Source organism: Candoia aspera, chromosome 1 (genome assembly GCF_035149785.1).
Source record: "Candoia aspera isolate rCanAsp1 chromosome 1, rCanAsp1.hap2, whole genome shotgun sequence".
Classification (NCBI taxonomy): Eukaryota; Metazoa; Chordata; class Lepidosauria; order Squamata; family Boidae; genus Candoia; species Candoia aspera.
The window spans coordinates 236,720,348-236,781,295 of NC_086153.1; the positions used below are offsets into that span (position 1 = coordinate 236,720,348).

Below are 60,948 nucleotides of genomic sequence, written 5' to 3' on the forward strand. Positions count from 1 at the left end.
GATCCACCATTGACAATTGCATTGTCTTGACCCACTTAATTTCAAAATGTGTCAATAAGGGGAAACAATTGTTTGCTACCTTTATAGACCTTAGTGTAGCATTTGACACAGTAAACAGAGAAATATTATGAAGGAAATGGACTGCCCTTAAAATTGAACCCAGACTCCTGGCACTGATCAAAGTCCTTTATATAAGCACTTGTTGGCAGTGCCGTTTGGGGTTAATGGAGCCATAACAAATAGGATTGATACTTACAAAGGTATGAGACAAGGGTGCATACTTGCACCATTGTTATTCAGTCTAGACTTTAACAACTTACCAGGACTGATGAAGTATCCTGAATTACACATGCCTAAGGCACCCAATACATTTTGTAACGCCTTGCTGTATGCTCACAATATGATATTATTATCTTATTCTCAGGTAGGGTTGAGTAGGCTGTTAAGAAGACCTGGCTCCTATTGTCATAATAACTCTCTGATTATTAATAAATCAAAGTCAAAAATTATGGTCTTTGGAAAACACCATCATAGCCATAGATGGCTATTAGATGGTGAGCCAACAGAGCAAGTTAACACTTTTCCTTACCTAGGAAGAGTTTTCTTTGAGACTGGATCTTGGCTTCCTTATCATCAAAGGAGCTCACTTAGCGCAAGGGCATGAGTGAATTTACTGCTCAAATTAAAAAACCACAGCTATCCAGATTCCTTAGCCCCAATTACAAGGCCAAGGTTACCCCTTGTCATTCACCGTTCCAATGTTACCGTTACATCATAACGTTTCGCATGTCATTTGGCTGATGCATGTTTCGTCTCGGAGGGGAGGAGGATTCCATCTGGTGGGATTGTTATATGTTAGCAGCTGGATTGGAATGTGTTTGGGTTATCTCGTGTGTTCAAGGTTCCTTTCCCAGGACATCAGCAGAAACGGTTACCAGCACCTGGGGGGGGGGGGGAGTTTGCAGTGGCAGGGCGAGGGGAGGGATCACGTTTGAGCCGAGGGTTTTTAGTTTGTATTTGGCGCGCTTTTGCTCATTCTCAGCTTTCTCTGTATTTGCATACTATTCTTTAATAAATCAGATATCATTAAGTTCCTGCTTGTGAGTCTGAGTCTATTAGGGTAGGCAATCCTTACACCCCTATGCTCTTATATAGAGCTGAAGTTTGGGGCCTAAAACATATAGTATATCACTATTAGAACAAACACAATCACAGCATCTGAGAAGTATATTGGGTGTAGATAGAAGGACTTCAGCTGCTGCAATTAGAGCAGAATTGGGAATTTATACAATTTGTTCTTTGTCTAAAATCAGGGCATACAACTATTGCTGCAAAAGTAATGCTATGGAAACTGACACACTCCCAAAATTGTGTCTTTTAGAACAGACAAAATCTCAATCACAGAATTCTTGGATTGTACAACTGACAAATTATATTAGGAACTGTGGTCTCCCTGTCTCTTGTACAACTGGAGAACAAGCTAAAAAGATTGCTGCACAAAGAATCATGGATATAGAAACACAGAAAGATACAGCCATCCTTGGCAAGGTTGGCACACTGAAATGGATGAGCCACTACAAACGTACCTGCCAAACTGCTAAGTATCTAAACACAGAAACGCCTAAACATCGTAGGGCTGCATTTACTAAAGCAAGATTCAAGCAGCTGGACACAAGGGTTAAATATGGAAGATTTAACCAAATCCCCTGCAATGAACATACTTGTATTTGCAGAGCTCCAGAGAGAGAAGACATAGCGCACATGTTATTTGACTGTCAATTGTATATGAAAGAGAGAGATCGTTATCTAGGACTGCACATTAGATGAATGGCCTGTTGGGATCCTTATATTAAAACAACATATTTCATGTGCGGACAGAATCCAAAAATCACATATAATATGGCCCTTTATTTGAATAAAACAGTTCAGTTGAGATCTGCATATGTGAGCCTGATTGGGGTAAACTGTAGGGGTGATTCAGGAATATGATTTATATTTTTATTCCTTTTCCTATCTAATTTGTTTCTTTTATTCTATTTTTACATATGGTCTTATTGATGTTTGATGTTTTATATCCTGTACTTTGATATGGCCTAATGGCTAATCAATAATAAAGTATAATATAGTTCAATAGTTTCTATTGTAGCTTTGCTATACCTCTGTAGCTGGTTGGAAGTTTTGTTCTTTACTTTGTCTTGAAAACATGAAGGAAGAACAAAGAAGAGAATGGGAAGCCAGCTAATTTCCATTTCTAGCACTCCTACATTGGCCAGCTGGAGGGAGACCTGTCCTGCTCTAGGAAGGGGCGGAGAGCATCATGAAAATCCTGTAATAATTTGGGTAGCAAAGAGGCCACAGTGTGGAAGGAATCTATATTGAGTATTTTAGGATATTTGCCAGATCTAAGCAGGGTCTTTCAATTATATCCCTTTTCCAGTCTTGTATAGTTGGTTGGAGGAAGCTCAAGCACAGGTGCTTTCTTATGATTTATCTCCCTGGAGCTATCTTAGAAAAATTCTTTGTTTCCCTCCTGCTTTACTGTACCTAGTAATTTCTCAGAAGGGATATCATTTATTTTAGAAGAGGGCCACTCCAACCACTTGTTCTACTATGACATTAGCAGTAAAGCATTAGTCAAGCTAATCCCTTGGATTAAGGTTTCCTAGATGCCTTAGGTTGTGAATGCAGAAACTAATACCTCTCACAGAATGTTGAGCATGGTGGTATCTGCCAATCCCCATGATTAAATAAGAAATGTAAATAGTCATACTGTAATCTCAGGAAACTGCCAAATCTCACAAAATTGTATTTTTGATTTAGCAAATTGAGCACTGCCCAATCTCTGTAGCTGTTGATAACATTTTGAATTCTCACATGAAATCTTATGAGTATAGTATTCACATGAAAATGTGCAAAAATATACATGGTCAGATCACCAAAAATTTGCATTATTTCAGGAATTTATGAGATTTCAGCTTTTAAAAAAAAATATATGAGGAGCACCATCACGTAATGATGCTTTCTGAAAAAGCTGCTGAACCATGATGTAGAAGAATTTCAGAGAATGAAATAGTGGTGGCATCCATCTGAAGGCATCTTCCCATACAGTTCTTCATTTCACCCAACAAACTCAGTTTATGCACATGCCAGCCATGTCGGCAAATAGTAAATTTTATTCCACCAGATTTGATCAGAATGAACTGTTCTTGGCTCCAGTCAAGCATCAGAAGTTTTGAAATCAAAGAAATCATTCATCCTGCATAACTTGCAATATTTGCCAATCCAACATTTTTCTGCCATATAATCACTTATGTGTTGTCATTTTGGCTTAACCCTTTTATCCACTGGAGTAGACGCAATATGCAATAGCTCTAATGTTACTTTTTAATCACATTGAAGGGCAAAGGGCAGCTTTTGCATATTAGCAAACATGCAGATAAACCTATTAACGTAAGTGGCCAAGGAAGTACACAGGACAATTTCAGTACTTTTGACCTACCTTCTTATGCAAGTGTTATAGTCCAGTTAATGACAACCAATTTTCAAAACAGATTATTAGACAGCATGTTGCTATGGTAGCATCCTAGTTCTGAAGTGCAGTTGTGTGTTGTAAATAAGAATTGAGAAAAATGCAGTAGCAGTAGTTTTATTTATTATGAAGAAAACCCTAACAATACAACCTCTTACTGTGATGTTTGTAGCAGCTGTACAAGAGAAATACACACCTGTTCATAAGAATCAACAGTTTCCTTATTCAGAAACATCCAAGCTGTGAGTCACCAAGGGTGAAAGTCACTGAACTAAATTGTCTCTTGTAATTTGGATAATTAAATCATTAAAGGAATGCCATAAATGAAGCAGTGTGTTCATGGGACTAATGAACCCATGCTCTGAGTTGTATCAAGATTAGATAAAATATAATTGAAAGGACTGAAAGTATTGTAAGAGCCACATCATCTTTTACTATAACAACATACTCCTGGAAATATAAATTCACACACACACACACACACATGCACACACTTAGATCATCCACTTTCAAGTGACTATTGCACAACTAACATTTGTCCACACACAATAGCAATAAATCTAATCCAGCAAGTTATAACAAGTTCTATCTGCATTCTGTACTATAGTTTTATTTTCATTTTTCTATTTTCCACTTTGTATATTGTATCTGTCAAAGGATCTTAGTTCCAAAATACTAAGATATAGAATTCTAGAATTCAAGACACACTGGCCTTATTTCCATTGCCAGTTGAACCCAGTTTAATGAAGCATCCTTATGTACTGACAATCTAATCAGAGTTGCAAGATCTTGTCCTCATCTCATGCCCATCCCATGAATGAAAGAGCCTAAAGTATAACAGATCTTTCCTGCTTAAGCCAACACCATACTGCCATAGCTTCATGGTATGCAAAATCCATAAAGCTTTGTCAGCCATTAGAAAGTGAGATCAGTTGAACTGGGCTGTGGATGCTAATTGGTCAGTTTCAATCACTCCCCACCCCTAGCGTTCCCTGTGAAGTAAGACAATAGTTGCCCACCAGCTAGTCAGCTTCAATTATCCTACTCTACAGGGCCTATCTGCCTCCTTCCTCTTTGGGGCTATTTCTGCTCTAGGTCTTTCCATACTGTTTTTTATTTCTAATTTTTTTAATCTAAAGGATACCAAGTAGGGTTTAGGAGGAGAGGCAGACAAACCGGTCTAAAGAAGTCAGGAAGAGTCCTAAGTCTGACTCATCCCATTCATGTTGCAGTGGCTTCACTGATGGATATTTTCTACTGATTAGTGACATCCGGGGGGGGGGGGGGGGGATGGCAAACAAAGCAAAAGGGGGGAAACAATTTGCTGATCATGAGTGGCACACTTATTAATTAGGACAGTATCATTTGACAGCAAGGAACTATGAGGAGGCACAGAAAAGGCAGGGTAAAGAATGAGAATGGAGACTGCAAATGTCACATTGACAATATTTTCTGCTGACTCACGGATGGATGGATGGATGGATGGATGGCATTTTAACTTAATAGTTAGGAAAGATGAAATCTAATTTGCCATTACAATCAAACAGGATGCCAGAGAAAATAAATGCAGAACAATGGGAAAAACCCATAACAATTTGATGAGAAAACCATATAGCAAGCAAGTGAACAAACTACAGCAATTCTCCTTATTGGAGACAGAGTGCTTCCAAGTGGACAGCTCCTAGCACTGAATGAAGAGCACTTACTCTCCTTGATTTTTTGCAGTATACAAGGGAGTCAGATGATGTAGTGTATAAACACAGGAAGGTAAAGAAGACAATTTTGTATGCATTCACTGTAAAATTCTTTTGGTGAAGCCAAAGCAATTGCACGATAATGGCCTTCTGGCAATCAAGGAGCTTCTACCTCAGCATAACTGAACATGGGCAAAATTGCTTCTTTTCCTGACATTTGGCTCATACCAACCCTGCTTCCCGTCACTACCTGTCAACTCAGTCATGAAGAAAGCTGTTAACTGCATAAGCTGATAGCAGCAGACTCTCTGTTCACCTCCAATTCACTGGGTGGCATTTATCAGCTTCATTTTCCCTCCCTTTAGGGAAATTAAAAATGATTTTTCTGTTTTACAGTACTGATGTAACTGTAGAGAAATCAGGAATACGAAGTACTTAATAAACAGGGACACTTAATAAAATAATGTTTATTTTAAAACACAGGCAGCGTTGCAGCAGAGTGCCTGGTCTGTTCAGCAACCTCTTCTAATCCTAAAAACCTACAGATGTTTGGGATTTCAACTCTTCCCGTGTCCAGTCAGTACAACTGTGGAAAACTGCTGTGAAGAGACCAACGGCCTTTTGGTTCATCTCAAACCAAAGGAAACAGAAAAAGCCACCATAAACCGGGTTGCTCCATTCCGTGTTCCCAGCACCGTGCTTAATCAAACACCTTATCCTCATGAGTTGAATGCCAGCATTTTCAGGCTAGTGTTTGGTCAATGGCATAGCTATTCCGGAGGCCGGAAGGGACAGGCACGATTATATCTTCTCACTTCCAAGACACACCTTCGGTCGCAACAGGTCATCTGACCTCGCCTGCCTAAAACGAGGCAATGAAGCTTTTTTTTTTTTCATTCAACGTTTCTGTGCCTGACTGGACCCTGTCGGATACAGTGGAAAATCCAGTTTTCTCGAACAGGAGGGCTCTGTTTAAGATTCTTTACATTACATTACTAGGGACAAGTTAGGGTCAGCCTCCAGACGAGGGAACACTGGGTTGGCCGGGATGTTCTGATACCGATGCAACTTGCAACTGGCCCCATTCTTGCAATGCTAGCCTCTGCGCGGCTTCCATTTCATACTGAAACCAGGAGCTCCAACTGACCCGGGCCAACCCGTTGCGCGGCGCACGCCAGACAGGATACCCGTTAAGTTTCCGGTGCTTTTAATAGACTTTCACGGCAGGCCACTTCCTTCACCTCTGCAGCGCTATGCCGACTCGGAAGAGAGCAGACTTCCAATTCTCCCTTCTGCGGACGTAGCCGTTGAGTTTGCCCGCCTCGAAATATGCCCCGACCACGCTTCCTCCTTTGCTCCCCCTCCTCGCCGCCGCACTTTCTGCCCGCAGTCCAATCTCCGCCCAAGAACGAGCCATACCGCCTTTTCCTCCGGCCGCCGCCTCTTTTGGCCCCGCCTCTTGTGTTGGCAGGCCGGCCAATCCGGCCCTAGCCGGTAACGGGGAGCTGCGCTGCGCGGGGTTCCCCTCGCGCCTTCTCTTGCTTCTTCGCGCTCGCACTTGCCGAGTCTCGGCGCTTTCCCCTCGTCTCCAGTGCTCGCCAGACAGCGGTAAGTGGCGCTCCCCGCGCCCTGCTATATTTGTGTCTCGCCTTTCGTGCCCTCCGCTCCCCTCCTTTAATGGAAGGGCGTGCTTGCAAAACCCAGTTTGCAGAAAATGAGAACTACTCGTGGAGCGGGAACTGCCTAGCCTGGACTATAGGGGAGTAATTACTTGAAGAGAGGTGGCCGCTGCCAGGGGAGAAGCTGCATGGCAGGTGCCGGGCTGGCGGTGTCCGGAGCGTGCGTGCCTCTCTTGCCAGGGAATTGTGTGCGTGCGCGCGCATTTCTTCCTCGGCGGGAGCTCCTTCTGCGCGGCTCTCAGGAGGGGCGACTTGGGGGCACAAAACTACAAGACCTTGAGCCCGGAATTCCTGGCGGAAAAAATAACGTTCTCCTCCCTCTCCCCGCTGTTCCTCCGGGGATTTGTGTGAGCTTCAAAAGGAGACACGAGTCGCGAGCCCCAGGCGCTTACCTTGGAGGAACTCTGACTCTGCCCAGCTGATTCGCTGTCATCAGTGTTTGGGTCTAACTCCCTCCACCCTTCAGGCAGTCCTTGGGTTTAGGCCACCTGGAAGTGTCTCTTTCTTCCCTACTTCAGCCTTCCCCAAAGTAGACTTTTCCAGTTGTGTGGGACTCAGGGCCTCATTTAGGAGGGGAAGCAGTTTCCCCTGCCCTACACCTGGAGGTGACCTACTTCAGAACATGAATCAAAAATTGACCTGATTGGTTGGATGAATATTTTTATCTCAAGGTGGTAAAATAATCGGTGAATATATAATCCCAAGAATTACTTATTTTGGGTTTCATGTTCATTGGGTGATGGACTTTAGTGGAGAAAGGAGATCTACCTTGACATAGAATGTAATGGGAATGGGGGGTGGAAGGTCAAATGAAGATTCTGCCCTTAATCATCCTAGTCTTGCAAAGGGCCCTGCCTGGTTTATAGCTTTAGCAACTGCCAGGCAGGAACCTACCCTCTTCTAGCTGAGGATGGTAGGTATTGTAGTCCAACCTGCACAGAAGCATCACCTTGCTCTTTTCTCATTTGTGTTGATTTTTAAATTGGAAAGTGCTCTAGCAAGGAAACACCATTAAGAAGCTTTTACTCACACGTTGTCATACTAGGATAAATGCATTGGCTTAATCATCCAGTTAAACTATTATTTTTGTTTAAAAGCTTTCTACTGGCAATGTTTAATTGCCTTAGAAGGTAAAGCAGTCATATGATAACCCCTGCTTTAATGCATGAAACAGAAATATAAATAATTTTTCTACTTAAACTATTTAGTTTTATGTGCTGTCTTTTCTCCTCTCCCCTCTTCCTGCCCCTTCCAGTACCAAATTTTATGAAACAATTATACACTTTTGTCATAATAATTGGGGTGTATACCCAAGTAAGTAGAATTTACTTCTGAGTGAATATGTATTGGGAAAATGATGTTATAAGATCACATTTTATGAAACTAGCTGCTATTCTATTTTTAACTGAAACTGCTATACCTTCTTCCCTAGGTTTCAGAAGTGGAGGTAAAAATAAATTATTTGAATTCAGTACTACGTAATTTAAAACTTGGAATGTTCATAATATGAATGTAATTTTTTAGATAAGCTGTTTTAGCTCTTCTTTCTGTTGTTTCAAATTTCCATATCTATAAAAGAGAAAATATTAGCTGACAATACATACCAATGTCTTCTCATTCCTAAAAGAAATCACACACTTTAATATTATCTATAAGATACTAACACTGAGGTTTTAGAAAAATGCAAATGTATTTTAAATTAATCAATTGATTTTAAATCAGATAAGCAAGGTGAGAAATATCTGAGAGATTTATCAACAGAATATGAGAATGCCATCTTTCTTAAGTAAAATTGGTCTTTCTGTTTAAAATTCTTTAGTATTTTTTCATTTAGAAAGGGCATGTTTCATACAAACAATTAAAAAAGGACTGGATATATCTCTAATGATCATGTACTTCTGGAATTTAGATTAGCTGAGAGCTATGCAGGTGTATAGATGCATGGTAAAATAGAATATGATATATAATCTCAGGTCATTGTGTACAGGTAAATCTATCCCTATAAGTCTTTAGAAACTCTGGGACTAGCAGTTAAGTATATTGCTGAGAAAGACCTGAGCTTTCAGTTCAACACATGATATTGAGAAAGCATGTAACATTTTGCAAAATTTAGGATTAGGAAGATGCTTTTAATATAATTTAGGTGCTGCTTAAAGCTTCATCCCATTTATTGATTTATGACCTTATGCAACTTGGGTAAATGGACATAAACTACACAGTGGTTCTTGTATAACTGGAATAGCTAGATGAGCAAGCAGAATGTTCATTGTTTCATCTTACTTCTTTTAACACTTGCTGGAATTTCTTGATAGATACAGAATTATGTAGTTTACAGGAATAGTGAAGGTCACTATAGGCAAAGTAATTATTGCAACTATAATGTGCCAGTATGCACAGTGCTATAAAAACAGACTGTATTATACATTATTACACATCTTTTTCATATAGAGGTTCAGAACAGCTGTTGCATGGTATCCAAGGATTCGGGGGGGGGGGGTTGGCAAATACAGACTGTTAACACCAACCTATGTTCCCACGCTTTTCCCATGTCACAGGCTTCAGGATTGCAACATGGGCAATGAAACTTTCCTTCAGGATTGCAGCATGGGCAGGAAAACCTTCCTTCCCGTACAAATCATGGACTCCTGTACCTTCCCGTTCAGCCGTAAACGGAACTCAGTGGAGCTTCCTTATTAGTCTAGATTATGTCTTTCCAGATCTGTTTCTTCCTGTCCACTGAGCTGCCTCTGGGGAAGCCAGGTGTCTGGTCTCTTCTGCAGACCCCAAAAAATGCCCGTGGATGGCATTACTGAGCAACTGGAGGGGAGGGAGCCTACAACGGCTTCAAGTGGCTGATAGGAGCTAGGCAGATTCCAAGCTTGATGTTGCCAACAGCTTTAATGAGATGTCATCGTGGATTGTTTATACAGCAGGCCTTGTGTCAAGAGGGAAAGTACTACTACTAAATTGGAACAGCTAAATTCAAATGTATGCTGCCATTGTAGCGGGCTGAGAATAAGGCAAATGTGACATTATGAGAATATGGTATGTCCTTTAAAATGGTTAGTGAGGCATTCTCACACTGTTGTGAGTAGATATGTGAGGAGGAGCAGTAATGTCTAATACAGCACAGTTTGGATATTTTCAGTAGAATTTTTCTAAAGCTGTTCCTGAAATAGCGGATTCAGGGATGCTGTTTGTGTCTCAGCTGAAATAAACATCAGTTCAGAATTCTGAACTGATGTTTAAAAACTTTACTGTATTCAAATTGAGTAAGGGCAGGGGGGTCACAGGAGAAGTGCCACAGCCTAGATGGACAGGAGTCTGGGGTCCAACTTGCCCTGTTTCTCCTGCAGCACTGTGATTGGTGGATGGTTTTCCTGCTGGTTGGTGACCTGCTGAAGAGGGAAAGCAGCACAGCTGGAGGAATCAACCAGTTGTTTGTCTTACCATGTGCTGCACACACATAATCAGGACAGTGCTATTTAGCAGTAAATAAGGACAGGCAGTAAAGATAGAAGTCACTAATGGGAAAATGGCCTCTGTTTCAGGAAAACAGATTCCTGATTCATGGAACGTTAGAAAACAAGTCTTCATAAAAGTCATAGAAACAGTTATTCAGAGAGCTGGTGGGTTCCCCTTTATTGGATCTATTTAGGGGAGACTAAAGAGCCATGCTTTAATTTGGATTCCTGCAGTGAGTCGAAGCCAGTGACATAATGGCTCCTTCCAATTTTATGATTCTATGAAATATTGTAAATCCCTGTGAGCATACTCATACAAGGGGAAAATTTTTAAAATATAATTCATAAAACATTCATTTCAAACAGTTTAGTCTGGGGCTGCAGTCATATGCATGGAAGTGAGCAGGAGTTACTTCTGGGCCAGTCTGCATAGGATAGTGCCATAATAAGTTTTTGATCCTGTGCACATTTACATGGGAATGAGTCCCTTGAATGTAGCATGACTTACTCTTGAATGAAGGAGAGGAGTGGGCTATATGACAAGACAGCAGAATATGAAGAGTTAGGAAAGAGACCTTATTTCTTCTCTCTCCTTGGTGTATGCATCTGATGGCAGATCTTTTATAGGTAGAAGAATCAGGTGGCACTTCTGGATAAGGGGTTCCAGAAAAAGGCATGCTGCTTGTAGGTCTTGGGGGTGGGACCCAATGTTTTGACAAGGATGGTCATGTACCTCCTCTAGCTCCAGGTCGGCCCTGGAGCACCAGCAGAGGAACTGTCATGTGGGCTTCTCATACTGGTCAGAGAAGGGCAAGAAACGCGTGGCAGAAAGTGCTCCTACCACCTCCTCTCTCTTCCTGGCATTTATGTCTTCCTTATCAAATGCAGAGGGTTTCTGTTGTCTTAATTATGGGAAGGTATATAGTAACTACTTATGATACAGATCTCATAATTATGATTTTTGAGGTAGATATTTAAGACTTAGATTGTTTGTGGTGCTGTGTGGAAAAGAAAGAGGTAACAATCCTACCGATGTTATATGTTTATGATCCTAAGATCAGGATTTGCTGTGGTGTTGGCTTGAATGTAACTTAGCGAGCTTTGGATTGCTTTTGAATTGTTTTTCGTGCCTTTTGAATGCGTAACATGTTTGGAGCGCTTCCTGGTTTTCTGCAGAGAGCAAAAGACAAATGGATTGTTTGCAGTCTGGTCGTGTTTTGTGCATCAGCGTAACCTTTTACCTACTTTTCTAAGCGGGTCATGTGATCATTCCCTGCTGCGGTGGAAGGGCGGGGTTTCAAGAAATTTGCTGCTTTGAGAAAGTGCTTTTCAGATGACATATTGAATAACTCCATAAACTGAATCACAAGTTCTTAATGATATCGGGTGTGGAGAAAAGTGGGGGTTAGGCATATCGTACTATTTCTTACTTGTCTTGCTCCAAACGGATCTCTCTCTTTCTGATTGCTTTATGGCTCTCGGAAAAGATTCAGTTGTACAAAAACGGAAGTTGCAGCTTACACAGTATATAATTTTCTGATCCAAGGAAATTATATAAGGCACTGCGTGGTAGAAGAACTAGGCAGTTCTGGAGCCCCAAAGTAAGGCTCCATAAACAACTGGATTATAAACTAAGTGTTCTGCACTTGATATTCCACATGATGTTTGCACTGTTTGAGCACATTATTGATTTATACCCATTATCTGAACCCTCTTAGTTTTACAGAAGCACAAACTGGCTTTCAGAAACTGAATTAGAGGCTGAGTTTTTTAAATGCAGCCTGATTCAGAATTGCAGGAAGCCTCATGCAGATCTTCTGTCTCAAGTTCAGTATGGCTGCCTATTTAAATCAAGAAAGTGAGTAACCTTTGGAGAGTATGAGATGAAATAATACAATAATGAGTTTCATCCCGTACACTTAAATGGTTATTCCAGATTTTCTAGATTTGAGTCTATGAAATTTTAGGGCCCCAGTACTCAGTGGGAAGCTGCAGCAAGTTAACTTATTCAGTATGCAGTTTATTAATTAAGAGAACCTGCCGAGTTAAAAAAATAACCTTTGTTCTTCATAATAGCAATGTCATCCAGGTATTTGCATATATTATCAGTCTGGATACTTTCTTTTTTTAGCATCAGCCTATTTTCCTACTGCTGGGGGTGCATTTTCTTATAGCCCTGATGTTTGAATCCAAACTAACATATCATACTTTTACTTGATGTTGCAGTGCAGGTTGATTAGGCCCCAAGGAGAACAACAGCTGCATATATTCCTGCTGAGGCCCCATTCTGTGAGTACGACCTTATTTCTTTATGAACTAGTCCTGTGTTCACTAAAGAAATTATCTAATAATAGGATGAATGTTACTGACATAGAGAATTTGTAAACTTATGTTGATATTACTGTATGACAAAATAAGACACTGCCCTTCTATTTTCTCTTTCACTCCACTATTTCCCAGCATGGTCTGAACACATGTGCTTTGCCAAATAACATGTCAGCAGTACTAATAAGTGTTTCCTCTTATTCTTGTTGGGAGAGATTTTATGGCACTTCAGCATTCCTTGCACAGAGAGATTTGCATGTCTAAATTAAGACGCATGCTCTGTAATACCATGGCCTTTTACCTAGTTTTCGGGACAAACACATGACCACTTCAGAAATGTGGAGGCGGGGAAAGACTGCAGTAGACAATGAAACCTCTTTTGCTATCCAAAGAATGATCTTGAAAAAGAATAGAGAGTTTGGATTGTTGTGATTGCTTTAAAAAAAATGTTGGCTTTTATTATTGAACCACGTTTCATAATTGTGACTAGCAAAGTTGAAGCTCATTCACGTGAAAAACAAGTATTTAGAATGATACTAGCAGTAATATTAGAGCCACAAAATTAAAGGAATTAGAGATTATTTTTTACATAGTGAGCAAATACTTCTTAGGCAACATTACAGTTGTGTTTCGATCTCTTTTGCTTTTGTCTAGATTAATACCTTGTGGAACTAGTTCATATATGGGGAAGTTGAACGTTTGAATGGGACAGTCTTTCAATTGCTTTGAAACTTAATGGGTAAAATAAAGTTTCCATATCAACATCTAAATCCTAATTTCTTTACCTAAAAGGTAAATGATATTCTAATTTTCATATAGTATTACAATCTCATAACTAATGAAAAAGTTATGAATGTCAAATCAGCTGCCAGAAAAATAGGATGCTATTGTATAGAAGTCAGACTGACCATTTATAGTAGCTGTTTGATATCCTGGGCTGAGGTTTTAACTAAAGAACGGCTACTTTAAATGTATAAAGCAATAGCCTTAGAATACATTAAAATGGTGGCCATGAGTGACCGAGAGAGCCAGTTTGGTGTAGTGGTTAAGGCATCAGGCTAGAAATCAGGAGGCCAGGCCGTGAGTTCTAGTTCTGTCTTAGGCACAAAGACAGTTGTGTGGCCTTGGGCCAGTCACTCTCTCTTAGCCCTAGCCAGGAGACAATGGCAAAGCACTTCTGAAAAATCTTTCCAAGAAAGCTGCAGGGACTAGTCCAGGCAGTCATCACCTGACTCAAAGGCACACACACAAATGAGTGACCAAACAGTACAATAATTAGGTAACAAACACAAGAATTAAGGAATTGTTAGCAGACTAGCTAGAGACAAAATATATACAATTTGCATGGAAATGCGTTTAATCCATCTGCTAAATATTTAAAACAAAGCTTCCCAGATTTGCTGTCCTCTAGGTTTGTTGGGACTACCACTGTCAGAAATCCTAGAAATCTTAACTCTTAAAGATCTTAGACAAGCCACTATCTTAGATCGCGTACAAACGTGTCATTGAAACCGCAATTCTTCCCTCCCTCTGTTTTTCTGTATAACTTTGGAATGAATCATGTGCGCTTCATTGCCCTCTGTCCATAACTCTGAGGTATTGAAGGGGTAGAGACTGCTTTCTATAGGTACATTTTGTTTTCTTAGTAACCTTTCAGTATAAAATATGTAGTGATAAATTCCTCAGTACACTAGAATAATTTGTCCCTGAAATTCCAACTCTTTGTATAGAGAAAAATCAAAGATATACAGTACAATGTTTGATTATCTTAGGAAATTATCCCTTGAAACTTGTTCTCTCATTTATTGTTCTTCCAGGCCTACTTCACTGTGCTGTGCTTGTTCCTTTTTGTCTGTTTCTGATTTATTAACCTTTTTGTTAATACTGTTATTAACGGTTAAGAAGCTTAAGCCATAAAAATTAGAACTGAAAAGTAAAAACAAGAAAAAAAATAACTAAATTGAAATAAAACCACCAGCAGCAACACAATACAGCATAGCTAAAATTGCTTATGATTAAAATAGCCTAGAAAATAAAAAGAGCTTTATTTTTCAGTAAGAAAGCTTCTCAGAAGAGCATTTCACCACCTGGATTAAGGATGGGAAAAAACAGTTTGGTTTCATTTGGCTTTTTTTCCAATGTTAAACCTATTCTTTCCTTTTTCCGCATGAGTTTCAAAAAGCTCTGTGGGAAAATTCTTAAAAACTCTTTCAGAAGATTATATGCATTAATCTGTCAGTCTGTCTGTCTGTCTAACTATCTGAGTGTGCCTGAGATAGACAGTTTTGTGTGTACGTATATGTTTAAGTTCTGAAATATATTGGTGTATCCAGTTGGTATATACATCTTGAAGGAGCAAATTGAGTGCAATTACATTGCAAATTAGCCATTTCTCTACCTCCAAATGATGCAATATTATGAAAATACCACCTGTTCAGTAGCCAGCTGTCTTGCCTTGTTAGTTTATTTATTTTTCAAATTTGTGCCTGTATCCTCCTAGCAAAGGCAGCCCAGGTGATTTACAAAATTAATTGTAACATTTAGGAAAAGCATTTAGAGAAAGGCCTGTGGTAATAGCTTGGTAGGTAAAAATGTCTTTAAGAAACTTGTCTTCTTACCTTGGAAAATAAATATTAGCCCTCTGCATTGTCTTGAAAAACAGACTTGCATCCATGTAGCTGAGGAAGTAGTGATGAAACATACATTAGATGTGATCTTACATATAATTTAATAAAATAGCAATATATAAAAGTTTAAGGAGGAAAATAATGTATGGTGTTATAGAGGAAAATGTGTTTATAGTCCAAATGAATAAGGGCATGCTTGGGTCGACCAGGATATAGAAATTATTCTAGAAGAACTTAGTGGTTTAGGTTTGATAAATCTTCCAAGAGCTATAAGAACTTTAAATAATAAGGTATTGAATCTATATAATAAATAAAATGCTTTAAAACGTATGAAACAATCTTATTTTTTATTCTGGGCACATTTTTGGTCTTTTAACAAATCTTTACAGTAGTTTTTTTTGGGGGGGGGTGACTCCTGATGTTTTGGGTAAGTCCTGGTCTCCCCAGCCCTAGGACAGGATGGTGGTTGAGCCCCTTCAGTTGGTTTTTTTGCTATTTGGCTTTTTGGGGTTTTGTCTCCAGTTAGTTGTCTTTTTTCTTGATATACTTTGTTTACTTTCAATTTTTATCTGTATGCCACCCAGAGTCACTATGTCCGTGTTCCCACTGAAATATTAAGAAAAGAGTAATGTTCATGTAGTATTTACCACATGCAAAAAACCAATGGCAAGAACTTGATTTGCATTAATTTGCACTGTGTTATGTTATTTTTTGTTTGTTTGTTTCTGATTTAATATATCATGCAAAGTAAATGGCTACTGATTTTTAAAAAATTGTTCTTTTGCTTGGCAGATACATTTTAAGAATGGCGGAAGCCCATCAAGCAGTTGCGTTTCAGTTTACTGTAACACCAGATGGAATTGATTTGCGCATGAGCCATGAAGCGCTCAGGCAGATCTATCTGTCTGGTCTCTATTCCTGGAAGAAGAAGTTCATCAGATTCAAGGTAACGAAGATAGACCTGGATTTGTACTTGGGGCAGAGCATGCAACAAACAATCAATGCTGCACATCCACGTTTTCAGTGTAAATGCGACATTTCTACAGAGTCCTTTAACTCTTCCCCATTTATTAATTAGTTACCTTATGGAGTAATTGTAGACAATCCATCTCTGCCATTTTAAATTCTATGGGAAAAAGAGTGAGATTGTCACATTTCAAGATATTTTTTTTAAGGTTCTTTATATGTCTCTATATTTCTTTACCTTCACATTAGGATCTGACAAGCATTAGTGTTTTCCCCTACCCTCTTTCCACTGAGATTTCTGCTTCACAGTGTCTGTTAAATGACTTTTTAAATGATAGAAAACAATCTGTGTGTAACATCTTTTTGGATGGTTTATTTTTCACAGCAGTATCTATCCATCCTTTTCTTAGTTGGTGAGTTGGCTTATAATTATTCAGATTTCAGCTTTCCTGCTGCTTTTCTGTAAATTCCCAAACTGCCAACTATCCAGAAGTGCAATATTCACCCATTTCCATTGGATCAGTCCCCTCTTCTTCCCATTCCAACAAATAGTTTTGCTAACAGTGTATAATACATACCTATAAAGGAGGCAAATACTGTAAGGCAGATCTCATACATATGATAATGTCTTCCTGTATGCTGGGTCCATTTATGAAAGTTTTTCTTGAGAATGTAAAATGATGGTTTCAGAAACCAGAAAATTAAGTATAGATGTCTTGTCTTCCCAGAATGGCATTATCACAGGAGTCTATCCTGCTAGTCCATCCAGTTGGCTTATTGTCATGGTAGGAGTAATGTCAACAATGTATGCAAAAATAGATCCTTCACTGGGAATAATAGCTAAAATCAACCGGACCCTGGATACAACGTAAGTAAACTTCTGTCCTTAATTTATTCACTATCAGTCTTTTTGACCATTGTTGGTGATGCTGAAGCATTCAAAAATTCAATTTAGAATAAACTGATATATTGATGTTCATGGTGATAACAATCATAATCATAACAACAGAAAAAAAAACTTCAGCTTATTTTGATTCTGACACTTTCACGTTTCTTCAGAAACTTCCATCCATCCATTAATTTACCTTGCTTTTGCTGATCGGGGTTCAGGAAGGAAGGAAAGAAGGAAGGAAGGAAGGAATTTATGAATGAATGAATGAATGATACACACATGTTGTTTAAATCATAGGTGGAAAAATAGTTTGCCTTCCCTGCAAATTTGGGAGTACAAGTAATCCTCACTTACTGACTGCCTCAATCAGTGACTGTTTGAAGTTACATTGGTGCTGAAAAAGGTTTTTGACTAGTCCTTGAACTTGCGGCCATTGCAGTGTCCCGTGGTCATGTGATCACCATTTGCAACCTTCACAGCTGGCTTCCAACAAGCAAAGACAATGGGGAAGCTGGCAGAAAGTTGCAGGTTGCAGTGATGTGACATCTTGCTTAATGACCTGCAGTGATTCACTTAACAACTGCAGCAGAATTGACGTCATAAGTCTGGCTCAGTCACATGATGTTTCACTTTACAACCACATCGCTTAGAATGGAGTTTCTGGTCCCAATTGCAGTTGGTAAATGAGGACTACCTGTACTGACACATAATACAGATGTAATCGTAAGGAGAAATTCAAAGGTTCATGTTCAGTCAGTCTGAACATGGCCCATTTATGGCCCATTTATGACCTTTGCAGCATCCTCAGTCACGTAATCACCATTACAGTCAGTACATGTCCTGTTGCTGACCTGTGGTTTTTTTCTTTTTTCCACTCTTGAAGAGCAAAGAGATTGGAGAGAAAGGAATTGCAGGAAAGTAAGCTGTTTACTATTCTACACATCAAAAGCAATGCAATTGCGCTGGCAGCCTGGGGCTGGAAGCCACAGGCATGCTACACAAACAGCTTGAAATCTCTTTCTCTCCAACCTCTCCACTCTGGGAGGAGAAAAAAAGCAAGCAATTTCTGTAGGTAATCTCTCCTTTGCCTGACCCTTTCCCTCTGCCAGTGTGATCACAATTGTTCTCGATGTGTAGAACAGCAAACAGCTTACTGTCTTGAGATATCTTTCTCTCCAATCTCTCTTCTCTGGTGGAGGGGTAGGAAAAAGCAAGAGATTTCTGTAGGCAAACTCTCCTTTGCCTGACTCTCCCCTCCCTCCCAGCAGAGTGGAGAGATTGAAGATGAAGAGATTTCAAGAGAGTAAGCTGTTAAATTCTGAGTGTTTGCCTGAAGGTTTGCCCATATTGTCCAAAAAATTGAGTCTGTGGTTGGTAAGACTGTTCAGCTTCCCTAGTTTTTGGATGTGGGTACTGAAATATTTTTAATGGATTTGTAAGGATAGTAATGGCAGCTTCTTCCCCTTAATGTTTAAAAAGCATTATGTGTAGTACTGGTGCAATGACTAGAATTAAGGTCTGGGTAATATGTTTGCTGTACTCCATCAAAAAACAATAGTAATATCTCAGTGCAATTTTTCTAGAAGTATTAGAAGAGACATAATCAAAGCTTGGTTCCATACCAGAGGTACCATTTTTAAATATGAGAAAGAGAAAAATGTATTAGAATAAGTGCCCTTTTTCTTCTCTGATAACCAGTGGGACTATTTTTCAGTTTATCCACACGCTGAAAGTCATCCCACCCCCACTATTATTCCCACCCCTCTTGGGGTATCTTTTTAACTACCAGGGAGTTGATGAATCTGCAGAACTTTGCAGTATGCTTATAATGAATGTTTTTAACAGACCCTTTTTTGTCTATTTTATGGTTTTAAATTTCTGAAAAATAGTTGAATGGTGCTTTAATTCCCTCTCTCACTCTTTTATCAACAGTGGCTATATGTCCAACCAAACACAGAATATTGTCAGTGGGATTCTGTTTGGGACGGGGCTATGGGTGACTCTTATTTTCTCAATGCGCTACTCACTGAAGATGCTACTTTCGTACCACGGTTGGATATTTGCAGAGTATGGAAAACTTTCTACAGGAACCAGGATATGGATGGTAAGGTAATTTTACCATATATTTGAAAGTGACACTGATATATTCTTACCTCTGTTTGTAGAGTTGTTTTCAGAATGACTACATTTGGTTATAATTTATTATTTATTTATTTATCAAACTTCGTCACCGCCCATCTCCCTCCCAAGGAGGGACTCTGGGCGGTTTACAATAAAATAGAATTAAAACCAGAACAGTTATAAATACAACAAATACAATAAAAGTAAGAATGTGATGGAATCTAGATAGCCAAGAGGTCTTTATCAGACCGTGAGTATAGTGGGTCCATCAAAAATCACTCTAGGGCACTAGCCATCCCCAGGTACGGCTATTCCCCCTCCCATTCCAAGCCTGCTGGCAAAACCAGGTCTTTAATCTTTTTCGAAAGTCCAGGAGAGAGGGGGCTTGTCTCACCTCTGGGGGAAGGATGTTCCAAAGGGCGGGAGCTACTGCAGAGAAGTCACGCTTCTGAGACCCCGCTAGATGGAATTCTTTTATGGATGGGGTCCGTAACATGCCCTCCCTGCATGACTGGGTGGGGCAGATTGATATAATAGGGACGAGACGGTCCCTCAGATATCCTGGTCCCATGCCATGTAGGGCTTTAAAGGTGATAACCAACACCTTGAATTGGACCCGGAAGCAGACTGGAACCCAGTGCAGCTCACGCAACAAAGTTGTTACATGTGCAAACCTTGGAACACCCAAGATTGTCTGCACGGCTGCATTCTGGGCCAGTTGTAGCTTCTGAATACTCTTCAAGGGTAGCGCCATGTAGGGCATGTTACAGTAGTCTATACGGGAGATGACCAGGGCATGAGTGACTGTTTGAAAAGCCTCTCGGTCCAGGAAAGGGCATAACTGGCGCACAACATGAAGTTGCACAAATGCATAATGATTATTATTTACTTATTGGATTTATATAGCTACCCATTTCACCATAGCAAATTTGGGTGGCTAATGCCACGTAAAAAGTCCACAACATTTAACATTTAATAGTTAAATGTTCATCACAATAGTTTTCCCCAGGAAAACGTCATTTAGGACTGCAATATGTATTATTGATTAGCTGCTCTAAATCAGCTTCTTCTATTGTAAAGCATGCCAGATATATAGGCTCTAACTCATACAGCAGATAGCAGGATTATATACAGTTACCTCCTATGGTTCATACAGCCTGTCATTTGTGTTTATTGATCAAATATAGAAGGAATTTAGATGAAACATGGTAGCTAAAAAGTTAAATACGTCTGTGAATAATAGAAATCAGTTGCATATTAAATGTTTGATAGTTTACTTCAGAGATAATTTCAAGAACTTTCTCATTTGAATACAGGCTGTATCTGAAGGGTAAGGCCCAAAGCATTATTTTGACATAGCTTAATGTTTTCATTGGCTGGGTATTTGGCATGGCCTACAGTTTATTGCTTTAATTTTTTTTTTTAATAAAGCAAAGCTTGGGCAGTGTTAACCGCTGTAACTAATACATTCTGTTGTTTTGATTTTTAGTCCTGTATATGAGCAGGAAATCATTTACCATTACTGATATAGCAAGTGTATGGAGAAATTCAGTTGATAATTGCTTTCTTCTGTTAGGACTAAAACCCTCAAGTTTTTGAACAGTGTTAACATAACTGGATGGCTTGAGCCTTCCTAAGTCTCATCAGATGTTCTGGATTTCCACTGTTGAAGTCTTGCACATTGAGAAGACACCAAGCTAAGGAAGTCTGTTTTACTTTAAGCATTAAATTGTGTTGACCATTCAAGGTTTTTCCCTAATCCTAATTTCTCATTATTTTTGTAATTTACTTATTCATATTTTTTCTTTTTTAAAAAGAACCTTGAGAGATGATTATTGTAACATATTAATCTGTGCTCTGGGTATGAGGAATGGTATGTTCTGCAAAAGATCAGAAAATAGAATGTAATTATTTTTGTGATAGCTGTGCTTTTAGGAGTGAACTTCATAATGCCATATTAAAGAGAATTCCTACTTGGAGAGAAAAAAAATCTCCCATTCAGGCAATGCCTATCATACTGAACCATTGCTTTTTATGAATAAGTAAGGCAAGTAACTGCCCAGAGTCCCTCCTTTGGGGGGAGATGGGTGGTGATAAAATTTGATAAATAAATATCTAGATAAATATCAAGAAGGGTAAGTCCTTCTTGAGCCAGCATTGAAAGTGCCATGAAATATTCTTTAGATATATGTACTTATGAATATTGTGTATATGAGGAGGCATGAGCAAATAAAGAATAAACTTCTCTCCTGTACTAAAATGGAAAGATAAAACGCCTTCTGAAGAGCCTAAGTTATTTAACATTATTCAGAATTATTATCTGATCTTGGTGTGACCCACAGAGGGATCTGCCTGTTAGATGTTTCATTTTTTTATGCAATAATTTTACTAAACATTACAAATAAAAAGGTAAACGCTAATACAAACTAAGAAAAAAAAAGAAAAAAAATAGAAAGTGCAGAAAATAAAAAAATAGAAAAGAAAGAAAAATAAGAATATAGTAAAGAAAAGAAAAGAAATATATAAAGAAATGACTTCTCCCTTCATCCCAACAAGTATAAACAATTTTAGGAACTTATCACCTTCTCTTAAAATACAATATCTTCTTCCCATATCCCATCTCTTGTCTATAAATAAATCCTTAAAGCCTCATCATTTCAGTCCTGATGTCAGCAAAAGTCCATTAAGGGTTACCAGAGATAACAACAAATCTATTTTAACCTTGATCAAATAAACCAACTTTATATTCCTTCCTTTTATTTTTAACACTCTTGATCTTTAGTCCCTTTGAATAATGTCCTAGGAAAGTTATCCAGGTCACTCTTTTGGTTTGTTATTTGTATATCCCTTTTAATTATTAAGACATCAGCCAGCTTCATTTGTATGTCCAGTGCAGCATCTTTTTCCATATCATTCTTATAGCCTGTCATTTTTAAATCCACTTTCAGATCACTTTCAATCTTGTCCAGTAAAACTTGCTCCTCTTCCATAACATCTTTTAAACAAAGTCTATCTATAATGGCAGACACTCTTAAAATTAACTTCTGGGTCCACTGTTCACAAATATCCCTCAATATGTCCAGTGTCAAAGTATTTTGCTCCATTCTGTATTAGTAAGTCAAATTTAAGTGTTCTTCTCTTTAATTGTAATCTTTAGTTCCTTCTGGTTCCCTCTAGAGTCCAAGTCCCATCCTATCTTGTTTTTTTTTCAAGAATTCAAAACAACAGCATTTTCCTACAGGGAGGATTCTTATAATTAATTTCAGAATCTTATTACAAATCCATCTGGATCCTTAGTCTGTTTGTAATTTTCCAGAATCAACATTCTAATCACTCTTTTGTTGTTCATTCTAAAATAAAAGATTTTTTTTAAGTTCTAAAAATTGCATTTAAAACTTCTTTCACGAAGGATTGAAGGAGACTCACCCAGTGCACAAAACCTGTCGTTCCAAAGGTTCCTAATATCTGAAAAGCAGTTAACAAGCAATTTCCAAAAGTAATTAGAAAAGGAGTATGCAAACCTTGTGTGCATAAAGGCACCAACTGCAGTTTGGGTGAAGATGCCATTCCCTCATCTCCCAGAGCTCTAAACCCTTGTGGTCTCCTCGTGAGGACCAACTGTCTGGAGCACTTAAGGGCAATCCCAAGTCCTCTCCTTGTCTGGAGAGGAAGCCCAAAAAACCAGTCCAGTCACCGGCTCTTGGTTCTGCTGCGGTTGTCGGCTCCATTTTCAATTCGCCGTTTCTTCCCTGGAAGTTCTGCCTGTTGGACATTTCCTTCTACATGTGTCTGACAGGAATGTTGCTATACAAAGGCCTAGTCGACACCTTTCTTGATGGTGATCTTGATGCTGCTGCTCCTCTCCTTGTGTCATGTCAATCCATCAGCACATGGCCTTGGAGGGAAATCAGCAAAACCAAAAAGATGGAAGCATGCCCACAGCAGCTGAAAGCAGCCAGTAGGAATTGGGTAGATCATCATGATTATCACTACAGTAGTGCAGACCATGCCTACAGAAGGACATATAATGGGAGAAAGTGGAAAATGCTACTTCAACATCAGATTAGAAAAATTCAAACTCAACTGGCCTTGCCTGTGGCTCGGGGATGAGAGGAAGGCTGTGTCATGCTGATGTGTCCTTCAAGAACAATTAGTGAGGCGTATTTGAGCCAATGTTAAGGGTGCGTGGATGTGCCCAAAGTATGCTCCACATGCTTAGGAGTTCTTCTAACTAGATTCTTAAAAAGTACAAGAAGAAGCAGAGCAATGGAAGAGTGGAAATTACACATTCACATAACTTGCCCCACTGATAGAATGTCTGTACTTGTTCCAGTACAGTATCCTTTAGCAGTTGCATTAATAACATTTTTCTCGTGTAGAAGACTGAAAAGTCTTATTTATGTTGCACTGTCAGTGTGCATGCTCTGGACTTTTGCAGAGTTAATGAGGGTCCTCCTCCTGAAGCAGTAAAACAGGGAAAGAAAAATGCAGACAAATATTAGATGTAATTAAAGTCCATTTAGAATTGGGAATTGGAATACCTAGCCAAAGGCAAAAAATATTTTTATTGAAGAGGGTAACAGTTTTAATCCAACAACCTAAGAGACGGCTTTATACATGGACTTCACCAGATGGACAACACCGAAATCAGATTGACTACATCCTTTGCAGCCAAAGGTGGCGGACATCTGTACAGTCAGTAAAAACAAGGCCTGGAGCTGACTGTAGTTCAGATCACGAACTTCTTCTTGCACAATTTAGGATCAGACTAAAGAGATTAGGGAAGACCCACAGATCAGCTAGATATGAGCTCACTAATATTCCTAAGGAATATGCAGTGGAGGTGAAGAATAGATTGAAGGGACTGGACTTAGTAGATAGGGCCCCGGAAGAACTATGGACAGAAGTTTGCAACATTGTTCAGGAGGCGGCAACAAAATACATCCCAAAGAAAGAGAAAACCAAGAAGGCAAAATGGCTGTCTGCTGAGACACTAGAAGTAGCCCAAGAAAGAAGGAAAGCAAAAGGCAACAGTGATAGGGGGAGAGATGCCCAATTCAATGCAAAATTCCAGAGGTTAGCCAGAAGAGATAAGGAATTATTTTTAAACAAGCAATGCGCGGAAGTGGAAGAAGACAGTAGAATAGGAAGGACAAGAGACCTCTTCCAGAAAATTAGAAACATTGGAGGTAAATTCCAGGCAAAAATGGGTATGATCAAAAACAAAGATGGCAAGGACCTAACAGAAGAAGAAGAGATCAAGAGAAGGTGGCAAGAATATACAGAAGACCTGTATAGGAAGGATAACAATATCGGGGATAGCTTTGACGGTGTGGTCAGTGAGCTAGAGCCAGACATCCTGAAGAGTGAGGTTGAGTGGGCCTTAAGAAGCATTGCTAATAACAAGGCAGCAGGAGACGACGGCATCCCAGCTAAACTGTTCAAAATCTTGCAAGATGATGCTGTCAAGGTAATGCATGCTATATGCCAGCAAATTTGGAAAACACAAGAATGGCCATCAGATTGGAAAAAATCAACTTATATCCCCATACCAAAATAGGGAAACGCTAAAGAATGTTCAAACTATCGAACAGTGGCACTCATTTCACATGCCAGTAAGGTAATGCTCAAGATCCTGCAAGGTAGACTTCACAGTTCATGGAGCGAGAATTGCCAGATGTACAAGCTGGGTTTAGAAAAGGCAGAGGAACTAGAGACCAAATTGCCAATATCCGCTGGATAATGGAAAAAGCCAGGGAGTTTCAGAAAAACATCTATTTCTGTTTTATTGACTATTCTAAAGCCTTTGACTGTGTGGACCATAACAAATTGTGGCAAGTTCTTAGTGGTATGGGAATACCAAGTCATCTTGTCTGCCTCCTGAAGAATCTGCATAACGACCAAGTAGCAACAGTAAGAACAGACCACGGAACAACGGACTGGTTTAAGATTGGGAAAGGAGTACGGCAGGGCTGTATACTCTCACCCTACCTATTCAACTTGTATGCAGAACACATCATGCGACAAGCTGGCCTTGAGGAATCCAAGGCTGGAGTTAAAATTGCTGGAAGAAACATTAACAATCTCAGATATGCAGATGATACCACTTTGATGGCTGAAAGCGAAGAGGAACTGAGGAGCCTTATGATGAAGGTGAAAGAAGAAAGTGCAAAAGCTGGTTTGCAGCTAAACCTCAAAAAAACCAAGATTATGGCAACCAGCTTGATTGATAACTGGCAAATAGAGGGAGAAAATGTAGAAGCAGTGAAAGACTTTGTATTCCTAGGTGCAAAGATTACTGCAGATGCTGACTGCAGTCAGGAAATCAGAAGACGCTTAATCCTTGGGAGAAGAGCAATGACAAATCTCGATAAAATAGTTAAGAGCAGAGACATCACACTGACAACAAAGGTCCGCATAGTTAAAGCAATGGTGTTCCCCGTAGTAACATATGGCTGCGAGAGCTGGACCATAAGGAAGGCTGAGAGAAGGAAGATTGATGCTTTTGAACTGTGGTGTTGGAGGAAAATTCTGAGAGTGCCTTGGACTGCCAGAAGATCAAACCAGTCCATCCTCCAGGAAATAAAGCCAGACTGCTCACTTGAGGGAATGGTATTAAAGGCAAAATGAAATACTTTGGCCACATAATGAGAAGACAGAACACCCTGGAGAAGATGCTGATGCTAGGGAGAGTGGAAGGCAAAAGGAAGAGGGGCCGACCAAGGGCAAGGTGGATGGATGATATTCTAGAGGTGACGGACCCGTCCCTGGGGGAGCTGGGGATGTTGACGACCGACAGGAAGCTCTGGCATGGGCTGGTCCATGAAGTCACGAAGAGTCGGAAGCGACTAAACGAATAAACAACAACAACAGTTTTAAATTTTAAAAACTATAGGTTTACAAAACAACAGGTTCATATGTTATTCTGACTGTCATCTTCAGTAAAGGAAGTACAAAGGCATAATTGCTTATTTTGGAAATTTTACTTATTTATGCTGCTTCCTATGTTGTATATAGAAGCAGATAACAGTAAAAAGAACAATAAAATATATAAAACAATATATTAGCACAATATAAAACAACATTCTGAATGTTGTTTTCTATTATGTTAATGTATAATTGCTGTTTATTAAAAGGATGTTGGGAGGAGAAAAAGTTTTCTAACATTCCTTCCAGTGAAGACACTTTTTTCCTGCTATTCTGTAGTTTGCAAAATTTTGTGTTTTTTTCTGTTTTATTTTCAGGCACTTGTGAAACTTTTTTCTGGTTGTAAACCGATGCTGTATAGCTTTCAGACCACTCTACCACGCCTTCCTGTTCCAGCTGTTAAGGATACTGTAAATAGGGTAAGGTGGATATTTGAAACTTTTCTCACCAAACATTTAGACTGGGGTGAAATGCTAATTTTGATTTGCTTCATCTAAAGACTTGTATCAGGGAAAAAAACCTTCCCAAACCTAATATGATATTTAGTTAACCTAATTCCAGATACAAGTAGAGCTGTAATTATTACTTGATTTATTCACTGACCATGTTTTTTTGTCTTGTATTTATACTATTAAAGACCAGATGTCCAAAGTCTTTAAATTTCCAAGTGTATGTTTAAAGAACAAAGCAAAAGTAACAGGTTTTTTTTCAAAAATCTAAAATATATTCCTCTAATAAATGCAATTTTCAGCATGTAAAGATTACGTGATAAAGTGGACCAAGGATATAGGAGGTGAGAGGTCAAACCAACCCTATGACTATCTGTAAAAACTCAGTCATATTGTTAAATATGTTAGAATTGCTATAAGATCATTCTCAGGACATTTTGAAGATGAGAGATACTTTTTTTGCTACTGTAAATGTTCAAATTAATCATCCATGGACTAAATGATTATGATTCAAGCTAGATACATTGGCAGTTAGAAACAGAAACCCAGTTTAGAAAATAGTTTAGCAACCAATGTTGGGGCCCAAACACAGTCCTTTTCTTCATGTATCAAGGTTAGGTTAAGCAAAATATACCAATCACCATAGTCCAAAATTGGAGACCTGTAACTTAAAATTGGTCCCTATTGAGGGTTTTAAGCCACAATTTAAACCATAATTTTAAAGTAACTGACTATATCATAGTTTTCCATTTTGATGTAATTGGGAATAAGGATATGTGTGTGGCTGCTGGTGTATTGTGAAATTAATACTCAGGACATTGCTTTTAGCTGTTATTTGTGGAGGATGAGCATGAAGAGAAGTTCTTCAGGTAGATCCTGCTGTGTTGATGCCACCTCATTTCTTCTTAACAATTTTAGTATTTAGAATCAGTCCGTCCACTTATGAACAATGAAGAATTTAAAAGAATGGAAGGTCTTGGCAAAAATTTTGCTGCAAATCTGGGACCAAAGTTACAGTGGTATCTGAAGTTAAAGTCTTGGTGGGCTACAAATTATGTAAGTAGGTAAACAAAATGTTTTCATGAAATCATATAGTTTAAGTTTCACAACTGTTCTTCATTTCTGATTTTAAATTTTCCAGAAAGTTACTCTGTAAAAGCAAAAATTGTAGCGTGTTCCTTCTACCCTCATTAATGTATTATTTGTAGAAAGTGATGATAGCTAGTTTGATGTTCTTATCCACTGAAGTGAATTTTTAAATAACCCCATCATACTCAAAGCAAACATTCTGATACTTTTATGCAGTCTTCACCAGCTCTGTTCTTGTTGCCAGAGTGTCTGAGAACAGTATTTGACGCCTGAATTAAACTGTTGCAAATTATTTGTTTTCTTGTTTGTTTATTTAGAAGATTTATAACTACCTAACTCCAGAGGGGTTAGGCAGTATACAAAATCAAAACATAGTACAAGGAACACCATAATAAAAAAAATAAAATAGCAAGCAATAAAAAATAGTTAACAGGGTGGATCTTCCTCTAGCTGCTTAATCACCCACAGTCTTCTGGAGAAGCCAGGTTTTAACTATTCCCTGGAAGGCCATATCAGTGGGGGCCATTATTGCCTTGTGGGATAAGCTGGTCCAAAAGAGGGAAGCAGCCACTAAGGAAGCCTGCCTCCATGCACCCTCCTGTTGTATGTCCTGATAAGAGGAGACCTTCAGCAGGCACTCCCTGTCTTATTGAGGCTAATTATTTTAAGTCATTGAGCACTTTTGTTAACCTAATCCTAATTCTAGCCCTTTTCTGCATGGAAAAATAGTAAGTTTCAAGACATATATAAATGCTAAAAAAAAAGTCTTGCACAAAACATTTTGATTTTTAAATTCCTTTGGTTTTGATGTATGCCATCCAGAGTCATGATCACATGAGTTGGGCGGGTATATAAACCTTCAGAATAAATAAAAATAAATAAATAAAATGCTTCAAACTCTGAGTATGGAACACTTAACAGTAAGGTTGGAATGCTTTCTGCAAATTCAAAATGTTTTGAATTGCTCAATTTTAATTCTGATTCTCAACTTCTTTTCCTGTAATTTTAAACAAATTTGCCATCTTTTAATTTAATCCATCTCAGATTTAGTTTCCGGGCTTGGGAGGTGCAGTTTTTGTATGATTTCCTGATTAACCTGATTTCTATATCTTTTTATTTTAAACAATTGCACTGAGTTTAAAAAAAAATCAAAAATTAACTAATAACAGTAGAAAGGACTGATTGCTCCTCATCCAACATGCAGTTGAGGATCCATGTGATCTTTCAGCCCTTTATGTTATTTTCTTTAACAAGTATGATACCTTTGGACTTGCATAGTTTGGTGAAGGTCGCCTTCTACATGCTCATCCCCTACATTCTTTTTTTAGCTCCAATATTACTTGGAAGCCCCTGCAGAACTAAATAAGTGCCAATTTCCTCATTGTTCTGCAGTAAGCAAAAAAAATGACAGGAATTTTCTTGGTCACTTTTCCAGCAACTATTGCCAAACATTAACCAAGACAGCATTTTACCCTTCCCACAGGAAGAGAAGTGAGGTTGGATGAGCTTTCTTTCAAAGTTGTTGGGTGGAGGTCACTGCTTGTGTAAAACCAATAGGGGCACCCGAAGGAACTAAGTTACCATAATTTGTGGCTTGTTTGAGAAGGCTGGACTAATACTGTGGATCTCTATGAAGTGTGTAATAAATCCTTATGCTGTTTGATATCCTGTTGAATTTCAATAATAAATGAATCAGATTGTGTTTTTTTGTTGTAGGTTAGTGATTGGTGGGAAGAGTACATTTATCTTCGAGGACGTGGGCCTATTATGGTAAACAGTAATTACTTTGCAATGGTGAGTGAACTGCTCAGTTTTACCAAAAATTGGCCATTCAGCTGGAATAAGGTCACAGCTTGTGTCCCAATTGACATGTAATTCCCTGGACTAGAATTTGTGTCCATATCTGAACAACGAATGTCATTATTTCAAAGTGACCTATTATGTGTCCCAAGACAAATCAATGATACTGAAGTCTACTTGCAAATCCTTTTGCGTCATCTTGGTTGGTCCTAATAAAGGTTGGTATTTTGGATTTTTTTTCCCACTATGTGCCAATGTTGTTGTTACTGGCATAACAAGAGATTGTCTTGTTATGCATGAAGAGCTGTCCTGTGATATCAAAACATGGAATCTAAGAGAAGGCATTAAAATAATTTTCTGTCAAGGGTGCAAGTGCCTTTCATTCATTCAAGGCAGCAGATTATATGTCATGGCCAGCATACATTTTTGATCTTAATGTAAATTTTCATAGTTAGTATGCTTTTGCTTCAAACACTGTGTTTTCAGAATTATCTTAGCTTTACTGTCGTATTCTCCATGTTTTAGATTGTGATGATAAAAAAGTTCCAAAGAGCCTATCCTTCCTTTACTTCACACGTTTGGTGTATCAGGGACATGACATTTAGACCATTATTTGGGTATGCTATTACAGGGACCTGTGAGAAAAGAAAATCCTTCATGTATTTTGAGTGTACTTTTGTTATTACTGCAACATTTGCTTCTGGGTATCTAAATGGCCCTCATGAACGTAATACCTTAACACCTGTTCCTGGCTCTTCTCTTTATCTTTTAGGATTTGCTGTATTTTACTCCGACTGCTGTGCAGGCAGCTAGAGCTGGCAATGTTATCCATGCTATCTTGCTATATAGAAGAAAACTGGACAGACAACAAATCCAGCCAGTATGTAAATTTTCCAGAAATAGTTACATTTTTGAATCGCATATGTAAGAAGTATTATTTTTTATTGACAAATTGCTGAGAGGAAAAATAAGATACTCTACTGTAAGATGTACATACAATGTGTACAAGACCTGAAAATGCTTTGCAAGATATATGAAAATATGCAGGATGGTTGAGTAACATAGAGTTAGGGAACAAATTAAAATTAACTACATGGGCAAACTAGGAAGGGCTTTTTTTCAGGCTTATGTAACTAGGCTATTTTTTGCTAACTTCAGATTCAATGGGATGTTTAATCCTATTCACATAGTAGCAGTAGAGTTCCAATCTTAGAATTTAGGGGTAAAACATTCTGGAGACATTTTGGTATATCCTGCAAAAAAGAGTAGCATCTTCATGTACCTATATTGAATAGTCACCTGCTTTAAGAATCAGCAACATAATGCTCAAGGCATCATGGTACCCACTGATTCAATTTTATTAATTTATATACATTCACACGCACACAACACACACACATGCCAAAATTGTCCCAGGCCATGTGTTCTCACAAGACCTTGCAAGATTTAAGCCATTTAATATTTTTAACTTTCTTTTAAATTAAAATTGTATTATTTAAAAAAAATATTGGGGGGCCTTCAGTATTGCACAGACATACACTAATATGCTTACTTCCTGAAAAAGTTGATACTGCAATACTGAAACAGCAAATAAAGAACAGTGTTGGCCTTTGGATCCCATCTTTTCTGTAAGAGGTAGCTTCCTGCCATCATGGTTTTGCGCTGATGCAGAAGTATTGGGTATTGCTGTAGAGACATGACTCTTTATTGAACCTTCCTATTTTATTACAGTTCTTCATGTCTGAGATTTGGAGCTGTTTATTTCCAAAGTCAAGATGTGACTATTTATGTCAAGTCACAAGTCACAATGACTGTTTGGTCTTTTGAAATACTGTCAGAACTCTAGGATAATTAGACTTAATGGTTATGAAACTCTATAGAGCTGTACTATGCGTTTTCCACATAGAAATGTTGTCACTCTTTGTTGTCATGAGCAAGTATTTCAGGCTCCTCATAAGTGTGGGGTGGGTAGAAACTTGGGCTGACCAATATATTTATAGTTATGGACTGAATACAACACACTTATTATCTTGAACTGCTCTATAGAAATAAGTGTACGATTCAACTTCCATTTTAGTTATCCCTGTCCTAAGTGCAATCACTATGAAGTATTTTTAGACTATTTTATTCTAGTTTCTTGTATGTAACTGAACAATTTCCTCCAAATGCAAGCTATCTTTGATACCATGGAAAAAGAACTCAAGTTCTTACTTGGCTGTATGGTATAGTTGTGCAAGTGTAGGCCACATTTTGTGGCCAAAGGCTGTAAAATGTTTGGAAACTTGCAGTGATCACATTGGCAGGAAAAGATAGAGATGAGGGCAATGATGCACAGTTTGCTGTGTTCCATGAGTTATTTTTTTCCCCAATGTGAGTGTTTCTTCTATTTTTGAAATGGAAATTTGATATACAAAGATGCTGAAGAGGAAGATCTCAGGTCTCCAGAGTGTAGGATAGAATTTGCAGAGAGAGAAGGAATGAAGGTCTATATGCCTACACATACAAAATAATTGACATTGGTATGAGGCACTTCAGTGGCCCTATTCTGGTATTTTTGCAAGGGGTCTCAAATTTTGCAATATGACCTCCTAAAATCAAAAATGTATTTTGTACAACTCCCCTTTTATCAACACCTCTGTTAGATTGGTCATCTTTAGCTTTTATTTTGCCACTCAGCAAAACACTATCATTTTGAATGGCTAGAAATTGAAAACATTTCCACTTCTTCTCAGAAGGCTATAGCTGCACTCTTATGTGCCATTCCAGAAGTCACCAGCCAGCAGGAAATTGATTATTGATCACAGCTTTGCTCTGATGAATGGTTTTGATGGATGGTCAGACATGTGGGTTTAGTCATTTCTCAAAACTCCCTTTGGATTTTGCTCCCGAAAGGGGGAACAGCTCTAGGAATCCCCAGATCTTCTGGTAATCTCTCTGACCTTCACATATGTTTTTCTCTTCACATCCTAATTATTTCTGTAAAACACAATTGTAATGCTCATTTGCGGCATAGATTCTTCTGATGGGATCCACTGTTCCACTCTGCTCAGCTCAATGGGAGAGGATGTTTAATACCTCCCGTATTCCAGGAATTGAAACAGGTAAGAAGAACCAGTTGAAGACATGGAGCATCAAAGAGTTCAATGTGTAAAATAATGCCAGAATGCCCTCTTTATTCTCCTAATAACAGGTCTTTACATTTACACTATGCATAGTATAGAGGTGTGCAGTATTCTGATCCAAAGAGGGCAAGAGCCCTTTGGATCCAGCATGAACATCTTCACTATACCTGTCCTCTGCTTTTTGAAGAAGTCCCTTTTCCAGAGCTCACAGAACAGCCATGTGCACTAAGGAAAATAGTTTTTTTTCTTGAGTTAAGGAGGCGGCAGCAGGGTGGTGACATGTAGTTACACCTTAACGTCTCCTTAACTCAAATATGGGTTTTCCTGAGCCCACATGGCTCCAGTATAAGCCTGGAAAAAGTATAGTTTCTTCAAGCAGCATCCAACAGGTACTGTAAGGAGTCCAATGCTGGCTGTGAAGCTCCCTTGCCTGCTTTATATTCTGATATCACACCCATAGCCTAAGGAAATGGAGTGAACTGTGCACTTTAAACAATATGGTAGCTGGTGAGTAAATCTGCAGCCACATTTAAAATCCTTCATTGCTTAAAAAGAAAACATTTCAGCTTGCATTTCTACAAGTTCTGTTTATTCCTTTCCTTTAAAAAAAAGAAAAGAAATGCTGTTGGGAAATGGCTTGCTACCTACTATGGAGGTCCTGTTTTGTGTGATTATTGTTATTTTTGTTTCCATTTCTTTAGGTCTTCTTATTTTCCACTGCTTCTTCAATCTTCATGAGAGCTACACTTTCCCCTTGTTTTGAAACCTTTGTTTGGGGGATCTTTTGACTTTCCTTTTTTCCTTTCAGCTTATGATTTACAATACCATCCCAATGTGCTCTTCTCAATATGAACGTTTGTTCAACACTAGCCGTATACCGGGCATAGAGACAGGTACAGTGTTAGTCCTGTCAATGTATTTGGCCCCTCCTTTACATTCTGTATATAAGCAAATTACTGCAACCTATAGTTGCCACATTCGCCGAAGCTGTGTGATTTTTCTTGCAGAAGTCACTGTGCTTTTATTATAGTGTGGTATGAGATCCAGTTCTTAAAGTGTATGGGCCATTTCAGTTTGGGGCATCCCAGTAAAAAGTGGATAATGAAAGGACAAATTAGGGTGAGATATCTTAGAAATCCCTAAGTGCAGTCCTTATACAGATACTGAATTATTTGATTTTTTTTTTAAATGCCACTTTTATGTTACTTTATTCAAACCAGTATATATCATAAAGTACAATAAAAATGAGTACAGCAAGAACCTTTAAAACTAACAAAGAATTTCAGCATAGTATAAAATCCAGAAAACTTTAAGCATGAATCAAAGGGTTCCAAATTGGTCCTGCTCTTTGAAAAAAATGACTAGATGAGTTTCTGATGTGAACATCTTTACCATTAAGAAGAACACCTTGTAATTTATGCTGTACTTTGTGCAAGCTGGTATATGGACCAGCACTTCCTTCTGTAGATCTATAGGAGCAGATAAAATGTACCAATAGAAGAGAATACAGTATACGTAGCTCAGGGTTGAACTGTGGAGTCCTTGGTGGTCTCTGAGCTTGCTTGTTTGCTTGCAGATGTTTCATTGCCAGACTAGGTAACATCATCAGTGCAGGTGAGTGTGGGGTTTGCTCCCTGTTTATATACAGTAGCTTGCCTTGCCAGTGTTGGTGGGGGTGTGGTTTTCTCCTTGGTAGTTCATTGATTAGGGTATTGTTTTCTGCTTGAGTGTTTGCCTGGTGTTAATCCCTGCTTATATGAGTGTTGGCTGCTGGAGTGGATGTGTTCTGGTCTTTTTGTTTCCTTCTGAGCTTTTTATTGTCTCTCTTGAATGGTGTGTAAATATTGTTTATTTCTGTGCGTCTATTGATGGCCAAGCTTCCAGGAATTCCCTAGTGTTTTTGGATTTAGCTTGGTCTAGGATGCTCACAGTTTCCCAGTTGAAACTGTGGTTGAGTCTATCCATGTGTTGAGAAATTAAGGAGTTTTCATCATGTCTTCTGACTGCTAGCTGGTGTTCATGGATGCACTCTACTAGTCTTTTGCCTGTCTGTTCTACATAGTGGCTGTTACAGTCCTTACACTGTATGTTGTAGATGACTCCTGTTTTTTCTTCTTGGGCTACTTGGTCTTTTGGTTTACTTAAGATGTTTTGAAGGGCTAACAATGAAGCTCAGAGAGCACCAAGGACTCCAAAGATAAAATATAATTTAGGAATGAGACATTGTCCAAAGTACTTTAAAGTCATCTTATGGGTATGTGTTAGAATGGCTACAATTAGGTAAATTTAACATATTTCTGTAACTAAATGTATTTCAATTGCATTAAGTTAATAATAAATAATTTGAAAATACTATTTAATGCGGAGGAATTGGTTTTGATTCCCAATGTTGTGTTTTTATCATTAAGAGTCACTACTGGAAAAACAAATAGTTCTACAGTCATCTCACAAATGAAAATGCTTTTAGTATTCTTTAGTATTCCCCCCCCCCACTTGTCTTACATACGTTAACTGAGCAAGAGAATAAAATGAGTCACTTTGTCACATATCCCCACATTGCTTGCGTATATCTGTGCAATAGAGTTCAAACTTACTTCCCATAGAGATTATGTAGAGTCTTAAATGCACATCATATCTCAAACTGGGCTTAGATGGAAGAAAATAAATGTATGAAACCAGAGTAGTTAAAGGTGCATTTTTTTGTAATTTCCTGATTTAACTAAAAGTTAGATATGCCATTTTGGGAAGGTAATTTAAAAAACTAGTAAAGGCATGCATAGTAACAGATTCAAATGGTTCACGATACTTTCTTGAACTGGCCCTTGTAAAAATCATGTATAATACTTCATAATGTGACTATTAATTCAACTGGAGTAAGTCATGAACATTGTGCCCATTTTCCCTAGTTTTAATAAGTCAATTTATTTTTGTTAATATACCCTCAGTTATCTAAAATCATTACTAATGTCCTCACTAATCTTTTCTCTTTACACCTCATTTTCCTAAGTTTTTTTTAGCATGTAACTCTTGATAATGAAAAAGAATGATCAAGTCCTGACACTGAATCACAGATTATTGTGGCTTTATTTTAAAAACTGTTTCTATAAGGACAATACTTTTATTTGTGTGATAGTTAACTTGCAACTTGTTTTTATGCATTCTTCTGGAAGTGTTGGTATCTGCAGTATTTGTATGCAAATTACATAAAAGTTATGGCGTCTATATTTCTTGACTTAAGTCTATGAAATGATAGTTCGGTAAGATGCAAAGTTTTATTTTTGTGATATTTGAGCTTATTTTAATACAACATCTGAGAAGACCTGAAAACTATTTATTTATTTATTATTAAATTTATATGCCACCCATCTCACCATAAAGGTGACTCTGGGCTGCTTACAAATAAAAGCTATAAAACCATTATAAAAATAGAAAAAGTACAAAACGTAGAAAATAAAAGAGGGGAAACTAAAACTAGCTTTTAGTTTGAAATATGTGTTAAGGTAGAATGATGAATGTCTACATCTTTTTCATGAGATTTAAGAAGGAATAACAAGAAGTGAGACAGACTTATTTTTCAACATTATATGTGTGTATTTCCAAATAGGTTGCCTGCCCATATGACAACTTCAGTGGTTCAGCTAAGTATCTCAACCCATATAAAAGCTGCCACACTAGCAATTACAATCAAGAACTCTTTCACCAACATGGTGCAGGCTGGAAATTCTGCAGGTTACTGTAGAGTCCCTGCACTTTCCTGTGATACCAAGTTTAGGAAGAGTGACATGTACAGAAATCTTTAGATTACATAGTTGTGTGCATAGAAGATAACAAGCTGGATTCTATTTAAAAAGGAACTGATTTTTTGTACCAAAACATTTTTTTTAATATTAAGCTGCTTTTTCATGAATATTACAGTAAAGAGTGAACAATTCTTCTACCACTGAATAGAATAGTTGATTTAGTTTGATTGATTAGTAGCTGTAGTTTGTAGTGGAGTACTGCAAGATATAAAATGTTTTATTATTGAAACTTACATTCATTTCAAATTTTGGATTTCAATTCTAGACACTATCCAGCATTTGAAGGACAGCAAACATATTGCTGTGTATCATAAGGGATGCTATTACAAAGTATGGTTGTATTATGATGGCAGACTACTAAAACCCAGGGAGATTGAGCAGCAGATACAGTGGATTCTAGATGACAAATCTGAGCCTCAGCCAGGTGAAGAGAAGTTAGCAGCTCTTACTGCTGGAGACAGGTATGAAACTTGGTACATGTGGGACTGTTTTAATTTTTAAAAATGATTTTGCTTTTATATTTACCTGATCTCTTGTTTATTACTTGGGCTAACCTCAAGTATTGTAGTCTATTCATTCTTCATTGATTGGTATGCTTACTGCTTTGGATTATTGTAAAGTGGACATTGGGATTTGTCCCCTTCTTAGCAACACACAGTATGGCTTTTTAAACTGAAATTTTGGATATCAGCATTCAGGTGGTTACAACTAATTTTATATACCCTACTTGTAAAGCTAAGAAATTGTTGAGTGTAGGCTTTGGTAGGTTTATTTTATTTATTTCAATTATTAGGGTCCACTAATAGTATTTTATTTCAATTCATTTTAGTATTTTCATTCTTAAGTAATTTTGGATTGTAGTATATTAATTGCTTTTGTTTATATATATATATATATATATATATATATATATATATATATATGTAGTAATGTAAGATTGTTACTATTGTATAGTTTTATTGTGTCTGGCCTTAGGGCTGTAATAAATGTAATAATTAGGGTCTACTATTGAGAATTTAGGTGAGGAGGATAGCACAAATGCACCATACTGTGCACACAATGGATGGGATCCAGACATACTGAATACAGTACATACAGAGTTGCATGTGTAATATCACACCGTCTACTGAATTTTAGCAGCATTTCGGCATGAAAGGCCATGATAGATGGTTTTGATGCCAAAAGAGAGGGGATGCCAGGGAACTGGGGATGAGGGGTAGGGGATGGGGAGAGCCTGAGGACTACACACAGACTCTAGTTTGCACAGATGGATTTTAAACCAATGCATGGTTAAAATTTGAAAGGAAGCTTTATGTAAATGTTTACGTTGAGAATTCCATTACTATGCAAGTTTTTTCCCCCATATTTAACACTGGTGAAATCTGCAGTAATTTTTGTTGTTTCTTCATTATAGAGAGCCAGTTTGGTGTAGTGGTTAAGGCACCAGGCTAGAAACCAGGAGACCATGAGTTCTAGTCCCACCTTAGGCACAAAGCCATCTGGGTGACCTTGGGCCACTCAGTCTCTCAGCCCTAGGAAGGAGGCAATGGCAAACCACTTCCGAAATCTTGCCAAGAAAATTCAGGGACTTGTCCAGGCAGTCACCAGGACTCAATACTGACTTGAAGGCATCTTTGTGCATGCACACACACACACATGCACTTTATTAGATACCACTTTAAATCTGAATATAGAATTACATCCTTTTTATGAGGAAGATTGTTTGGTGATTTTACATAGTGTTTCTATATTCATGTGGCAGAGTTCCTTGGGCTAAAGCTCGCCAAACATACTTTGCAAGGGGAAAGAACAAGCAGTCACTGGATGTGGTCGAAAAGGCTGCTTTCTTTGTTACTTTGGATGATACTGCTCAAGGTTACAGAGAAGAGGACCCAGGGACATCAATGGATGCCTATGCAAAGGCACTCCTACATGGCAAATGCTATGACAGGTATGCTGTGCTTGAGAAAGGGAGATTCTTTCACCTTTTTCATGTATATATATATAAACATTTCCTTTTCAGTAAGTAAAAAAGGATCTGTAATTCTGTCTGAAAACTTGGATTTGGCTACCATTGAAAAATCAAAGAACAAATGGTACACTGTTCAGTGAAATGCTTATTGATAGTATGACTGACTTTGTTATCTCTTAGCTACAATGTTTTTCCAAGGAGTCTTCAAATAATTAAACAGTGAGTCCTTTTAGAAATCAAGATTAGCTCTAAATTCTGTTTCAGCATTTAAAGAAATGCTATATTTTGTATCTCTTTGGAGAGTTTCCGGCTTTGTCCACAAAATGCCTATTTCATGTGTTTAACTCTTACTGCTACTCTCAAACATTACTGAGAATTGTAGGTTTTGATAAGGTACTGATAATTGTATAGCTGTTGGGGCCTACTTTCCCCTCAGCATACAATTTCTGAATAAAGGAATGACAAATGCTGTAGTATAATTATACTAGGTTATACATACTGTAGATATTGCAATAGCCTCCTTATGCAATGTGCAGAAAAGGGTTATGAAATAGTAAGCAAAAGAAATATAACAGTAGATAAGAGGAAAGGAAAAGAAACTTTACACCAATACCATTTACTGTATTTCTCTAAGCCTTACCACTAGAGGTGTGCAAGAGATGGGAAAAAAAGGTTGTTTTGAAACCAGCCATTCAAGCCATTATGTCCTGAAGGCTTTTCCAGACCATTTTGGGTGAGCCAAGGTTTGGTAGAAATGGAACTCAGAATGTTTTGGTGATTCCAGGTTTGGGCAAAACAAAATCTAGCAGGACAAATGAAGCAAGGAGTTGTTGTCCCTCTCTCCTCTCCTTAGCTCCCAGCATAGCATACCTCTCTGGCCCTCCTCTCCTAATCCCTGGTCTTAGCAATGCCTTCCATTCCTTTCCCTAGCCACCACTGATGCCCCAGCATGGCAGATTCTACTGCCTGCCCCCAGCCTACAAAACTACACATAGACAGTATTCACGTTCTCAGCAAACACATCTCTAACATCAGCACAAGCATTCTTTTATATTTATCCATAAATATATTAAACAAAAGGACACGACACTTGCTTCTTTTACTCCCTGCTCAGTATTGAACCATTCACTAAGCAGTGTGTCTACTGTATATCTAAAGTGCTGCTGAAAGTACGTCTGTTGCAATTAAGTTAAAATACAAAGTCCATCCAAATTTGGTAAAATTGTGGTTCCTTATTTAATGTGTTCCTTAATGTGTTTCGTTATTTAAGTTTATCTGTGATCTTTTCTAACATGGTGATTGAAGAGGCTTTGTTAATCTAACTCTCAATTGTTAAATTATCTAAAGTTTTCCAAAGTTGGGCAATTATTATTTTAGCTGCTAAGATTAAGTAAATAATAAGTTTCTTGTTTTTAAGCTTGGGATCCAATCCAGTGAATAAGTGCAGTAATCCTAACTCTGGAGAGTTTTAACTTTTTATTTAGTAATGATGCTTATCTCATCAACAGTTTCATGGCAAAAGGATATAACTTTGTCACATGGCCACCACAAAAGAAAGACCCTTTTTGGTGATAACCTCTCCAACATTTGGAAGAATAATTAAGATAGATATGTGCCAATTTGACTGGAGTCAAGTGCCAGCCATGTACAATCTTCTACTGAAGTTCTTGCAGTAAAGCTGAGGTGAATCTTCAGTATCCCAAGCTCCCTTTAAAGCAAGAGATGGATCTCCTATTTCTGCTTGTAATAGTAACTAATAAATTTTTGAAATAGTTCCTTTTGGTTGCTCTAGATGGTTAAATATTAAATTCTCCAAACTGTATAAGGGTGAACTGCTGAAGTTCCAATATCCTTATTACCAATAAAGATTTAAGTTGGTTTCAGAAAAATACATGATCACCTATTCATTCTTTTAACTGTTCTTTATTGAGAGTTTCCCTGTTACTGTAGAAATCTTTTATTCTAAATGTTATATCTTCTCCAAAGTTTCATTTGAGCCAGGTCATAGTAATTGTCTGTTCTAAATATGTTATTAAAGGGGTTGGGGAGAAGCATCCTTTATCAAGGCTATATATTTATTCTTCCAGATTTGGAGCATTATTTTGGTAAAGACATTCGTTTATTTTTGAAAAAATGTTTTGAGTGAAAGAACCATTGATTTATAAAATTATTTTTAATAATTTAAATAGAATTTCAATTTGGATCCATTGTTCAGATGGCTCTTCCAAAATGAATGGAATCATAATGCCCTAACTGTGCAGCTTGTCAATACATTCTCAAGTTGGGAATTTGCCAGCCTTCCTGCTTTTGTAGTCTATATGAAATACTTTTTTTATACTCAATATTTTGCATGAAAACAAAAGCACGCACTTTCTTTCTCTCTTTGCCAATATCTTAAAAACCATTCTGGAATTTCTACTGGGAGGCATACTTCCCATTAGTGTCTCCAAATAATACCATGGCACTCTGCTACATAATACTTTGCACTCTGTTCCAGACAATTTTCCCATTCAGTCTGTTGGGTGATCACTCTGTTTTCTTTTTCATATAGTGCTCATACTTTTTTTCCCTACAGTTGTTCTACTTTCATTGTTGTTTATTTTACTTCATTCCTTTTCTTCTATGTCCATTTTCCCCCCAAGATCCATTCTTGGGATCTGTAGAAAAATGGCCTGTCTCTCAAGACCCCTGTATCCTTCATTAATTCTCTGAATCTTTCATCATAAACAGTCAAGTCACTCATGCTTTTCAGTTCGTTTGTTTTCCATGTATATGCATGAATGGACTCATCTTAAACTATATATTTGAAACATGTATATTGGTGTATAAGAAACGAATAGCTTTTTCTATCCTTCCTTGTCAAATTCCCACTCATTGATTCATGTCACCTAGCAAATCCCTCCCCCCCATTACATTCATTTGGAATGGCAAGTACAGTATCATAAGATAATCAGGCTTCTTTGTTTTAGTCACTTAATATTTGCTGTACTTCATTATTTTTATTACAAACAAGTGGAACATTGTAGTGTACAGCATTTGCTACATACATTTTGAACTGTGGAGTGTTCTGCTCCATTCTCTGTCCCTTCACCAATTTTTCTTCAGTGTTCCAATCATTTAGCATTCTGTGCTGAATATTTATTGAACTATGTTTGTGGAGAGGTTGGCATAGTATCTCCTTGTGGGTATCTTTTCTAAAGCCTTTTTTAAAATTATTTTTGCAAATCTAAAGAGTTTTTTCAAGTCTGTCCCTCTTGCAGTTGAATGGCTCCATTTTGGCTGCATAAAGACTGTCATTCAGAGATTACTATTCATATGTATGGTGATAAAACAGTTTATGGTAATTATTGTTTTTCATAGGTGGTTTGACAAGTCATTTACTCTCATAGTGTTCAAAAATGGTAAAATGGGCCTGAATGCTGAACACTCTTGGGCAGATGCCCCAATTGTTGGACATCTTTGGGAGGTAAGCATTCATATTAACTAGAATTAATTAAATTTAAATGAAATCAAATCAACTTTAGCTTTTGTCTTGGCTGTGTTAACTATTTTTGGAGTGTGCATCACTCAAGGGTCAAATGTGACTTGCCCTGGAGAAAGTTCTCACCCCTCTAGAAGAGGTATGCAGAGGACTATGCAAGCACTAGAACTCCAGCCTAAATTGTGCTGCTCTTTGCTATCATAAATCAAATGGTTTACAGCAGGGGTGCATGCTTTTTTTCTTGAGGCTGAGGGCAGTCCTTGATCTCTGAATAGAGTATCTAGGTTACTCTACACAGAGATACTGCACACCAGCAAGTAAACAGGACCAGGAAGATAGACGTTATTGACATTATGTTCCTCACAGAATAAATATATGCCAGAAACAGAATAATTGAAGTTTATCCATAACATTGCACATGATTTTGTTATATCCCATGAATCTACTGTATTTAGCTCTGTACAGTTGGCATCTTCAGCAAAGGATCGTTACATTGTCGTGGTGCTGGAGCTTGAGTACCTCAATGATGCCATGAGCTAAACCGTGAAGGGCCACCCAAGACGGGAAGGTCATGACAGAGAGGTCAGACTAAATGCGATCCCTGGGGAAGGTAATGGCAACCCACCCCAGTATTCTTGCCGTGAAAACTAAATGGAACAGTACAACCAGAGATATGTCAGTATACCATCGGAAGATGAGACTCCCAGGTTGGAAGATGGTCAAAATGCTACTGGGGAGGAACAGAGGATGCCCTCAACTAGCCCAGATGTGATGACGCAGCTAGCTCAAAGCCGAAAGGACGGCTAGCAGCCGACGGTGCTGGTGGTGAACGGCGAATCCGATGTTCTAAGGATCAACACACCGTTGGAACCTGGAATGTAAGATCTATGAGCCAGGGCAAATTGGATGTGGTTATTGGTGAGATGTCAAGATTAAAGATAGACATTTTGGGCGTCAGTGAACTGAAATGGACTGGAATGGGCCACTTCACATCAAATGACCATCAGATCTGCTACTGTGGACAAGAGGACCACAGAAGAAATGGAGTAGCCTTCATAATTAATAGTCAAGTGGCTAAAGCAGTGCTTGGATACAATCCAAAAAACGACAGAATGATCTCAATTCGAATTCAGGGCAAGCCATCTAACATCACAGTGATCCAAATATACGCCCCAACCACAGATGCTGAAGAAGCTGAAGTAGAGCAGTTCTATGAGGATCTGCAGCACCTACTGGACAACACGCCTAAAAGAGATGTTATTTTCATCACAGGAAACTGGAATGCTAAGGTGGGCAGACAAATGACACCTGGAATTACAGGTTAGCATGGCCTGGGAGAACAAAACGAAGCAGGACATAGGCTGGTAGAATTTTGCCAAGACAACTCACTCTGCATAACAAACACTCTCTTCCAACAACCTAAGAGATGGCTTTATACATGGACTGCACCAGATGGACAACACCGAAATCAGATTGACTACATCCTTTGCAGCCAAAGGTGGTGGACATCTATACAGTCAATAAAAACAAGACCTGGAGCTGACTGTAGTTCAGATCACGAACTTCTTATAGCACAATTTAGGATCAGACTAAAGAGATTAGGGAAGACCCACAGATCAGCTAGATATGAGCTCACTAATATCCCTAAGGAATATGCAGTGGAGGTGAAGAATCAATTGAAGGGACTGGACTTAGTAGATAGGGTCCCGGAAGAACTATGGACAGAAGTTCACAACATTGTTCGGGAGGCGGCAACAAAATACATCCCAAAGAAAGAGAAAACCAAGAAGGCAAAGTGGCTGTCTGCTGAGACACTAGAAGTAGCCCAAGAAAGAGGGAAAGCAAAAGGCAACAGTGATAGGGGGAGATATGCCCAAATAAATGCAAAATTCCAGAGGTTAGCCAGAAGAGATAAGGAATTATTTTTAAACAAGCAATGCGCGGAAGTGGAAGAAGACAATAGAATAGGAAGGACAAGAGACCTCTTCCAGAAAATTAGAAACATTGGAGGTAAATTCCAGGCCAAAATGGGTATGATCAAAAACAAAGATGGCAAGGACCTAACAGAAGAAGAAGAGATCAAGAAAAGGTGGCAAGAATATACAGAAGACCTGTATAGGAAGGACAACAATATCGGGGATAGCTTTGACAGTGTGGTCAGTGAGCTAGAGCCAGACATCCTGAAGAGTGAGGTTGAATGGGCCTTAAGAAGCATTGCTAATAACAAGGCAGCAGGAGACGACGGCATCCCAGCTGAACTGTTCAAAATCTTGCGAGATGGTGCTGTCAAGGTAATGCATGCTATATGCCAGCAAATTTGGAAAACACAAGAATGGCCATCCGATTGGAAAAAATCAACTTATATCCCCATACCAAAAGAGGGAAACACCAAAGAATGTTCAAACTATCGAACAGTGGCACTCATTTCACATGCCAGTAAGGTAATGCTCAAGATCCTGCAAGGTAGACTTCAGCAGTTCATGGAGCGAGAATTGCCAGATGTACAAGCTGGGTTTAGAAAAGGCAGAGGAACTAGGGACCAAATTGCCAATATCCGCTGGATAATGGAAAAAGCCAGGGAGTTTCAGAAAAACATCTATTTCTGTTTTATTGACTATTCTAAAGCCTTTGACTGTGTGGACCATAACAAATTGTGGCAAGTTCTTAGTGGTATGGGGATACCAAGTCATCTTGTATTCCTCTTGAAGAATCTTTATAACGACCAAGTAGCAACAGTAAGAACAGACCACAGAACAACGGACTGGTTTAAGATTGGGAAAGGAGTACGGCAGGGCTGTATACTCTCACCCTACCTATTCAACTTGTATGCAGAACACATCATGCGACAAGCTGGCCTTGAGGAATCCAAGGCTGGAGTTTAAATCGCTGCAAGAAATATTAACAATCTCAGATATGCAGATGATACCACTTTGATGGCTGAAAGCGAAGAGGAGCTGAGGAGCCTTATGATGAAGGTGAAAGAAGAAAGTGCAAAAGCTGGCTTGCAGCTAAACCTCAAAAAAACCAAGATTATGGCAACCAGCTTGATTGATAACTGGCAAATAGAGGGAGAAAACGTAGAAGCAGTGAAAGACTTTGTATTTCTAGGTGCGAAGATTACTGCAGATGCTGACTGCAGTCAGGAAATCAGAAGACGCTTAATCCTTGGGAGAAGAGCAATGACAAATCTCGATAAAATAGTTAAGAGCAGAGACATCACACTGACAACAAAGGTCCGCATTGTTAAAGCGTTCCCCATAGTGACATATGGCTGCGAGAGTTGGACCATAAGGAAGGCTGAGAGAAGGAAGATCGATGCTTTTGAACTGTGGTGTTGGAGGAAAATTCTGAGAGTGCCTTGGACTGCCAGAAGATCAAACCAGTCCATCCTCCAGGAAATAAAGCCAGACTGCTCACTTGAGGGAATGATATTAAAGGCAAAACTGAAATACTTTGGCCACATAATGAGAAGACAGGACACCCTGGAGAAGATGCTGATGCTAGGGAGAGTGGAAGGCAAAAGGAAGAGGGGCCGACCAAGGGCAAGGTGGATGGATGATATTCTAGAGGTGATGGACTCGTCCCTGGGGGAGCTGGGGGTGTTGACGACCGACAGGAAGCTCTGGCGTGGGCTGGTCCATGAAGTCACGAAGAGTTGGAAACGACTAAACGAATAAACAACAACCACTCAATAAATTTATGGAACCTATTTGAATAACTGCAACAGCTGGCATACGTACCTAAGAAACATGGAATTTTATTATGAGATATGGGGTCATAGACCATTGAGAGACAGGTTTTTGCATTGTCTAACATTTTCTTGCCTAGTGAATCTATATTTTTATTTTAAGAAATGTAGGATGTCATATTACTTTGTCAACATGAATGCTCTCACTTCGTCAATGTACATTCAATTTAAAACTCACTTATTTTGAAATGAAGGGATGTGTTTCCTATCAGATTAGGACATTACTACATATTCATCAGCCGCACACTGATTCAGTACAGGGTGGTGGTCAGAGTGTTGAACTTGGGAAACAGAAGCTCAAATTTCCATTCAGATCTAAAATACACAAAGTGACTTTAGGCCCATACCATCTCACAGTCTAACTTACTTCATAGGGCTGTTGTGCAAGTAAAATGAGGGGAGGAAGAGGTAAGTTTTCCTGAGATTTCTGAAAAAAATATTAAGTATAAATTATCCATAGCTGTTGAAGCTTTTAATCAAAATGCAAGGTTTAATCAGGTACTTATTTTTTTTCTCCATGGTCTGCAGCAGTGTATTTAGCATGCTTATAATTATCTCTCTCATTCCCCCAACCATCTATACTACCCATCCCCAGAATGTCATGTATTCTGACTGTCTTGAATTGGGATACACAGAAGAGGGGCACTGCAAAGGAGAGGTCACTTTAGGCATTCCGATGCCTACCAAACTGCAGTGGGAAATCCCTGAAGAGGTGAGTGCATTTCTAGATCCCTATTATCAGGTGTACTTCAAAATGTAATCCTATAATCTTTCTTACTGACTGAAGAAAGAAAGACTGAAGAAAAATCTTAAAATAGATCAGTATGATCAGTGCTGATTTCATTTAGGATAAAGTGATAAATTTAGGATAAAATGGTATAGCGCACTGAGAAAAAAAATTGTGATCTATGAATACTTCCTGTGTAATACTACACTTGTTGCTATTGTTTAGTGCCAAGAAGTCATTGAGAAATCTTTTGACATTGCAAGGCCATTAGCAGAGGATGTGGATTTTCATTCTTTTCCTTTTGATGCATTTGGGAAAGGATTAATGAAGAAAACCAAAACTAGTCCTGATGCATTTGTGCAACTTGCTTTGCAGCTTGCTCATTATCGGGTAAGTATCCTATGTATTTTAGTTTAATTTAGATATTTTCTAAAAAAAAAAAAAAAAAGAATAAAATGCCTGATCCTATTTTTAAAGATCCTGCTTAAAAAGAAAAACAGTTTCCCAGATGAAAAAAAATGAACTTTCCAGTGTAGCTAATTGGAGCTGACAGGCTTTTCCATAGCTTTTATGCTGAAGTCCTTTAATAGTGCAGTGTTTTTTTCAGTTACCCAAAAATGAAGCAGCTCTGTATTGCACATCGCTTAGTACTATTTTATCAAGCTGTGCCATTGCCTATGGCAAAGATCTATTAATTCACAACTATATCCTATTCAGGAAGGGTCTCCTGGAGTACTGTTTTTTTCCCCATCTTGCAGTTTTAGCCTCTTCTACGTTTTCCTTTTGATCTGCACAATGAGTAATGAATTGTGCCATAATATATATGCTTTTATTTCTCCTGGCATGTGTTCTAATTACTGGTTTCCTTTCACTTTTATTATTTTCTAACAATTTTTTTATAATGAATGATTGTATAATCATTGAAGTGCTATCAGGCCCTCTCCTAAGAGATAGAAACAGTCTAAGGAGCAAATGGTTAACCAATGCTTATCCATATTGGACAGGAAAAATAGGCTAAATGGAATAGCCCTGAAAACATTTAGGGGTGCTTTTGTCTCCCTGTCCTGGAGAAATCCATGCTGAAATTACTGCATTATTTTGGAATAGTTTTCTGGAAAAAAAAATGAGCTGTTTGCTGCAGCCAACAAAGGTACATATAGTGCTAAGAACTGACACAGAGAGACTGTATATAAAGCAGAAACTAATATGATAGCATTACATATTGCATGTGATATTGCATGTGATTCCCTAAAAATTCATTGTAGATATGGAAACGATTCAGAAAGGAACAACTAAAATGATAAAAGTAGTAGAGTAAGGAAAACAGGCAGAGAAAGCTCAGTGTGAAATGAAAAAATACTAAGAGTGCAATTCTATGAATTAAATTAAATTCTAGAATGTACTTGGGATTAAATTCTGTTGACGTCAGTAAAAGAACTGCTGAGGACCTGCGCAAGATTCTGCCATAGGGAGATTCAGTGTGCCCCCCATATGCACCTAGATTCTGTTGCCCGCCAGACCAAAACCCAGTGCTATCACCTATCTCTGTCTTGTCCTTCTGCCTCCTCTGTATGTGTAATGTGCATCATATACTTCTTAGCTTATTCTCATATATTTCTTAGCTTATTTTGGAAATTTGAGTTGGGAATAAAGGTGTGTTTGTATTGAAATTTAAAGTGGATGCTAATGCTTATGTGACTGACAATATGATATGATAGGATATGCTATATGATATAATATGACATGTTCATATGTGACTGACAATTATTTTTTTAACTGTTGCATATAAATAACTGCATTTTTGTTAAGGACATGGGAAAATTTTGCTTAACATACGAAGCATCTATGACCCGCCTATTTAGAGAAGGTAGAACAGAAACAGTTCGCTCATGTACTGTCCAGTCATGCAAATTTGTGAAAGCTATGGAAGACTCTAATGAAAATGTAAGTTTAATGTGCTAATCAAGTATAATGGTACCTTTATTTTTATTATTTAAATTTTATTGCTGCCCACAGTGTCTAAGATAAATAGATAGTTTGATCTGCTTTCCTGAGTAATATAAATACATCGTAGTAAATAGCTACCTAAATAAAGTGTTGGGAAATAGTTTCAATTGTTTTTCCTTAGAAAAATATATTAAAAATACTTAAAAATTGGTTGAGATGCATTCGGGAAAACGTAACATAGAAGTGAAACATTTTTTCGATGCAGTTTCTGCTTTTAACTTTATGTAAACATTATGTTTGTTATTTTTTTCCAAATGGAGCATAATAAATTTGGTGAGCATGCATATACAGTACTGCTTCTGAAAGTAAGTAGCTGGGAAAAAATGAGCCATCTGGTGGTCACAAAAAGTACAGTTTTTGTTTGGTATATTAAGTCTGCAAAATGCTGGCCCATTGTTTTCAATTATTAAAAAGGTTATAAAAATTATTTTCAGTGTTAAACTACTCTTTTTATTTTTCATGTTATTTAAAACATTAGGTTAAATAATATAGAAGCCATTAAATCATCACCTTTATGAATCATTGATGACAGGAACATAAAGTCATAATTTTCCTCTGATTAATGTATGATTTCAAATGAGTAGAGAAAGAATGTAGTACTCAGTAGATCAAGATGGTGAAAAATATAAATTGATTTCACTAGAGCAGCCTTTCTCGACCTTTTTACCTTGGAGGCACCCTTGAAATATTTTTCAGGCCTCAGGGAACCCCTGCACATTCATGCTCAAATATAGACCAGAAGTTACAAAATGATTATGTTGGCTTCATGGGTAGGCCTGTATATATGCATTAACAGTGTTCTTAAACTGAAAATAAAGAATGAAACTTACCTCTTTAATGTGAAGTTGCCTGAATTTGAAATAATTTTTAAAATAAATCGTGATCTCCCAGGGAACCCCTAGTGACCTCTAGTGGAACCCTAGAGTTCCGCAGAACCCTGGGTGAGAACCCTTGTGCTAGAGGTTCAGTGCTGTTTTCAAACCATCATAGAAACCTCGTATGGAAGTGTCCAAATTTTGAGTGCCAATTCTGTGATAATATAACTTAGGCTGTTTTGATAGTTTGAGCATTCTTTATCATTGCCTTTTTCTGGTACTGTAATATAAACTGATATTTTTCAGTCCAATGACAGCTGCTGTGTTTTTCACTCAGTGCTTGCTTTCAAACAGCAAGTAGCATTTCAACTACATTAAGTTGTAATAATGAAGATTTCTAACAGCTCAGCAGGTATTTTATCAATTTCTGCAGCTTTGTTGTTAGCAGTATTTTATGGGGTGCATTTTTTAAAAAAGTCGTGAATTAAGAGACTGCTTCAATTGAAAGACTCTTAAGTGTCAAAAGACTTGAACTTGACTTTCAGAATCTATATTATGGGGTACTGAGAGAGTACATCTGAAGTCACATTTTCAGTAGATTTTCTCATACAAAGTGTAACGGTTGCCTATTCTAAAACACCATCAGACTCATAAGTAGGAATTCAAAGATATCTGATTTATTAAAGAACAGTATGCAGGATCACAGAGGAATGATGAAAGTGCGCCAAATTCAAACTAAAAACCCTCAGTGCAAATGAAATCCCTCCCGCCATAGAATCTTCTCAAGTCCACAATCCCAGGTGCTCCTAACGGTTTCTGATGGTCTGCGGGAAAAGTCCTTGAGCAGAGAACATAACCCAAACACATTCCATTGTAATGAACACAGATACAGAGCTTGGTACAAGGTCTCACAGCAGCTCCCTCCCAAACATAAACGTGCGTCAGTGCCATGGCATGTGAAACGTTACGATGTATAAACTACATTGAATCAGTGAACATGACACAAAGAGGCACATACTGATATAAAAAGCATATACAACAGCTCCCTTTTCTACTCTCTATCCATTTGCCCCTTAAGAACTTCCTATGTGAGAAAATCATTAAACTTCCCCAGAAGAGCATCTGCAGTACACTGCAGTGGTAGGTTCCTCCAGGTGAGGGAAGCAGAGTCGGTTGTCTGTTTGAATCCAGGTACTCCTAAATGGACTTTGGTGGTTGGATCTATTCTTTGCCTTTTTCTAGGCTTTGATGTTGTTTTGTTTTAATAGTATTTAAATAGGAATACTGAGTTGTTTTTCCCTTTTAATCTACAGCCTGAAACAAAGCGTATGCTATTCAAGGCGGCTGCTGCTAATCATCAGCACTTGTATCGTCTTGCCATGACTGGTGCTGGCATTGATCGTCACCTTTTCTGTCTTTATGTGGTCTCCAAATACCTTGCTGTTGAATCTCCTTTCTTAAAAGAAGTAGGTAACCATATAATATACATTGCTCAAGTAATTTGGTTTTTTTCTTTTTTAAATTATTTTTTCTGTATTTTTAATGATCTGTTATTACTCAAATAATTGAAAAACTTTATAAACTAGAAACTTTGAAGCATATGAGAAAACTTTCTGAGGCTTAAAAATCTTTGCAAAAATAAAAAATAAGCAGTACTTTAAGAATTTAGTATATCAAAGAAGGCTAAAACATATATTTATATTTGTAAATTATAAATGTATACATTCAAAGTACACATTCAGAACTATAGATAAATATGGAGCTTGATGGAGAGGAAAACCCACCCAGTACAGAGCAGCATTCTGAATGCTTTAATTTGTTGAAACAAGAATTACAGTCATTTGCAAGTGCTGTTCCATATTCAGTCTTAGCCTTTTTGTGCCTGGAAACATGGAAATAGAAATGTTGAATATAAATAAAAATGGAGTGTATGCATTGGATTTGACCAAATCAAGAATCAAATTGGGATGATTTGGAAACTTCCTGGAGCTAAATGAAACAAAATGGGCTTCCTTAGAAGCAGGCTAAAAAGTCTGCAAAAATTAACACATTTCTCTCAAAGCTCTCTGAATAACAGAAACTCTTAAGAGAAAAGTGATAAAGGAACAGCCTCCTTTGAGTGGGGCTTGTGCCTATATGGACACATCCCTGTCGTTTTCTTGGTAACATTTGGCTTGCCATTTGTCTTTTTCTGGGATTGCTTTTGACTTCCTAGCCTAGCCTACAACCTTTGGAATTTCTAATGATCTCCTGTCCAAGTACTAACTGACAGAGCAATGCAGTGCTTTGGATTCAATTTCAAAAATATGCTTTGGAGTATGATCATAGTATGTGTTTACTACACCTTCTTGAAGAAGCCACAGCTTTTCCAAAAGTTGTGCAGCTATCCTCTGCAGTTCTCACACAATCCTGAGAAAAGATGCAGTTACTTTAAGGTGCAAGATTAGGTGCTTGTGTGGAAAAAAAAACAGGATTTTCAGTGTTTTATGCCTTTTCCATTGCATACTACACATGTCATCCATCCCTGAACTTTCTGTGACTTTGGTGCCACAGAAGCTTGCTTAGTGTGATTATTTCAGATTACTTTTAATGGAAAGCAGACTAAAATGTATGTAAAATAAATACAATAAAAGCAGAAAACAAAGGCCTTAAAAGGTTTTTCATTCATCGTAATTCCTTATCTCCTCTGTATATATTTTTTGATGCTTTGCTTAGGAACATGTCTTTTATTTGTTCATGTTCATATAAACTGTTAAAGAAATATAGCTGTGGAGCATGGAAACAAGTACTGCTGTTTTCCACACCCCCTCCACAGAAATCCCATTATATCTTTCTTGTCGCAATTTGCAGGCTCTCTACTTAGGGCCACATGAGCTCTCTATGCCATTTTTAAACAATTCTGCATTAGCACCACCAAAATAGTCTGATATAGGAATCTGATTTCATGGCAACCCAACTATAAGAAACAATATATTCTCTGATTGGGCCTTTGAGAGTTGAAAGCAACATGCATTGAATATTGACATACCTTACACTCTTCTATTCACTACTCATGGGAAAATTCCACTATTCATTCCTGTGAATTATATGTATAGTAGCAGCATCACTGCTCTAGGGCTTATTTCCAGTAGTGACATTCCATCCCTTTTGGGGAAATTGTCATTGTAAGAGAGGTTTTGGCAAAAGTACAACTAGCTTGCTTCCTTGAGTTCCATGTGTTCTCTGATTTCAAAATAGCAGGGTTTTTTGCTGCAAGCAGCTAAAAAGTGTCCAATCTCTTATACCGTCTTTCCCAGGTTTTGGCAGAGCCATGGAGACTTTCAACAAGTCAGACACCTCAACAACAGATCGACCTGAATAAGAATCCTGAAATGGAGTCCAGTGGTGGAGGCTTTGGACCTGTATGTTTGCATATTTTTTATTTAAAAGAATCTAGTATCAACTCATGCCCAACCACATTCTCCATCACACAGTGCTACAGACTTCCTATGCCGAAATATTTATCAATAGAATCATGAAGTTTATGGACCTTTTCATATCTAAGGAAAAGAGCAATTGTACAATAAAACAAATGGGCTGTTGATCAGAAATTTCGTATTTTTAAAAGAACTGATTGAACAGCATTAGATAAATCATTCTTCTCATAACCTAAGCAACTACCCGTTTCCATATTATAATTTCTGAGATGGGTAGAATCTATTAAATCTACCTGTCAGTGAACAGCGTAACAAAAGGCTGAGCAGTTATGATTCTTGTATATTGGAGCAGATCAGAGAAGGGAAAAGTTATGATGATGATGATGATGATGATTAATTAGCTGCCGAACCAATAATGTATGAAAAATCTAGGAAAATAACTTTAAATAATGCATTATGTAATTTAACAAAACCCCAATTGAAGGATTCTGCAAACTGTGTATATGTTACTAAGGTGCTAGACTAGAAACCAAGAGGCTGTGAGTTCTAGTCCCGCCATAGGCATGAAAGCCGGCTGGGTGACCTTGGGCCAGTCACTCTCTCTCAGCCCATCTCACCTCACAGGGGAAAACAGGAGGAGGAAGGCGTATTAGGTATGTTCCCCACTGTGAGTTATTTATAAAAATAATAAAGTTGGGATAAAGATAATAAAATAAAAATAAATGTTTTTCTTCTTTATATTTTATTAAATTAACCATGTAATAATACAAGACAGTACAGAACGAAAAATAAAATAAAATTAAGATCTATTATTTTAAACATGACTGCTATGTATTTCAGCAAATAAATACTGCTTTGATAGGTTTTGTATTCATCTTTTGTATAACATTATCAACTTAAGACTACTTGTCTCATATTAGAAAACCATGTTCTATCAAATGTATCCTATTTTTAGAAATCTTTATCTTAACAGCTTTAACTGAATACATATTTTGTGTATTAGTTGCTTCACAGATCCATGAGTGAGAGACAAAAGTGCCAGAATAAATAAATCTTCACTATTTTAGAATGATATCATAAATTGATGGCTGGAATATTTGAATATAGTGATAAATTCACCCCATGTGGAAAAAGAACCACAGTTGTTAAAAAAAACCTCTAACAGGGAGGTCATTAAGTTTTGTTACGTGATTTTTTAATGTCTCACAAGTGCCATCCATAAATCAATTTTGGAGAAGGTTCTCTGATCATGGCAATGTTAATTTATAGACTTTGCCAAATTGAATTCTGCTTTTTTCCAAGGACTGGTATTCCCCATATAGGTTTCCTACAGTTTCCTAAACAAGTCCATTAGATGATCTAAAGTCATTATCATTCAACAAGGCTAGCATTTTAGTGATGGTGCCATTTGGCTCAAATAAATTCATTTGACTAATAATTAGTCAAATTATTACACTTATGATTAATCATAGTGTACGATTTTAACTACTTAGGTTACATCAATTGAAAACAAAGCAAAAGTTCCTATCACATAGTGTATTAGCCTGACGTTCCCTTGAATTCTTCCCAGAATGATAAATTGTTTTAATATGATGCCTGTCTGTTGAAACATAAAAATATGTCCTACTATGGAGCATTTTGTACTAGACTTTAACATCAAAATTGTCTTGAGCTGGTTTTTTTATGGATATGTAGAACAACTGAGGTATTCTACATATATTTTCTACAGGTTGCTGATGATGGTTATGGTGTGTCTTACATTATTGTGGGTGATAATCTCATCAATTTCCATGTATCCAGCAAATTTTCCTGTACTGAAACAGTAAGTATTTTATTAATTTTAAGGTCCATTACTCTCTTCCTGTATGATTCACTAACATCCCCATTTTTGTATCAGGTATATTTTTCCACACTGCTTATCTCACCAGAAAATTGGGTCTACAAGGAACAGTATAATATAAACGATTGGTTTTTAGACAATGTACTTCATTAATTCCAAATAAGCAAGTATATATTCTGGTTACTCTAAACAAAGGTTGGAAAATAGACAAGCCACGTGCGACCTACTATAGGTTTTGTTTCCAGCTTGCTTGCTTGCTTGCTTGCTTATTTATTTATCAAATTTTTATGCCACCTGACTCCCAACAACTCTGGGCAGTTCAAAACAAGTAAAACGAGATTAAGTTAATAAAAGGTAAATGAAATAAAATAAATGGCGAGAACAACAAACTGAGAAGGAACAAAGCAAAGAGGCTTTACTCTCTCTTGCCAGAGACCTGGGCAAAGAGCTAGGTCTTCATGGCCCTTCTAAACAACAGCAGAGTGGAGGCCATCTGGATCTTGTGGGGAACCTCCTTCCAGAGGGCAGGTGCTGCTACAGAGAAGGCATGCTTCTGGGGTCCTGATGGATGGCATTCATCAAAGCAACCCAGACTGCGCTAATCCTACCAGATTGAATTGGCTGGGCAGATACATCCAGGATCAAAGACGGGGTATCCCCAAATCTGGGCTGCCCAAACACAGCCCTGTCTTGACAGGATCGGGTCAGAGACAGTTCCTCCCCACCCAGATCTCAACAGCCTCCAGGCACTGGGACAGAACTAAATCCCTGGTGCTTGGTCTCCTTTGACTTCTAAGACTTTGTGGACACATCCATCCATGCAGCTTTCTTAGCAACATAATGGAAGTAGCTTGCCATTGCCTTCTGCAAAATTGTTTCTCTCAGTCAAGTACTAACCAGGCCCAGCTCTGCTTAGCTTCTAAACCTAGACCCTATTCAGCTATATACTGCCACCCTTATATTAAGCAGTTATCATTTGGGATCAAGTGGCTTTATCTTACATAATTAATGTAGTGCTGCTGCTGCTGCTGTTGCATTTTCATCCAGCCCTCAGAAATTACGTCCTAGAGAAGATGGCTTCTGGAACTTACCTTTCTCCACTTTTGCCATATACCCTGATCAAACAATTCATTGCATTTAAGCATAGTTGCTGCATGGGATCGTAAAATATAGATACAATAGAAAGCATAAAAAGAATAATTAGTACACTTAAAAGGAAACTGATTTCTTATTCTGTATTTATTGAATTGCAAACACACAATAATTTTGATTTAATGTTTACCTACAAAAAAGAACTTATTTGGATCTATAACTATGGATTGAAGTGCATATCAATTTTGTTAGGCCTTCATTCCCTCAGACTTTGCCTACTAGAATTAGCCTTTGTATGTAGTTTCAAGTAAAAAAATGGAAGACTTATCTTAGAATCATAGAGTTGGAAGTGACAATAGAGGTCATCTAGTCTAGTTTGCTGCTCAGTGTAGAATTCACCAGAGCATCATTGACAGATGATCATCCAGCCTTAGTATGAAAGCCTCTCATAAAGGAGAAGACACCTCATCTTGTGACAGCCTCTTCTATTGGTTGACAGTTAATATAGTCAGGAAGCTCATCCTAATGTCTAGGGAATCTTTTTTCTTATAGTTCTAATCCATTGGTTCTGGTCCTGCCTTCTGGTATAATGGAGAAAAAGTTCACTCCCTCTTCCACCTGACTTTTAATACTGTATATCTGAAGACTGCTATCCTATTTCCCATTTGTCTTTTTATAGGCTAAAGATATCTAGATCATCTAACTGTTCCTCATAGGGCTTTGTCTCCAGATTCTTCACCATCTTGGTAGCCCTCTGTGAACTTGCTCCAATTTATTACTATCTTTTTTGAATTGTGGGACCCAAAACTGGACATAGTATTCCAAATGGGATCTGACCAGGCTGGAGTTCAGTGGAACAATTGCTTCCTGTGATCTGAACTCTGTATTCCTCCTAATGTACTGCAAGATAGTATTTATCACTGTTTAATAATAATGATGATCCCTACTAGGAAACAATTTGGGTCCTACAGTTTTTAGTATGTCTTAGAAGTATTAAATGAGAATATGTGTTAAATACCATTTTTGAATAGAACTTTTAAGTTGGATCATATTTTATTTATTTATATTTCAAATTTAGTCACCGCCCATCTCAGAGTGAGATGATTAATGTATTATAAGATAGTATGAAATAATACATTCATCAACATCTAAAAATTTGTATTAATAAACTCAATAATTCCATTGAAATCTGCAACTAGAGGCCCTAGGTGATCCCTTTCAGTTATTTTTTCAGGCCTAGGTATGGGACAGAGTCTACATTGTGCACCTACAGTGGGACTTGGTCTTTTTGTCTTGTGAGATATCTCAGTGGTGTTAAGTATCACTGACCATGGTATCTTTTTTAGGCTATCTGCAAGGGTTGAAAATTGGAGGCACCGATTTGCAGTGGTCCCACTCTTTCCTATGCAAGCAGTTTCAGTCATTGTTGGAGGAGAAGGGGATGAGGTATTGGACACTCCAATGTGAAGTGCCTCAGAACTTGTTCCTCCCCCTATCTTGTTCAATACCTACAGGAGACTACTGGGGGAGGTCATCTATTGGTTTGGGGTTAGGCTTCATGCTGATGCTAACTGGATGTTAGACATTCTATCACAGATCCTGTGGATTTTCTTCCTATTCCTCTGGATAGAGGTGTAGTTCTTTGGAAAGAGCTGGTATGCATTCTGGGGACCCCTGGCTCCTGCAGGAATAACAGGTAGAAGTTAGAAGAGCATTTGTCCAGCTTAAGTGGATCCATATCAGACTACTGCATTTTGGTTACATGGGGATGCCCTTGAAGTTAGAAGCTGCAGCTATCATGGAATACAACTGCCATTTATTGACTGGTGTTAGCTGGTTAATAGAATAATTATTCTATTATAGGGATGGCATTCATTGCCTGTAGGTTTTCAAGCCCAATTCAAGATGTTGATGATTAAAGCCTTGTATGGGTTGGACTTTGTTTCTTTTGGAACCATCTCCATGTAAATAACAGAGAGATTGTTTCACAGTTGACCAAGGTGTGGGAGATTGGGAGGTTTGGCACAGAAATGGCAATTTTCATTTGTCCTTTTTCTCAGCATCTCCCCGAGCTCCCATACTTTAAATTTTAGGAAACTGGTCAAGACAGTTCTTTTTCAGAGAGTGTTCAGATGAAAAGGTTTTAATCAGATAGCAATGTATAGAGACAGAGACACACACGGATTTTATTTATAATAATGTACTTTAATAGATGTAGCATCATATAAATATTGTAAATAAATAAAATGAAGTCTGTATTATTTTCCAAAACCCATTAATACTATTAAACGGTTTTATAAAAAGTACCTATAAAAATCACATCACTGAATAAACAAAAATAGTAAACAGAAATCAGTTTCATGCATTAAAAAATCTAGAGTTGTATATATGTGTGCACACATTATGTACAGTATGAGATTGCCATGTGATTGTGAATTTGAATTTTTAACTATTTTTTAGGATTCCCATCGCTTTGGGAAAAACATCAAACAAGCATTGTGTGACATCCGTGACTTGTTTCATATTGGCAAAAACTCTACTAAATGATTTTTCTAATAGCAGAACAACTAGTTGGCCAATGTTAGAGATGAGAACTCTTCTGTACAGTGACTGAAAATAAGGTATGCTAAGCAGCAATCCATTCCCAGGTGTATAAACAAGCATTCTTGTGTTGTTTCCAAGGTCCATCACTTCAGTTATTCAGAAGAATTTTCTTTTTCATGAGAAATGACTGTTGAGATTTTTATATTTGCAGGGGAATTACAAAATGACATTTATTCCTGGCTTGTCTTAATTTAAAAATGTCTTATTTGTATTCTATAAATTAAGAGAATGTGTATGTGTATTCCAATCTCATGCTAATAGAAAAATATGACTTGAACTGTAACGTTAGCAGACATGAATTCATTTAATTGTTACTATTGTTTATCAGAAAGTAACAATTTAGGACATACACCATAAATAAAGGCCATTAAGTTGAACATTTTAAAATATCTGGCAAATATAGTAAATTGTGCTTAGTGGGGAGAAAATACTTTCCTACTTGGAATTTAGCCTGTGTTGTTACTTAAAATGTCAGATAAGGCTTTTTATTTATACAGGTTTAAAGCCTGTAATCGTCTGCTAAATTTCAAAAATGGAATTATCGAATTTGGAAAATAAGAATTGTTGAATTTGCAGTAATGCTGGGTATAATGTAAGCAGATAAAAATGAGTATGTTTCCATGAAGTCTCACAAGCAATTTTCATTTGTATTAAGATAACAAAAGCTATTTCTTACGAGAATAATTTTTACACTGTTACAAAAAAAGAGAGGTTACTATTTTCAAGAGGAGTTTATTCAGTTAAAGTTGTTTCATCCCATAACTCTTTGTGCATTACAGTTAATCATCTGATTTAAAACCTGTTGGACAATCTACAGTGCAAAGACCAGTCAAACCAGTTTGACCACCTTCTGCCTTAAGAAATTATCATATATGCATTCATAAAAAGTCATTAATATAATAAATACCTAACACTTAAGTCAGTCATAGATTAAATTGGAGTTATGATCTCAAGATTATTTTTTAAAATGTAGAGTGTGCGACAAATCATGAATGGTATTACTAGAGAATCTGTATTAGAAATTACAAGGAAAAAAGGTAATTGGTCTCATGCCTGGCAGGAATTTCATTTAGGATCCAGAAAATACAAACATTTCAAAAATCGAACAATGAAGTCTTCTAAATAGTCTTTGTATAAGACTTAAAAGGCCTTGTGCATCAATTATTTCTGTTTCTCCAAATGTAACAGCTTTGACAAAGATCAAGCAACAAATATTAAGGTTAATCTAATGAAGTCCTGATGTTCCAGAGCTTTTAATAATTAGAACAAATGGAGATGTGGGACTGAAGTTGCCCTCCTGAGAATTTGTTACTTTGGCTTCAATTAATGAAAATCAGATACATTGTTTCTAAATAAATATTGACATATAAAACTGCACAAGAATAGATGGGGCATGTTTTATATGATCAAGTATGGTAAACATCATGAAAATTATGGGAAAAAATAAAGCATTGGATGCCATGGTGCATTCTAAAGTCAGTGTTCTGGACTGTTAAGTATATGCTTTTATTTTAACAACTGACCAGTCTCTATTCTAAAGATCTTTTTTTTTTATCAAAAGCATCATTAGGTTTGACTCAGGTTTTAGATATTTCAATTGTAAACATGTTTAATTAGTGCATTATCAATGCAATTTTTCATTCTTTAAGGGAATGTAAATGTATAATTGGCTGAAGTTAACATGAATTTTACTGTAAGTGATTGAAAGGTTAAGTGTCATTTTTTTAAAAAAAATTTGACTCAATTTCTAAACTTGGTTTATATCCTCTTAGAATGTCAATGCATGTAAATAATACTGCTTTTGGTTGTAAAACACATAGTAAACAGCTTATTCTTAATAAACAAATTGATATTATTTAAAAGTGTGAATTTTATATTAGAGATATGAACTGTTCTCATTATTCATAGCTTTCATAGAAATTACTATTGAAATTCATTTTGAAAGAATTGGGTTGACCATATTTAGTCTTTAAAAATATATGTAATGTAACAACAAAAACTAGTAGATAAGGATTTGCTTGTCCACATATGTACAAGTATAAAACAGACATTATAAAACACCAAAGGTTTCCCAAGGGATGCTTAAACAATGTTTTCCAATTTCCCTTATTCATCACTTGAAAATAAAACTGATACTGGTTAGTATTTAAAATTGACTCCATTAAATGTTCTATTTTGTATTATCTGCATTTGGATGTAGTATATTCTTAGAATTAAAAAAAAATCCTGAAGCTTACATATTTTGCTTGGGTTCTTAGTATAATATTCCTTTTAAGTCCAATTTATTTGTCAATGTCTCTCTTTTGGTGTACATCAATCATAAAACCTGAGATACCTGGTATCTTAACCTTTTTTCTGAGCTGGATCCAGTGATGTCTGGCTGTTGATGAAATAGCCATTGATGAAATAGCATCCGCTGCTGAAGTGAATTTCCATCTTCTCTCAAAGGTTAGAAAACCTTTTAAAACATAATTGGGAGGAGTGAACACAAATCCTGTTGTGGTCATATAACAACATGGTATATTCACAGGAGAGCAGATTTTGCTCTCTGTCACATCAGCCATTCACGAAAGATGGGCCCTAAGAGACAGTGGTCCAAAATCAGTCAGTGAGCTTCATGGACAAACTTGGATTTTCCAACACCAATATCTTACCTTCATTGTACTAAGCTGGTTTTCTTATAAAGATAAAAGGTTCATCTTTCTTACCAGCTCATGAAGTTCTGTGGCACAGTGTAAGAGTGGGACTTTTCCCTTCCTGGT

General features: G+C 37.6%; 1 protein-coding gene across 3 annotated transcripts; it reads left to right on the forward strand.

The window, feature by feature from the left end:
• The first annotated feature begins 6,719 nt into the window (after positions 1-6,719).
• Positions 6,720-60,369, forward strand: CPT1A (carnitine palmitoyltransferase 1A). 3 transcript variants are annotated; one of them, XM_063289272.1, is made up of 19 exons: positions 6,720-6,831; positions 16,111-16,264; positions 17,013-17,152; positions 19,109-19,280; positions 26,542-26,643; positions 27,592-27,729; positions 29,479-29,556; positions 30,335-30,442; positions 32,576-32,663; positions 36,750-36,945; positions 38,247-38,435; positions 41,817-41,922; positions 46,281-46,397; positions 46,638-46,802; positions 48,222-48,356; positions 50,548-50,700; positions 52,531-52,635; positions 54,380-54,472; positions 58,043-60,369. In XM_063289272.1, the coding sequence occupies exons 2-19, from the start codon at positions 16,124-16,126 to the stop codon at positions 58,127-58,129; spliced, it is 2,313 nt and encodes a 770-aa protein (XP_063145342.1). In that variant the 5' UTR covers positions 6,720-6,831; positions 16,111-16,123; the 3' UTR covers positions 58,130-60,369. The 3 variants fall into 3 exon arrangements, with proteins under 3 accessions (XP_063145342.1, XP_063145343.1, XP_063145341.1); XM_063289273.1 differs by lacking the exons at positions 6,720-6,831; positions 32,576-32,663 and adding exons at positions 12,596-12,655; positions 33,493-33,577; XM_063289271.1 differs by lacking the exon at positions 6,720-6,831 and adding an exon at positions 12,600-12,655.
• Positions 60,370-60,948: the final 579 nt, after the last annotated feature.

Coding starts and splice junctions, on each gene's coding strand:
- CPT1A (XM_063289272.1), top strand. CDS start 16,124: ATGGCGGAAGCCCATCAAGCAGTTGCGTTTCAGTTTACTGTAACACCA. Junction 46,398..46,637: donor AGTGGGAAATCCCTGAAGAG/GTGAGTGCATTT, acceptor GCTATTGTTTAG/TGCCAAGAAGTCATTGAGAA. Junction 50,701..52,530: donor AATCTCCTTTCTTAAAAGAA/GTAGGTAACCAT, acceptor CGTCTTTCCCAG/GTTTTGGCAGAGCCATGGAG.